Raw genomic sequence first — 72,089 nt, 5'->3', positions numbered from 1 at the left:
ACACCATTCTGGATAGACTCAAAACTTTTTTTTCCCCCTGGTTTTAATTTTGACTGGGCCATTCTGAGTATTTCACCTTTTTGTGTTGGCCACATTTGAAATTGAAACACCAGTTTCAAGTCAAAGTCAAAATAAAATGTTTTGACTCTCCTTAAATTTGTTTTCAACCAAAAGTACTTGCTGAAGGATCCCCCCCTCCAATGCATTTTTGATGGAAAAACAATTCATTGAGAAAAATTTCACCCAGCTCTAACAGTGATCTTAAGGAAGGGGAAATATTCATCATGTATAACTATTAATATAAGAAAATATAATCCCAATAGTCTGGTTTGTGCCTTTATAACATTTTATGTTTACTGTGAATCTTTTTACATAGTTTTAATCAGGATCCTGAAAGAAGTGATGCTAGCCCATTGAAGGCCCTAAACATGAATATTTTGGCGTGCCCCCCCAACACATAGTAAAAAAAGTGAATGGGAGGCCCACTGAGCTGCTCAGGGTCCTAAGCAATTGTTTAGTCTGCTTAAACATTGATGCATGTACCTAGAATTACTTATGTGAATGTTGCCATTGAAATGTGCACTAAGTGTTTGCAAGGTTGGGGACTTTGGTACCTGTTTGACATTTGACTTCGTTCATTAGTGGTGCTAGTCTAGAACAAAAACAATTCTCTTTTCAAAGGATTATTATAAGCAAACGTATTATCTAAATTATAACAAATAAAAGAGTAGAAACAAAAAAGAAAATAAGACTACTGGATGATATATAAGCCACTTCTGAGATTAATTTATTTTGTAACAATGCCACTTAAACTCATTGTTCACATGGAGAATCTATAATTCAAGAGATGTGAATTTTAATTGGCATAGTTTAAAACGCTTTATTACCAAGTTAGCCAAAATGCAACACTTCATGGGATTATTTAGATGGTCATTAGGCTTAATAACTCAAGGAGTGAAATTATCAAGAATATATCAAGGGCTGTAATACAAATTAGTAAAGGCTAGATTCTGTTAGCTTTTCCTCAATTGTCCCATTGAAATCAATATACGGCCTTAAGTAACTGAGTTAAGAAAATATGAACAATTTGTGTAAGAGAGGCTGTTACTGTGTGTATGTGCATTTTTCTGCATGAATATATAAATGCTTTATCTTCAAAGTAAATCCATATGCAGATCATGTGGAGATGAGACACTCACATAACCTTCACTTAAATTAGTGATATGCGTATAAGTCACAACCTCTATAAAAGGATACAGAGAATGGAACTGAGTGAAATAGCTCAGAAATGCCAAGTCAGTCTGAACTCGAATAAAAAGCTGAATTTGCTTAGCACATATTGGTGCTCCTTTTGTTTTCATTTTCCATGAATAGTCTAGTGAGTGACTTGACTGATAGAAACAGTTTGTGGAAACATGACTATTGGATAATAAATCCTGAACTCCAATTTTGCCATCATGACAGTATTTGGACTATAAACTTAATTTTAGGAATTACTTTCATGCAATTAGGGAACATTAAAAAATACTATCTGATTATGTGGAATGTTTCTCATTCAAAACTAATTAACACACCTTGTTTTACAAATTTTCAATAATTGCAACAAAATGCTAATACACCGCAGGGAACAGACTTTATACTGTGTATCAGTTCCTATGTGATTTTCATACAGGAATGGCGGAAGTAAACATAATTTTAAAAAATATGGTAAATGTAATTATAAAAACACATATGTAGGCAGAGGGTACTGGACAAGTATAGATCTTAACCTTACTTTTAACTCATTTCTAAAATATTGGCTAGATGTTAACAGGCTGTTGACTCAAACATTTGATCAATCCTTCTTAAATGAAAGAAAAGTGTTTAGTTTCTTTTCAGCTCCAAATCTTATTAAACCTTTACGTATGGTGTTACGTTTATACCCAATGTATGCTGTTGACTTAACACTCTGGGAGAAGGGAATGCTACTTCTACAGAAATAGAAATGAATTGGTCCCTGATCCTATGAAAAATTTATGCATCTGCTTAACTTTATGCTCGGTGAGTAGTGTTATTGACTTCACCTTCCTTGGAATCTTTCTCTCCTAGACAAAACATTTCATTGTTTCGTTCAGATGGTGATAACTGGTGCTGCTAAAAAAAAAAATCAGTTAAAAAGAAATCCGGAGAGGGGAATACCCAGTATAACTTTTTTCAATCATCCCTAGTGATGACAAAAGTTATTAAAACTTTTCTATATTTTAAATGCAAGAATGTGTGGTATTGGAACAAACACTCAGATTTTGGAAATATGGATTAATAGCCTCCAAAAGCTGAAGTCATCTTAATGCTACTTTTTTTAGAGTGTATTTTTTCCATTTATGTGAGAACATATATGAAAAACTGTTTTGTTGGGGCAGGGGGAGGGGAAGTGTTGCACACTGCATACAGCATTCTTGTAGCCTGAAATTCTAAATCCATTCAATTGTGAGTGGATTTATAAAATTTCTTAGGTCTCTCTAGATTGAGGGTTCTCTTTTTGCCCTCTCCATTTCCATTTAAAGTATGTAGCCCTTTGAAGCTCATCATTCTTGTCATTGTTCTAATGTGACAGAGATCACTTGACTGTGGAAAGGCTACAAATTCTTCAGTGATTAAATTCTAGATCACATGCTGATATTTTCCTCATTCAAAATACTATGAATATCAGGAACAATATTAACACTACAACTTAGTGATATTTTGTCATGAAGGTAATAGTTTGATTTCTATACAATAAATATACCTATAGTATTCCACCACCTGTGAAATTTGAAATGTTGCTGAAAACCCCAAATCTAAGTTTCAAGGGAAAATAGTTCACAAAATGACATGCAAAGTTCAGAACTTTACTCTAAATAACATTTTCTTTAAAACGAGTGTCATAATTGTGTCTCTAATGCAGGGGTAAGCAACCTATGGCTCGTGTGCCAAAGGCGGCACGTGAGCTGATTTTTCAGTGGCACTCACATTGCCCGGGTCCTGGACCCTGGTTTCAGGGGCTCTAATTTTAATTTAATTTTAAATGAAGCTTCTTAAACATTTTAAAAACCGTATTTACTTTACATACAACAATAGTTTAGTTTATATATTATAGACTTATAGGAAGAGACCTTCTAAAAACGTTAAAATGTATTACTGGCATGTGAAATCTTAAATCAGAATGAATAAATGAAGACTCGGCACACGCTTCTGAAAGGTTGCTGACCCCTGCTAATGTAAATAATCTATAATGCTGAAATGGAGAGTACCAGTTTACTGTTACAGGGATAAATTTGGTCATAAATGAGGGATGTAACTTTTAGATGGGAGGAAAGGCGATGTAATTATTGATGGTGATGGACATGGCAAATTTGGAAAGTTTGATTGAAGGTTCAAACTGATTCTTACTTTGTCCAAAATTCTCCTCTTAAGTCTAGATATATGGCCTTTATTGTGATCAGTGGGAGTTCCATGGGCTGATGAGATGAAAAACAGAGCCACATATTGTCTATTGGCAAAGACTGATACCTTGATACTTGTATTTGAGAATCTTAATATGCGATTGACATTTGACTGATGATTGAATATTGAGCATATCACTGCTCATGTGTCTCTTTCTCTCTCATTCACTCACACAGGCCCTAGTGATGTTTTTATTCTGTACATAATATGGATTTCCCTTCTTTCCTGGAGCAATTTCTTGAGAGTGGTAAAGGCAATCTGGTGGCTTTTCAAGGGGTAATATATATTTCTTTGGGATCACTGCTCTCTGGGTCACTTCTGAACCTTCAGATTAAATGCCAGTACACACGTTACAGCAGCAGTGGGAGCAGGAGCCTATTTGTTCCTGCTGCTGAATGGTAATGAGAAAGGAGTAGAAATAATTAAATCAGCTATCTTGAAAGGATTTGGGGAACAGGTCTACCTAGCCACCTTCTCCACTACACTCAGAGTAGCAGGAGTGAAATAATGTTCAGAACAAGATGAAGCATTTCATTGTAGGAGCTATAGTTAACATACACCATACAGCTGTAGAAAAGGAAAAGATAAATGTGTTCTGCTTTATTGTATTCAATTTTGATATATCTATCATAGTAGCCTTAGCTGAACAAAGCGTGGATGATATCCAAGATGAACAACATACGCCCCTCCGATATGATCATACATCAGATGATCTGACTTCTTCAAAATAGTACTGCCTATAACCAAATTCAATACTTTTCAGTTTGGTCGGAGAAACTGAGAGCCATCAGAATACAAATCATTGTATCAAGTACAGAATTATATGCTACAGATACACCCTTTCCAATGGTAATGTGAAGTTTTCTGAACTAGGTCGAACAGGAGTATCTCCTCAACCAAACAAATAATATTTAAAAAAAAAATCAAACTCACCTCTCCGTTTGACCAGCTAACGTTTTCTTATTGAAGAGGTAACAGAAGAATACCTGCACCTGGAAAGGTTTCTATCCAGTAAACGGACCAAAAAGTTTCATAGACACCACAAGCACAAACATCAGAATAGATTCTGTAACAAAATCAAAATAGATCCCAGTGCCAGAAAGTGTCAAAAACATCCATCAAATAATTTCCCTATCTCTGTATCAGCAGCTGGAGTATTGCCACTGAGAATGCCTGCTGAGTCAATCAGTCTGATTATTTACTTAGACTAGTAATGATCAGTGTCATATGAAGAATATGGAAATTGAGTCCAGGACTTTGAATACAGCTGAGGTTTAGATTCCAAAGAAAGGTGTGTTAGAGTCGCCTATATGGATGCTTGGCGGCTGCTGCTTTCACAATACCAAGGTCATTTATACACTCTGACAAATTTTACTGTAGAATGCATGAATATTACTTTTACCATAATATAGCTGTATCAGACATCCATAATTGCTACTCTTGAACCATCATTCAGTTACAACCACCATAAATGTGACATTAGGCTTAGGTGTCTAGAACTTTCTTCTAGCAATAAGTGATTTTAAATGCCAGTTTAGTTGATGTGTGTTTTCTGTTTTCCCATGCTCCTGCTAACAGAAGGAATACATGCTAGCTAGAAAGTTGAATGAAGAGTAGCGTAAATACAGAGAAGGAAAAGTACAATATCAAGTGTAGTGAGTCTAGTGGTTTAAAAAAAACCTATTTCTCCTCTTAGTGCTAGTGATTTCAGTGCATCCATTGTGAACAATGTAGATCACACTCAAGTATCCAATTTCCTGAACCAGAGAATAGATATTGATATGTGCACTTCCACTTGATAGTTTCAAATAGGCTTTGCTCACTTAAAAATAAGACACTTTATTCATATAACATTATTTTTTAAAATGAGCACACAGCTTATTTTGTTGAAGTTGAAGGTTTGAGGTTCCTAAGCCATTCTTTAACTAGACATACCCGGACGAGGCTGCTTATTTAAATATTGTATTGTGGCCTACAAAGCACACACACTTGTTTCAGTTGCAGAATAAAATAAAATATGCAGATTGTGTGACACACACGTGTAAAGGGGCTATATTGTACTTAATAAGACTGTGCATATAACAATAATTGTAAGTAACGCACTGCACAAACACTGGTGGAATTCACTGTATCATGGAAAGATACTGGAAAGGTGAAGACAATCTTTTAGATGCCATATATTTAAAGAAAGTGTTATGCATTTTGAAAAGCCCTCTGAACTACAGGTTTGCCACTTCACTATGGTTTGTTATGCTAGACACATTTGTCAGAATGCATCCATTGTGCCACTGAATGCAGAGTATGAGTAGGGTGTTCTCAGTGAAAAGTCAGTACTTCAGCTGTTTATGGAATGACTTAATATTAAGAGGCTATTTTTAAACTAAAAACTGTGTTCAGAGCTGAACAGTCAGGACCAGATGGCTGAAATAAAATAAAGTATAATAAAAACTGGACAAATGATAGATGGAGATGTAGGTATCCTGCTGAAAGATATTTTTGTTTGTATTTTGATTCTGTTAAAGCAGCCATCCAATGCTTGACAGAGCTTTTAAAAAATACTTTAAATTACTAGACCTGTCAATTTCTCTAGACTAAATTAACCCAGTGACAACATAAATGTAACAGAAATTATTTGATCCACCAGATACAGTCCCCAGAGTGCCATACTCATCTCCTCATAGGCAAGGAGAAAAGGTGCTTCTTGCAATATATCCTGAAGACTAACACACTCAGGATGTTGATGACCTGGGGAGGAAGGAGACTGCCCTGTCATTTGGCTGCTCCTCTGTCTTACAGCAATGGAGCTTCTCTGCTCAGGAACTCTGCGGACCTAAGCTTTGGCAGAATGTCATGGAGAAAGACTCAGACTCAGTCTCTTCAGTAAATGAATTGGAGATTATAAAGCAAAGCAAACAGACCAATACAAATAACATCCTGAAGCCTGCAAAGAATCAAATGATATCAAGAAGAAAGCCCTCTATTTTGCAAGAAAGAAGATGCAGTTGCAGTAGAATGGAAACTAAACATTTTATAGTAGGAGCTACAAAGGCTGCCAGCAATGAAAATATAGAGACAAATTGGAAGCATGGTGGGACAAGGTTAAATTGTGATACTGCTAGGAATGAAATATCCCTGATCTGCCTTTGGAACTAGAAAGAATCGTTTACAAAGGTTATGATGTATTTAGGTACAAAATGATAAATTCCAAACACATGTGCCTAAGCATTGCAGGTTTAAAAGAAAATAGGATAAAAGATCTGTGTTAATTTGATCTTTTTCTTTACACAGAAGAACCCCTTTTTGCAGTCTAGCTGCCATTTTATTTTCAGATGTAGTGAAGAAGAGAGGGAATAATGTATAAAATCATGCCAGGGAAAGCTGGAAGCAGCTGCCATTTTGTGTTTCAATTCAGAAGAATGTTAGAGATTTGTCATCTTTTAGGATGGAGTTTTCTTTGTATTTAAAGGGAGAAAAAAAGAATAAAAACTTCATGCTCCAGCTCAATAATTACACACTCCATAAGTGTATCCTTTTAAAACATAAATTTGTGCTTGTTTTAACTCTTCTGTGAAACCTCTTCATGAAAACATGTAACATTGCTTCTCATCCACATTGACTTCACTTTTTATGTTTATAGGTATATAGTTCTAAAATTATCAGTACATACTCTTTATATTTTGTGAAGCATTTTGCTAGACCCACTCATAGTTTAAAAACATATATAAATATTAGACCTGGCTGAAGGATTTTCGTTAATGAACAAAATGACGTTTTTTACTAAATAGCTCTCAGTTTCCATATCAATTGAAAATTGACCATTCCAAAATTGAATTTTGTGTCAGTATTCAATTTGTCGTGTAAATCTGAAAAATGTCATGGAAATTTTTGACTAAAACAAACCGAACAAACAATTTAAAAATGTTATTTGAAAATATAATTTTCATCCTGCTCCCTGATAAAAGAAACATGATTTATTATTTTGTATTATGGAAGCACTGGAGGCCCCAAGAGATCAGAACCTCATTGTGCAGTGCACACATACATAGCAAGAGACTGTCTCTGTCCCAAAGAGTTTATGGTCTGAATAATATATATTAAAATAATAACAAAAGGAACAGAAAAGAGAACCAGAAAGCAGAGCAGAATTTATTATTTTAAAAGAAAAATGAATAAATTTCCTTCTTCTGAATACAGTTCTAATAACTACAAAGGGAGACATGTTGAAAAGGTATTGAAAATGGCTCAGTTGAAAAATAAAGGATGTGAAATTCACTCCAGAGGCTGTAAAAGGAGTATGAATCATTTGCCTACTTATGTCCACTAAACAAAGAGAAACACTTTTTCTGGGGGTGTGTGCAGTTTAAACTTGACATGGATAATAATCCTAACTGAAGATAAGTGTCTTTGCTTAATTTGTAAAATATTGGCTTTGATATTGCAAAGTTAGGCACAGCTGAAAATTGCATATTGAGCAAATAACCCAAGAATGAAATTCAGCCCTCTGCAGACAACCTGCGTAAACTTATCTACCACATATGTGCCCCTGAAACAACTGTTTTGCAGCGTTGTTTTTTTAAATCTCTTTGAGTCTTATGTGGTTCACACGCTTCAAAGCTTTCTGCAAAGGGCTGAATTTCACTCAGCCAGTCAATTATGATTTCATTTGGCAAATAAGCAACTGGAATAGATGAGCTCTCTAGAAGCAAAGATCACATTTCCAGGTTAGAGTCTGTGGTGGTAGTGGTGGTGATAATGATAAAAAATTGGAAAGAGAAATACCAACAAATATATAAGTAGAATTGTTTCTAAATAGAATCTGTTCCATGAGGCATCGATGGCTTAATTTATCACATTAGCTCAATATTTTGTGTGTGTATGGAAGATTAATAAATCCATCACTCTGTTGCTCTCTAACTATGGAATTGCATTTCCGGCAAAGGATGCACTGAAATAATAGATTGCTTAGTAGAGTAAATATACAAAAATGGTATTTAGTGTTTCAGTGTGAGCAGTAATTAGTGTACCACTTGTCAGTTGTAGAACATTGTGAAATATTATGGCATATTGTGACTTTATTTTTTACAGAATCTGTTACATACCTGTCACTTCAATTCAACTAGAAAGCATTCTTTATGACAATTCATATAATATCATAAAGTCAGGCAGTCATGTTTATTAGTGAATCATTGTATGTCTCAATATTAAAATTAAATTGGAACAGAAAAAGACAGTACTGGAAGATTAAATTGAATATAAAGTGGATTTAAAAGGAAATTGCACTTATTTTGCTCAGACCTGCTGTTACCACAAAATTCTTACCATTGAAACTTTTAAGATACAAATATCAACAGAAATTAACATTACTTAATCTAGTGTTAGCCACCCGTTGTCATGCTGAAAAAGACATCTCAGTGGGGCCACTGTGGAAAATATTGTAAACATTATATCGTGCTTCATTCCCTGGACAGATTTAACAGTATTTTTATTCAAGGAGATTGGAAAACAAGTATGCTTTTATTCCTGTCAATGGTCCACATCTAGCATTGTCTAGTAGTGACCGAAATCTGTTGCTATATGTGTAAAAGTAACTAATTGCTAATCTTGTTCCTAAATGGATAGATGGCTGCCAACCAGCACAAATTGTGCTAATAAAGACTTAATATTGTCCAACATGTTAACTTGGGCATGAGAGAAAATGTAGAAGAGTCAATTTGCCAAGCACAACCCCTAACCTAATCCAACCCCAAATTTGATCCACATGAAACAGAAGCAGCCTAAGTTGTTTACAATGGGAACACCAAACATAATAAAAAAAATTAATTTGTCCACCACGGTTTTATCCTCTGAAATATTTTTGGGATTGGAGTTGTTTAAGGTTTGTTTTTTTGGAGTGAGGAGGAGTTGGAATAGAAGATAGGATTGCTCAGGATTTGTCTTAGTCTCTTCCTAATCCTTGTGCTGCCAGTTGCACTCTGCTTTCAATTAAAGTGAATCAGTATTGATGACCATACAAATTTCAGATGTCAGTCTCTTCTCCCTCTTCTTTCTGTATGTGCAGGCTGTAGTTTGCTGTCCTAATAGTATTAGGGCAATGAGTTTTTATAGTGAGTTTCCGTTATTTCTTGGCTTTTCCGGGTTAGGTGTAGCTTTGGAAGAGTAGCTTTCTTTTTTGGATCTAGATGATAACATGTTTTGACAGTGATTGGAAGCAAAGTAGGCTGTGTTGCACATGTCTGCATGACTAATGTAGCTGTATAGTGAACATACACATCATGTGAAGATCATATATAATAAGACAGGACTCGAGATAATAATTGCTTTATTCTATAAATATATGTTCATGCAATTAAACACTGTAATGATTATGCACAAGATAGTTGAGTCAAACCTGCATGTACTGTACAATCTTCATTTCTTGACTGTGTGAGTGCTTAGCCATGTAAGGAGAATGTGGGTTTTAGCATGGGATAGTCTCATGAGAGATTTCCAGTTTAGGCTAAGCAAAGGCACTGAGAGTGAAGTTTATCCTTGTGCAGAATACCCCAAACTCACTTAAATCTCTCTTAAGCCTGCAAACCAGGACATCATTAGGACTTAAGTGGTACATAAGCATTGTGGGTCTCCTCTGCATGTAGTGAAATTTCTTCCTGAATATAGAGTTGTCAAAGAATTCTGTGGGGTCTTTACAGAGGCTTCATCAGGCTACCTTACCTAAACCAGGCACTAGAGGCTCCACAAATCACATGAACTAGATCCATGTTGAAACACTAGTATCTGATGTTTACTGATCCAGCCACAGTATGTTGTATGGCTGTAGTGGTGACAGCTTTTTTGGAGAAGCATGTTGTGTACCCAAGGCACACTTATCATAGTATGGCTGGAGAAACAGCAGTTTTCCTTATCTGAAATATCCATTTGCTAGTCCCTAACTCCCAAACCAGTTCTGAACTCCTCCTTCACTACCCTTTCTAAGACCTAACCTCTCCCATCCCTCCACCATTACAAAATGCATATAGAATAAGAGTTTGGGGCATATAAAAGTCTTACACTGTGTTTTACATTCTGGAAGCCCAATGTATGGGCTGACAAAACTGTGAGTGCATTTTACAAGTTCACAGACTGTTAGAAATGTTTTTGGAAGTTTGCAAAACATAAAACTTCCTGAGTGTTGTCCATCACTAATAGATACTACTGCCACATATTTGATAGTACTATCCACATATTTATTTTTGTTACCTTATGGGTACTTCTGAACAAACATTGTCAGTCAGTGCCCTGTATATATTTTTTTCAAATGCCACTAGACTTTAGTTCAATCATTTTTCTTGAGCATTTGTGTGTATTTTATATCCTCCCTCTAAGCTGAATGTCTTTTAGAAATAGTTTTGTAATATCTTATGCCAGTATAAATGAATTTGAACTATACATTCAGTTGATGTGTCCTTACAACATACTCAGGATTTGAATTACCTGGTATTTTGCTACAGTTGAAACCTTTGGACCAGCTCAACGCATTTATTAGATGTTTATTTCCCAATAAATGTATATTTGACATAATTAACATTATTCGATGCTCATTCCTGTGTTTTTGTTTGTTTTTTATTAACATGGCATTGAATAGAAATAGTCAATGAACATTAAATATGTTTATATCTTGTAGATGAAATGCCACTGTGAGGTTATTACTTCAATACATATAATATTTTATTAAAGCAGATTATAAAAACATGCATAACATTGTCTAGCTTTATTCATGTTCTCTATAATGGGGAAGAATTTCTTCCGACAGCTGAAAACAATTAAAACAATAGGTCTGGTTCTACACCATCTCATAAAGGAAGTGGTTAATTATACTAGTCCCTAATAAAAGGATGAAGCAGTAACTCACTGAAAGGAAGTCAGCACTCAAGAATTACTGTATGTTTTGAGTGCTTTATGGCTACCATCTGACAGTTGTCTAAGTCAGGACATCTAAATTGCCCTTGATCTTTGACCTTGGGCAAATCACTTATTCCAATATTTTCAAACATGTCCTAAGTTAGGCTTCTGTTCTAATTTTTATTCCATACCCATCACCATGGTGTATTAGCACTTTCCAAAGATACAGTAAACAATATGATTAGCATCTGTCCTGAGTAGGTTCTTCTCCATTCCTCTTCCCTGTGATAAACTTCCTCTTTACATGTAGTGTGTTGTTTTTAATGTGTTTTGTTGTGTGATTTGTGAAGGCAAGGTCAAAGAAGTGTCCATTGGACTTCAACAAGATAGTGATGAAATTTTGAGGTATTTCTTAATTGCTTCAAGAAAGAGTTCTACAGCCTTGGACCAGTCCTGGGAAAGCTCTGTCTCCTGAACAAGTGAGCCTCACCCTTCTGACAGAAAATTCCATTTTGCCTAAAGAAAGGTCCTAGCAACAGTGGTCATGGTCCCAGAATGCCAAGAAATCTTTTGGGCATAAGGTCATGAGAACAGTGGTGTGGAGGTGGCTTGGTCCTACCTCTGTATGGAAAGAGGTAGATCTCTCTATGAAGGGTCCAATCTGCATAGGTGGAGTTCTGGGACACCATGCAGGCCACTATTATTAGTACAATTTTCTTATTATAATCTTTCCTGTTATAGAACAGGGAGCAATGACATTTTAAAAAGGGTGCTTGAGATGACTGTCTATGTAGTTCTTTATGAAATGAAGATTAACTTTCCATCTAAAGTCCTAAGAAGAGTAGAACCAATGCACCAAATACATTTTTTTTCTAACAGTCTGGCTTTCTTTATGCCTCAGACCCCAATACCACAAGATCAGGTCTTGTCACGCTATGTCCACATTGGCTAAGATATTTCAAAGTGTCAAGTGATTTGGGAGTCTTAATTTTTAGGTGCCCACCTTGACCCCTTAGAGGGCCTGAATTCCAGAAGATGGATGGTCAGCATTAATCACTTTTGAAATGGATTATTTTCAGTGTTATAAATAATAAAATGAGGCAAAGAAAGCTGATATGGGGGAAAGGAGAGAGAAGAACATAAATGTAAAGCTGAATGATACCACCATATCTTTATTTAACTGAATAATATACCCTGATATTTGAGTTTAGTTGTATATAGAGATATTTGATTTTTAGATACCATGGTAATGAAGCTACCATAAATGCCTATATAGATGGGTACGTGATACTAATATTATATTTTATAATTTCTTATAGTTTGTAATCTCTGTGTATTGATTTTAAGCACAGAAATATGCTATTATCAATAGATTAAAATATTGTATGGTCAATCATATAACCATATCTCTTTTTCCTAAACAGATATTATTTGATTAAAATTATCTTGGTTTGTCCATATGTATATGATTGTAGCTCATGTGGTCACAGCTGAGATAGCTTTAACCTAGCTAGCTCAGGTACTGGAGCAATGGAAACCACAAGCATGAGCTAGCCCCATAAATAATAGTATAGCCTCTGCTTAAGTGTGCACTGTCACAGCTTCATTGTTATTGGTACTCAAGCTAGCTAGGTTAAAGCTAACTCATCTTTGGTATATCTACCTGAGCTGCAGCTACACCACATGATTGCAGTGTAGACAATTGGGGGTGTGCACACACATTTAAAAAACAGACCCCATTTAATCAGAGGAAGTATAGTTAATCTTCTCATAGGCGGATGTAAAATGCAGTCCTAAATCTGAAAGGCCAGTGATACTAATCCAGGATTTTTATTTTTGTCTTGGCAATTCACTCTGTGTATCTCTTTTTCTTTACACATGAATGAAAATAATTGGATTTCTGAAAAGAAGATTACTGCCAAACTTCCAGCAAAAACACGAACGTGAAGCTATATTCTGTTCAGATTACTACAAAAGCATCAATGTTTTCCATGAAATCCCTCTGATTTGGCATGAATTCAGAAATCTAAACCAATGAACTTCCAGTCTGACAGGATAAAAAATGTAATTGTCTAAATGGCACCAGCATGGGATCTATTTTCCAGATTGGGATGGAAGTGCATTGAGGCAGCACAGTGTGAATAAAGTGAAAATGCTGCTGAAAAGTCTTAAATTTATCAGAAAAAGATTATAGTGAACCTGAAAACAGTTTATCTCCATTTTGAGGATTCAATATCTTGGCTTTTTATGTTCTTACTTTCAAGTCATAAAAGTATATACATATATAAACAAATACACATTTTAGGGCATTCAGCTGTTTCTATATAACACATCTTGTTATGAATGTTCACCTCTTGTTTGTTTTTAAAAAAGTATTTTTAATTGATTTTTGTTTTTAAAAATATGGCTTGGTAATTAATTTAGCCAATAAGTAATAAAACTAACATTTTTAATACTGCTTCTGAAGCAAGAGGTTTATACCTGGCATATTAATAAGAGCAAACAAGCAATTATGCACTTCTGTGGTTCAGTGACAAACAATCCTTTTTCAGTCACGGCCCAATCCAGTGCCCACTGATGTCAATAGCCATATTTCATTCAAGTGGGAGTTGAATTGGGTTCTCATGGCATATCAAGTACACTTACACCTGGCAGCATTGCCTGCTCTGCATAGAGTAGTATGCAATAATGGGAGAGTCCAAACATACTGTTGTAGAAAAAGCTGTGCAATATCATTGCGTAAAATTAAGAAATAGAACTTTAAAGCTGTATAACGCATACATGCAAAGGGGCAAAGGTGTTTTTTTAACATTGAAACTCTTGCAAAGTTAAGCACTGCAAAGTCAACTTTAATATTCTCATAATATAGTTTGCTTTTGTGGGATTTGTTGTATTTATTAGCAATCATAACATTGATACTGCAGCATCTGATAAACTAAGCGCAGCAGTACAAAAAAGATCTAAGTGGGGAAGCGTTTCTAAATGTTGGGTGGGAATAAATGTACTGTGCCTGCCAGTAGGGTATAGGTAGCACACTCCCCTATAGATTTGCACTAAGAACCAACACCTTGTACACTTTAATCACTGTGTTTGAGAAGTATTTTCATTAGCATCGGTATCTTCTGTTAGCAAAATATAAATAGAAATGATCGACAACTGTGCCACCACCAGAGACTTTATTCATAAGTGGGGCAGGAGAGTGAACCAGCAGAAAGAAAAATTAATTGAGGTTTCATGCCTACACTTTCTTCTGCCAGAGGAGGTGAGATTTTTCCTCCAACCGATGTATGCAAAAGATATCAGACCACAGAGCCCCAAAGGGAACTAGGCTATCACACAGGAACCTTCTGTTCCTGCTTCCTGACAGCATTATTCCAAAGGAACTGCCACTGTTCCTGAATGCTGTAACCTAGGGTGGGTTCAAGTGGGATGGTGCCACAAAGGAGGTGGACAATACCTGGCTTGATTGATCAAGACCCACACCATGAACCCCTCTCCAGATCCTTAGTTGACCTGTTGATGGCTAAGCAAGGTGGTTATACTTCACTGTATGTTGAAGCATTAAGCTAAATGATGGCTGTCTGACAATATAGAAAATATTGTTCATGTCGTCTTAGTGATGCCTTGTGAGAGAAAGTGCTTAGAGCTATGTTTTCAAAAGCCTGGATTTTTTTTATTCTTATTTTTTGATTTTTTTTTTAGTTAGATGCCTCTTGTCTTCCTATATCTTAAACTCAGGGTGCCTCTGGCAATTGATTAAGAACACAATAAATCAGTGTAATCTGTATTAGAAGAAAAGTTACTGCATGAATATGAAAGGAGTACAACACACGGTTAAGAATTCCCCATTTTCCCCTGTACTATTCCTCTCTGTAACAGGGATGATGTTGACTTTTCCTCAGACAGAACATTCCACAGAAGCACAAGATTCTGGTTTCTTTTTTCTTCCTAAGCAAAAGATCTTTGCCTAAAAAAGGTTTCTCACCTATATTCAGTTTCTAGAGACTTGGCTGAACTCATCTTTCTCAGATTGCAAGAGCAATGGCCTCTTGTGTCTGTCTAGCGATGGATGCCAAATATAACTTCTCTCCTCGTTTATATCACCAACATTTCAATGACTCTGTTTCAATAGGCAGGATGACTTCATCCTGTTCTTCCTTTCCTGTGGACTTCCGGCTGATTTCTATGTTAATCGGGCTTCCATTGTTTTTACCTTGTTTAATCCCTTTGGAGACAGGTAGGGAAGGGCCCATAGGCTTAAAGCATAATATCATTAAGTATCCATATTTCCTCATATATTGTTCATACAGTGACAGTCCTCGATCACGGGTTGGTTGGTAGGGGAGCCTAGGCCCTCCCACTCCACTGGGCTCTGAACCATAGCCCTTTGAGGGCTATCTGTGATCTGGCAAACAGGGGCTCCTTAAAGGCTGCCCTTTCTCAGCCACTTCCTATAAACTTCCTCTCCCTCCTCTCTCCCCTCTTCCCCAACCCCCGATTGTCAAAGTCTCCATCTGTGTTTCGGCAGCGTGAAGTGTCTGGTCATCACAAGGCACTTTCTGGAACCTGTGTGTAATGTGGTACCTCCTACCGTGCTACAGCCCACTCTCCTTGGTCAGATCAGTCCTAGGACCTTCTGCTTTTAGGGTAGTCCAAACAAAGCAAAGGGGAATTAACAAACTCGGACTCTGTATGTGAGGTAGATGGGAATTCAGGCTGTCTCTGTAACAGGTCCTGCCTTCCCTGAGGGAGAGACCTTTGGGCAGTTGTCGTGGGGAGAGATTCTATGTTTTCCTCAGCTCAGCTCTTCTCTGCTGGAGCTACAGGTTGCAGATCAGCTCTATTCCCTTGTCTACTCCCAAATGAGCTGTTCCCTTGCCTTTTAACTTCCTCCATTTGGAACGTTTCCTACCAGTATGGTGGGGTGAGTGGGTGGGCTGGCTGAGCCCAGAGTGCTTCTTTAACCCCTTGTTTCCAGCTGTGGGGTTTGTACACCCCTTCACAGTACATACATTTCACAATTATATTAATTACCAGTATGTCATTAGCTTTCAGAAAAAGACTTCACTCTAGACACAGTTTGTCACGGTATAATTTCCACTCTGAACGTTAGCGTCCAAAAGATGGGGTACCAGCATGAATTCCTCTAAGCTCAATTACCAGCTTAGTACTTGTAGTGCTGCCACCAACCAGGAATTCCAGTGCCTGGTACACTCTGGTCCCCCCAAAACCTTGCCCGGGCACCCTCAAGACCCAGACCCTCTGGATCTTAACACAAGGAAAGTAAATCCTTTCCCTCACCGTTGCCTCTCCCAGGCTTTCCCTCCCTGGGTTACCCTGGAAGATCACTGTGATTCAAACTCCTTGAATCTTAAAACAGAGAGGAAAATCCACCTTCTCCCCTCCTTCTCTCTTCCCCTCCTAGATTCTCCCTGAGAGAGAAGGTAATCCTAACACAGAGAGAAAATTAACCTTTCTCTCCCCCTTCCCTCCTTTCTCCCCACCAATTCCCTGGTGGATCCAGACCCAGTCCCCTGGGGTCTCACCAGCATAAAAAAACAATCAGGTTCTTAAACAAGAAAAGCTTTTAATTAAAGAAAGAAAAAGCAGTGAAAATTATCTTTGTAAATTTAAAATGGAATAGGTACAGGGTCTTTCAGATATAGACACTGGGAATACCATCCCAGCCTAAGTATACAAGTAAAAATTAAAATCCTTTTAGCAACATATAATTTGAACTCCTTCCAGCCAAATACACATTTGCAAATAAAGAAAACAAACATAAGCCTAACTCGCCTTATCACCTAGTACTTACTATTTTGAATCTATAAGAACCTGTATCAGGGAGATTGGAGAGAAACCTGGTTGCACATCTGGTCCCTCTGAGCCCCCAGAGTGATCAACAACCAAAAACTAACAGCACACACAAAGCCTTCCCTCCCTCAAGATTTGAAAGTATCCTGTCCCCTGATTGGTCCTCTGGTCAGTTGACAGCTGGGCTCACTGATCTTGTTAACCCTTTACAGGCAAAAGAGATATGAAGTATTTCTGTTCTATTAACTCTTACTTATTTGTTTATGACACAGTTATTGTACAGTAATCTTGTGTGAGATCAGTTGATTCAATACTTTTTCAGTTGAAGTTCAAACCTCTATGTCACTATAGACCAATAAACCTTTGCAATATATTCTTCTGAGGGTTACTCCCCGCCCCCTGGTAAAGTTTATTCAAGTTGCAAGGTACTCAACCTGGAGTCTAGTGGTGAAGGAATCTCCATGGTCTTTCTTCCTCCACTTGTTAACTTAATAGCTTTGTTACCTAATATGTAAAAATTGACCTTCATTTTCTTTGCCTGAAGACTGGGCTGGTCAGTCAGATACACATTCCTTTGTCTAAGGCAGACCTGTTTAGCAACTCCTCCACACATGCCTAATTTAAACAAATTTTAGTCATAATTCCAGCAATTATCTGTAACTTCTTGTACATACCCTGTGTATACCTCATGCAAGAATATTAATGATCAGAGAATTATTAGTTTTCCAGTGATATTTTACAGAATATCTTTTAGATACAGATTATAGTCATCATGATTTGGGGTACACTGAATTAGCCCAGTTGGAACTCATTACCTGATACCAGTAAGTCCCTTGCCCTCTGTCACTGGGATGCTTTTAGGATCACACCTCCCACCTTACAAAGCTGCAGAAGGATTAGCGACTAGGTGAGCCAGAGTCAGTCAAATCCCTCTTTCCTGATCAGGGTGTGTGTCACCATATTTTCTTTCTCCTTTATATAGAAGAAATCTCTTTTGTCACCTCTTTCTGGGCCTGTATCTCTCAAATATCTAATGGGGATTCTGGATATCCAGTTCTTCATATTAAGACAGCAGGGTTTAACAGCTGATATTTCAAGCTCTTTCTTCAGGAAATGCAACAGATTGTCTTTTTCTCTTCCCTCTCTTCCCAACTTCCACTCCTCCAGAAGTCTCGCCTACCCTCCTTTCCTTTCACTAGTTTCCCCATCCCTCTGATCTTCAGCCTTACAAGAATCAAAACCTCTCTTCTTGCTCTGCTTGTCCTCCAGCCTCTCTACTTCTCCTTGCTTCCTTCCACCTTTGTTGCCTAGTCTGTCTGATAATCATGAATTGTGGAGTTAGAGGGAGCCATACTCAGCAGCTACTCCTTTCTGTTTCTCTTCCAGGGTGATACCAAAGGTCTAATAAAGTAACTTTAGGTTTTGGCCAGCTGAATCTTAACTGAGGGAAGCCATAAAGAAGACGCAGCTGATATGGTTCATGCCACTGCAGACTTGTGTTCAAACTTTTGTAGTTGGAAATAAGAGCAGGAGTGTAAGAGGAAAAGAAAAAAAAAAAAAAAGCTCTGGCTTGCGGCAGTAGTGCTTCCCTTCTTCTTGACTGGTACAATGAGGTACTCCTCCTTCCTGTTTCAATTGACTTTAACTAGCGGATGATAGGGCATACACCCCTTTATAAGGTTAAACAGCACTGTCCATCACTACCCCCACTTCAGTTTCCATGTGACCCACCTTTCTGCTTAGAAAACTACTGGTCTGCCTTTCTTTGTGTTCTATCTGCATGTGTACTGACTCACTATGTATACCAGGGCCATATTCTTAGCCTGATGTAAATTGGCACCTCTCTATTAAAGTCAACAGAGCTATGCTGACTTACACCAGCTGTGTATGGGGGCCAGATTCTCATCCTGCAGTAAATTGGAGTGACAGCATTCGGGCCAATGGAACTATACTGATTTACATTAGTTGTGGATCTGGGAAGGTCTACAGGAGCATAAACCAGTTCCAGTTTAAAGAATTCTACAGTAGACATTGGTGTAGAAAGATCTTTTTGATACTACAATAGTGAATGATTTAGGTGAAGCATGTCTTTAAAACATGTAGAATGAAGAGAAAGGTAAAGAAGGAGATTGCTCTCTTTTTTAGTAACATAGGTATGAGGTATTAAAAGGCCACAAGAACTCATGCTGCAATCTGACATCATCACACAGTCCCTTCTATAGAGAGTAGCTTTGTTTCCCTGCTGCTGTCCGGGATATGTTCTTAACACATTAGATGAAGAGAGAAGTGGATTTCCTGATATCAAGGACCATCAGTACTTCAATATAGGGCCTCTCTGTGAAAAGATCCTTAAGTTAGAGATGTTCAAAGGGAAACACTTTAATCTAGTATCAGGTTTGAATTTGCCAAGTGTGAATAGAATCAGGGAGAATGAAATAAACAGCATCATTTGTCATAAGCTAAATGCATAATCAGAACCATTTCACACATCTTTACTTTTAGCTTTCAAGATGTGCTGATTTTATTGTGTAACTAATGACAAAATGCAGAGGGATTATGATGGATTAATATGCAACAGCTGTCGCCACAACTTCTTAATAGTTTCCTAAGTAAAAAGGTAGGAGATGTTTATTTCTTTTTAATTGTATATATCATGTAATAACTGGCAATAACTCTGCAATGTCTATTTATGCATGCAAGATATTAAATTCCCTTTCCTAAATGGCTAGCTATGGGGCACAGGTAATTTTGATCCAGCTGCTACATGAAAAAATGATATTTGCATGTTTCGTACTTGAATCCCTCTTCATTGAAGTAGGAATATTAATCCTGCTCTAGTGGTGAAATTTCAGATTGAACCATTACCTTCTTCCAGTCTAAATTCTTACCCTGTTGTTTTGTTGGATAGATTAGTTTTCTGTTCCTTAACTGCTGGAAAGTATTACTATGTGCTATTCACCAGTTATTGGTTTCTACCTCAACGTGGTTGAACTTCAGTAGTGAAAATCCTGATCTACAAAGACTTGTTTATATCCTTAACTTTGTGCAGTGTGAGTTGTCTTTAGCTTCAATGGAATTGTGCATAAGTCTTTACAGGAAAGGGGCTGAAGTTTGTAGAGTATTTTCATCCTAAAAGACATTATAAATATCTGATCTTCTTGATGATATGTATATGGCTGAGTATGTCTAAAGAATTAGAGAATGGTGACATTTGTAATAAGAGCACCCCAGAACTCGTGAATCATATGGTCAAAATCTCAAACACTGTCTTATTAATATGCAACTAGTTCTGAATCTGTGGAATGAGAAAGCAGCTGTTTAAATGTAATTGGTTTCCACATTCAAAAAGAACCCTATTTTGCCTCCCTGTTGAAACATTTATTTTGTTTAGAGGGGGAGAAAAACCACACCAAGATCTATAAAATGCAGAGAAATTGTATCAGCTCCTAAAACAGCCTATAGTCTGGCATACTGTAGAAATCAAGTTTGTCAGAACAGCATGACACAAAGGAGAATGTCAGATTGTTGGTGCTAAATCTGGGGTTTTCTGAATTAATTACTACTGTGTTGGACACATTTTTATTCACCAGCAGTGAAAATGGTTACGAAATTATATATTCCAACAGTGCAGATGAAAGATATAAGACTAGGGGGAAATTTAAACTTACAGAAAAGATCATTGTCAATATGTCTGTTTCATTACAGTTTTTTTATCAAGCATTGGCTCCTTTATTTGTTGCTTTTTTTGTTTCTGTTTTGAAAGTTTATTTGTTGCCTTTCTCTTTGATAGTTTTGGACTTTGTATTTGTCTCCAGCAAGTCTGAGCTCCTGGATAACTTTAAAAAAAAATTCCTACCTTAGGGCAAAATTAAAACATTATACATAATCTTATCATCTGGATCCTGCAAACATTTACTGTTTTGTTACTCATGTGGGATCATGTCTTATAAAAGTATTCAATAGGTTAAAAGGACTGTCTTTATTAGCCTCTGTAACTACTTCATCTCTCTGTCGAGTTTCTTTTGCCGTGTTGTTCCAAAACCCAGTTTCAAGCACATATAAGAGGTTTGTTTATTTATTTATTATGTGTATTGGAATATATTACTATATATTGAAATGATGGAGTTCCATATTTCATTGTCAGAGTGATGCACAGATTTGTTTATGTGGACATGTGCTTTCCACTAGTGTTCAAAGGGTGTTCTGTGGTATCTAATAATGGTTGGCCTTGCTGCTTAAACAGTTTGACTAATGGAATTGGAGGGGGGAGAGAATGATAACAGGTGACACTATACCTTGTTGGTAGAATAATGATTCCAAAATTGGCAGTTATGCAGTTGCTTTCTCTCATCTTGAGAGGGTCATTCCTTAAGTACAACTTACAGTGATTAGAGCTGTGGAAAGCATATTCTGAAATGCTGAGATGATAGGTGCTCCCTCTTTCAAAATGTCCCTCTAAATGTATTTTCTCCATTCATTTTAATAGACATTTTGTGAATATCTGGTTTCTAAATCAAATGAACCATACAAACATGCCCAATTTGGTTTGATTCACCTCTAATAAAAAAATGTACCTTTTTTCCTGCTTTATTTACAATACTGGTTTATGCTGTGAATCCAATTAGCTGCTTACTAAATAAATAAGACTCTAGATGTAGCATTGTATTTTGAAATTATATATTCAAAGATCATGGCAACCTCTCTTCATCACTATTGCAGCCGACAACCAGAACCTTTCTCCTGCAGTCACATTAAAAATGTGGCATTCTACTTAAATATTGCTCAGTTATCCTCTTCTAATTAATATAAACAAACAACATTGTATTCATTTAATGCAGTATTGTTGTAGATGTGTTGGTATCAAGGTATTAAAGAGACTAGGCGAATGAGGTAATATTTTTCATTGGACCGACATCTGTGGTGAGTGAGACAAGCTTTTGAGTTACACTGAGCTCTTCTTCAGGGATACAGAACAAAGATTCTAACATCTAGCCAGCTTTTGAGGGGAAAACAAAGAAGAATCAATATCTAGGGGAAATCACTATCTGAAACGTATACAGGACTGGACCTTCTACATGATCCATGAGCTTTCACTAGCCTGACATTAAACTGTTGTTGATAGATAGAGGGCCATCAATTTAGTCACCATCAACAGAGACAGAGGACCAGCAAGTGGGAATGCCAGTTAGGGCAGAATGGGAGAACATAGCAACAGTCACAACAATCACATAGTGTGGCTATCTCACATGATAGGCAGCCATGTCTCCCTCAGACAGAAAAAGAAACGATACAGCCAGGGACTCTGCCCTCTGACCTTGCACATGGGATCTGTTCTAAAAAGGTGCTTGGCAGAAAAGGTAATACTTTAGCCCGAAGTTGTAACTTTTTGGAGAATTTCCTGCTTTTGCCCAGGGAGTAGAGTTGAATGTGTCCAAATGCCCTTCGTCTCAACCCTTTAAACAGAGCCCATTTGCAATCTTGCAGAGTTTGCTATGGTGTCCAGAGATAGGCAGAAAGGTGCTTTGAAAAGGCCGGTCTTCTGTGCACAAATATGCTTCATAATAAGGAGGAGGAGAGCGGCACTTGAACAGCTTTCTTCATGTGTGAATCCCTGCAGAACAATCTGGTGCTTGAATTACTCCATATTATTTTTTCCCCTCTTTCTAGGGAGGCCATATAGCTTGACAATTTCTTCTTGTCTAGCTCTATAACCAGAGGTAATAGAAGGAAGAAAAAAATGGAAATTCACAGAACATATAATGTTTCAAAAATATGTATCTGAGAGTGAATTTCAAATCTTGGAAGTTACTCAAATACATCCTCTCATTGCCGATTGTGGGCAGAGTTTGCTGGCCTTGTGTGTGACATTTCAGTGAATAAATGTACTATTTTTGATTTGAGGAAATGATGCAGAATCACATTAGTTGTAGTAAAACTAATGTACTCATACAGTATATAAAGCGTTTAGCTGCATTTTTTTCTTCCTCAATGGAGATCTAAAATGATTTCCCTGGATGCACACTGATATGTAGGGGGAAAGAACTGCATTGGTCATAAGTTACTCTTTTTTCCATTTGTAGTTTTACACTGATTTGGAAGAAGAGCTGATTCCAGCTCTACCACCACATAACTGTTTATCTTCTCCCATGGTGTATAGAAATTCAGATGCAAAAAAGGACAAACAGAAAAATGTAGTATTAAAATCACTAACTGATGGCAAGTGTTTCCAAAGTATCTGGTATAAAGGAGAAGTAATAACTTGACATAACATATCATGCCAAACAAATTAGTAGCCCTCACTTTGAGGACTGCAAACAGAATTTGCTCCTCTGAAAGAAAGCTGACACCTTTGACATAAATCTTGCTGAAGATTGTCATTGTTTAAAAATTAGCTTACTTCTTGTAGTAGTACATTTAGAGATATGACATACCAAACTCCTACCTCTCCCCTGATGACTCTGGAGAATAAGAGGAGAATCATGCCCTATGTGACTTCATTGTAGTCACTTATGATTTACATGAGTTTTAACTTTAATCAGAATTTGGCTTTGAGGGACATAGTCTCTGCTGGTATAAATAGAATAGTTTATGGGCTTCATTGGCACTAAGGCTCTGGTCCAGTTTTGAAGTCTAACTTCCTTTCAATCCCATGTGGTCAGTTTTGTATGTGTAGCAATATGGAAATGGCGTGCAACTCAAGGATACAAATTCTCCTGTAGGACCTTGTACATTAGAATTTACTTGGAAAGCATGCTCATTGATTAAGAAACAAATGCAGAAATCTAAGGCTGAATTCTCCTTGTTCCTGTAGTTGTAACTCCATTGATTTACATGAATGTGAGAGAATAAGCTGGTAGTCTTGCCTTCCTCTTAGAAAGTGGTCTGAATTAGCTATTACAGTTATATGTAAGAGAGGCAAATCTGGCTATCAGAAGTGGCTTCTGCAGGAAGGTGTCCTCACAGCAGCAAACCAAACCCAGAAATATTAATAAACTGCAATGAATCCAGCTTATGGCAGTAAGTTGCATATTTGACCCTGACTTTAGTAAATTAGGAACTTTGATTTATGTTTTTTCAACAGGATTAAGATCAGACCTTTAAAGGATACATGCTTCATACACCACTGAAATGGAACTATTGCTGAAATGTTACACAGCGGCCATTCAAAGATGTCTAGAGGACAATAATTGAGTGCCAGAAAATAAGACCTCTTATGCAAATAAGAGGTACTCAAATGGAACATGGGTCCATAGAACCCTGGCTGGTGGACTGTGAAGAAATGATTGATTCCATGGTATTAGCTCCTTATTTGCTGTTGATAAATACTCTAAAACATAACCTAAAAGTACTCTGAGTGTTTTCCTGGTAGCAGTTGGTATATACATAACAGGTATGTTGTGTGAATGTGAGCAGAACAGGCGGTGGTCTAGTTAATGGAAGAGAAGGTGGTCCATGAAATAATTTCTCAAGGTGTGGTCTGCCTATTATGGAAAAATATTTGGAACTCTTTAGTTAAGGAATCAAGACAATCTAGAAAAGGCAGAAGATGATAAACCATATAGGAAATGAAGTGGTCAGGACAACAGTTCTACATCTTCTTGTTATTTCTTAATCATTTGCTAGAATATTTGCTTAGCTTACCGCACCTTCCTCTTTTCCTGAGATGTCTCCCAGGGCCCTCATTGTTTATCTTGGGTAATCTTACATGATTACAATCTTAAGTGGAATGGTTTGATAGCATATTATTGACCTGATTCTCCACCGACCCAGTTTTACACCAGTAAAATGTGCTCCGAAAGGCCCTATAAGCACCTGCATAGAGATAGTTACTTTTAATTTACATTGAGGCTATTGAGTGGAGACTCAAACTTCCTACTGGGGGGGGGCACAATGCAGCAGCGATCAGAGTTAAGTTGGACAGTAATAGTGTCTGAGACACACAACAATGGCTATTGAAACTGAATGCATCTCAGAAAGAGAGATCAATAAAGACATACTTACTGTAGAAAAAATTGAATTGTCTTTGAAATACAAGGCCTGACTCTTATGCACTTTACTTCATTGTAACTCCATTGACATCAATGGGACTTGCGGCATGACAAGACTTATATAACGAAGTGGAGAATCGGGCCACTAGTTATAAAGAAACTCAAACATGGATGCAAATGTGGATTCACCTCCCTTATCAATTAATCACAAATTCTATTTATTTGGGGGAAATTAGGAAAATCATGACACAATAAATTACAGTGATTTGCCTAATAGATTTGTTTGCTTCTTTGATTTGTCCCCACCAGAGATTGAGGACTTATATTAGTCCTATGTAGGGTATCTTCTCAGGAATGTTTATATTTAAATATGTATTTGGGTTGTTAATTTCATTTTCTAAAACTATTACTATCATAGTAAACCATTATCCTTCAGAAGGGACAGACCCAAGTTAAAACACTGTCAGCGGAGACAGCATGCCAATTTATTTTATACTTGCTAGAATGGTTCATTAGCTGTGGCAGGCGAATTTTGTATGATAGATTCACTGTGGGCTGCCTAAATTATCTGTGGGAAAGAGCTCCCTTTGGGTGCTCAGCTTGGCCTCAAAGCCTATTTGGGCAGTTAAGCTTGAATATTGGAGGTTTTTCTCCTTCTAAGAAGGCCTCTGCTACTGCATCTTTAATTGCCCATCAGTTGACACCAATTATAGGGCAGTGGCAAAGGACCTATAACTGTAGCAGAACAGCTGGTGCTGTAACTTAACTAGGAATGTTTTTTTCAAAAGTCACATTTACCATAGGCTCATACAGTAAGTTAGGCAACAAACAGCACAGTAATCTATGACTGTTACTAGGAGGGTGAAGTGGCCTGTTGGATCTGTGAATGGATCTTGCTTATTCAATGTGGAAGAGCAGCTCAGCTGCTTCAGCAGTAGTGTCCCACCTTTTCCCCAGGATCTGGCCAAGTTCTCCTCATGTGCTTAGGCATCTGCAGCAGGTGAAGGGAACACATAAAGGATCATATATGGGTTACTTTGCCAGATTTGGGGCAGTATGGAATTCAGCCCGGAGACAGGCTGTGGAGCTGCCATACAGCTGGTCCATGGCCAGGAACAGAGACTGTTTCTCCCAACATGGGGAGTCTGGACACCATTTGTATGTAATCATAGATCTTAAGACCTTTTCCCTGGTTTGCTTCCAAGGCATTTGAGGAAGCAGAACTGAATCTCTCTCCGCATTACACAGAAATCCTCCTCAGTAGACCTCTGTTTATACCAGGGATGGATCTGACCCTGAATTGTTGGTGATTTCTGGTTGAGATACAGAGGAAGGAAGCTGAAGATGTAATCTAGTAAAGAGGTGCAGAGCACTCTTATTTGTAGGCATGGTGATATCTGCGATGTTTTTGATATAGAGAAGGATTAGATGCAGAGTACTGGATTCTACCTGGCTCATTTGAGATGGATGTTGCCAGAGTGAAATGTAAATCCTTCTTTTGATCTTTAAAAGAAATAATGTTAAACATTCCCATGCAGCCATGTTCACCAGAGACCATAATGGAGAGAGACGCTTTGGGAAACAGTTTTTTTTTAAAATGTAACAGTTTGGAGGTCAACAGTTTCAGAAATGAGAAGCCACATCTGGAAAGATGAAAATCATTTGAACTATCAAATTACCCCTGAAAAGTTCTCCAGTCATGCCAGGCTATAATTATTTTATCATATTTTGGGCAACATACATGTACTGCCATTAAGGGTTTTACATTAGGGTCTTCTCCTTCCAGGGATGAAGTCACACTATATGCCCTTACTTCAGCAAAAGATAAGGTCAATTATTTGCACTTCCACTCCAATTAATAGGATATGGCCTTCTAGTTTAATTTACAACAGCCAATTAAGCTTCTTGAGAGGTACTTCTGAGTGCCTAAATAGTAATTAGTCTCTTGAGAAAATTCACTAAAGTTCAAATAACTGTCAGATTTGCAAACACATCATGCACATTGTACCACTGATTTATTAGCAATGTCCATTAGCGGAAGGAAAAATACGGTGTACTGTACAATGTATAATGATGCAAAGAACCCTTATGAAATTAGATCAAATTATGTATGTGTTACACATATATAATTTAAGTATCAGAAGGGTAGCCATGTTAGTCTGGATCTGTAAAAGCAGCAAAGAATCCTGTGGCACCTTATAGACTAACAGACATTTTGGAGCATGAGCTTTCGTGGGTGCATCTGAGGAAGTGGGTATTCACCCACGAAAGCTCATGCTCCAAAACGTCTGTTAGTCTATAAGGTACCACAGGATTCTTTGCTGCCTATATAATTTAGACATAGAACATTTATGTCAAGTAGTCTTTTCCTCCAAAGAAAGGGTATATATATATATTTTTTTATCATAGCAGAACTAGTAAGGGCTCCATCTTTTGTGAAATAGAGAGAATCTCTTAAGTTTCAGTAATGAAAATTGAGTTTCACTTGGATGCAGCATTCTTCATTCTGGATAGAACTGAAGATACTATTTTAGAACCAAATACTGAAACAGCTTGATGGGAGTGGAGTGTTATGAAGACAGAGTTTTCATTAACTTTCTGTGGGGCTCCCTGCAAGTATAGGTGTGCATGTGTGGTTAATTGCTGTGTTTGCTGTTAGAGCTGAAGTTAAGTGTTAAGTGTCAGTTCTGGCTTTTTTTGGGGTCTGTCTTCTAACATCAAATAAACTGCCCACATAATAACTTTCTGGGCAATTAGTGCATATCTTGGATGCCTATTAAGGTGACCAGATGTCCTGATTTTATAGATACAGTCCTGATATTCTGGGCTTTTTTTATATAGGCATCTATTACCCTCCACCTCCTGTCCTGATTTTTCATACTTTCTATCTAATCACACTGATGTCTATAGGCATTAAAACTTTGGCCTTTAAGCTTATATGACACTCTTACCAAATTAGCAGGGTTAATATGTGGTGTTTTTCTTGTTTTTTGGTGCAATATGCTGTACCTGCTGTCAAGGTTCCTTCCCCACTCTGAACTTTAGGGTACAGATGTGGGGGACCTACATGAGAAGCTCTAAGCTCAATTAACAGCTTAGATCTGGTCTGTCTGCCACCACTCCCATCATAAACAGATGGTTAAGGGTTAATGTCTCTTTTGCCTGTAAAGAGTTAAAAAGTTCACCTAGCCTAGCTAACACCTGACCAGAGGAAGCAATGGGAGAACAAGATGTTTCAAAAGGAAGGAGGGAAGTTTTTCCTTTGTTTAGAGTTTCAGTTTCAGCGAGAGTGAAAAAGATCAAGGAACCAGCCTCTTATTAGAGTAGTAAGTTTTAGAAAGGAATAAATAGGTTGATGTTTATTTCTTTGTAATTGTCTTGTGCAATTAGAGGAAGAATCAAATTGGGTATTTTTTTCCTTTTCTGCCACTTCCACCCATTTGGCTCCAATCTCCCCCACCTCGGTTACAGTTTTGGGCTTCCCATCTAGGATGTACCTTTCTATTTCCTCAGGAACACCCTCTAAGAACTGCTCCATTTGCAATTAGGAAGGATAGCTCTTCCAGAGAGTTAGCACTTGCTCCTGGTATCCTGGCATCCCAATTCTTTCCAATGTGGTAGGCGTGTTGGGTAAATGACACATCTGGTTTCTACCTTAGGGCTCTGAACCGCAGACAGGCATGGTCAGGTGTTAGCCCCATTCTGATTCTGGCCTTGGTTTGAAAAAGTTTATAATCGTTCATGTGTTCCGTAGGCATTTCAGCCGCCACTTCTGCTAAGGGTCCACTGAGCTGTGGCCTCAGCTCTATCATGTACTGCTCTGTAGGGATGCTGTACCCATGGCAGGCCCTTTCGAAATTTTCTAAGAAGGCCTCAGTATCATCACCTGCCTTGTAAGTGGGGAATTTTCTGGGATGGGAAACAGTACCTGGAGAAGAGTTGTTAGGGTTGGCTGATAACTCCTGCTTAGCCCTTGCTAATTCCAGGGCATGCTTGTGGGTCTCTCGCTGGATCTCCATAGCCCTCCGGTGGTCAGCCTCTCTGGCTTTCTCTTCTCTTCCTTTCTCCTCCATCTCTCTTTTGTGGGCAGCTTCTTCTCTGGCTATCTGTCTGTCATGTTACTTTTGGCTCTCCTCAGCCCAGAGTTTGGCTAATTCTAGTTGTTGTTGTATGGTTTTTTATTCTTTGCCCGACATTTTTCACTGCTCTGCCTGAGCTATCTTGGTTTGCGAGGCAAAAAACAAAATAAAAAAACAAAAAAAAAAAAACCCCACAGCTTTTAACTGGACTTCTCAGAATGAGAAGAAACCAGAAAAACTAGTTTATAACTTTTCTTTTGCAAACTGTTAATTACTCTCCATCTAATCCCAGCTGAAATCCTTTCTAATAAAACCTTGTTAGAAAAACCTTTATCTGTTTGCCTTCAGGGTATCTCTCCTTCACTGCTTCCCCAGCATCTCAAAGGAGGCAAAAAAAATCTGGCTTTTGGTTCCTAAAAAATCCCTCACCACTGCTCACCATGTCAAGGTTCCTTCCCCACTCTGAACTTTAGGGTACAGATGTGGGGACCTGCATGAACACTTCTAAGCTTAATTACTAGCTTAGATCTGGTATCACTGCCACCATCCAGAATGTTCAGTGTCTGGATCACTCCCTTTCCCCCTCAAACCTTCCCCTCCCTGGGTAGCCTTGAGAGACTCCTTCACCAATTCCCTGGTGAGTCCAGATTCAATCCCTTGGATCTTAAAACAAGGAGAAATTAACCATCTCCCCTCCTTTCCCCCACCAATCCCTGGTGAGTCCAGATCCAATCCCTTTGGATCTAAAAACAAGTAAAAATCAATCAGGTATTAAGAAAAAGCTTTTAATTAAAGAAAAGAAAGGTAAGAGAAAACCCTCTGGGAAAGATTAGCATACCAGCTACCCTCACAGATAACAGATTCAAAACACAGAGGATGTTCCCCTGGGCACAAATTTAGTTACACAAAAAATACCCAATTTGATTCTACCACTAATTGCATAAGACAGGTTACAAAGAAATAAACATAAACCTATTTATTCCTTTCTAAAACTTACTACTCTGATAAGAGGCTGGTTCCTTGATCTTTTTCACTCTGGCTGAAACTGAAACTCTAAACAAAGGAAAAACTTCCCTTCTTCCTTTTGAAACATCTTGTTCCCCCATTGCTTCCTCTGGTCAGGTGTTAGCTAGGGTAGGTGAACTTTTTAACCTTTTACAGGTAAAAGAGGCATTAACCCTTAACCATCTGTTTATGACAACTCCCTTCCCTGGGTAGCCTTGAAAGACTTCACCAATTTCCTGGTGAACACAGATCCAAACCCCTTGGATCTTAAAACAAGGAGAATTAGCCATCCCCCTTCCTTTCTCCCACCAACTCCTGGTGGATCCAGATCCAACCCCCTTGGATCTAAAAACAAGGAAAAAGCAATCAGGTTATTTTAAAAAAAGGCTTTTAATTAAAGAAAAGAAAGGTAAAAGAAAACCCTCTGGGAGAGATTAGCATACCAGCTACTCTCACAGACAACAGATTCAAAACACAGAGGATGTTCCCTTGGGCAAAACATAATTACACCAATGAAAATACCCAAATACCCAATTTGATTCTTCCTCTAATTGCACAAGACAGGTTACAAAGAAATAAACGTAAACCTATTTAATCCTTCCTAAAACTTACTACTCTAATAAGAGGCTGGTTCCTTGATCTTTTTCACTCTGGCTGAAAACTGAAAAACTGACTAAACAAAGGAAACTTCCCTCCTTCCTTTTGAAACATCTTGTTCCCCCATTGCTTCCTCTGGTCAGGTGTTAGCTAGGCTAGGTGAACTTCTTAACCCTTTACAGGTAAAAGAGGCATTAACTCTTAACTATCTGTTTATGACACCTGCATATTATTCTTACTGTACAAAGTCCTATTAAAATCAATGGTGCATGTATCCATTTTACTTCAATGTGACTTTGTATAGTAAAAATCATATATAGTGAGGAGAATTCATAATGAACTAGCCACCAAGACTTCTTAACAAACAATTTAATTACTTAGAAAATGAAAAGTGATCTTACCATATCACAGCTCTATAATGTTGTTCATGCCAACTCCAGTGTGGTACCACATATTTTTGTTTTCTGAGTAAAGTCCCACTGCCTTAGTAAGAAGTTCAGGTCTAGGCTCAGTGCTGACAGTAATATCTGTAGAGGAGACTGAGAGAGTACAGTGCAGAGTAATGGATCTCTCTTGCGGGGAAGAGAGGTGAGGGATGGGTGGTTTATTTAGTAATGGATGTAGCAAAAAGCCAAAGAAGCGATGTAGTAAAATATTCCTGGAACATGCTCTGACAAAATGCTGTACTCCAGTCATGTGACTTTCCAAGTGAGGTTTTAAGGCATTAGCTTTGACCTTTAAAGTTCTAAATGGCTTAAGACCTACCTACCTGAAACCACCTCTCTTCCTGTTCCATATTGTCACAGCTGAGATCAGCTGGGGCACTGGAGCAAGTACTCTATTTGATACAAATGATGAGAGAGAGGGGAGGCTGTGAAGTAGGGTTTCCCACATGGCAGAAGAGTGCCTAGTCTCTGAGTTACAGGGTGGAGGTGGGAAAGTTCTCTGAATACCTTGTGTTGACATTGTTCCACTTCATGTAAAATACTTAAATAGTCATTAAGTCATTCTATCCCTGGTCCTATAGCCTGATGGTTAGAGGGACAGAGAATTTCATGTCTCTGCTCTTATGGGTATCTATGTTAGCAGAATGAAACATTTTCAACAGGAGAGTTTGAGACAGACCCAGAATATTCCTTAATCTGGTAGCTAGAGCACTCTCCTGCAATAGAGGAGCCCCAAAATCAAATCCCTTTTCTACATCAGGCAAGGGAAGGGGTGGATGGGGGTTTGAACCTGGGTCTACCATGTCTCAGGTGAGTTCGCTAACTACTGGGCTAAAGATTATAATGGATTCTTTGCTTCCTCTCCAGCCTCTCCCCTCCCCTCCAAAAATTGGCTGAAACATTTGGCAAATTTATGTCAAATTAGTAAATTGTTTCAGGCTGATCATTTTTTCACTAGGTCTAGTCAGAAGCAGGGCTTCTGGCTGCCTTCTTTTTTGCTGACACATACAGAGTGAAGTGCTGTTTAAACAGTCTTCAATTACCTTCCACATTTCCAGGATATGTCAACTCTAGTGGATCTTTTAATTGTTCCACTGTTCCACTCTGGGTGTTTTTCTTAGTTGTTTTTCACTTCTGATACCATATGGTGTTCAGCAATCACTATTTAAGGTGCTGGAAAGAGATTATACATAACTGCATGAGCTTTTTCAGTGCCTCACCCAGACTATGTCTGGGAAGCTCAGCCCTTAAAGACATATTCCTCAATACCACAGTTCTAAAAGGTACTGAGTACAAGAGGATTTGGTGATTCTTATCAGTACATAGGATCAAATCCTTATGTTTCATAGATAATTTTAAAAAAGTAGTAATACTGATTTTTTTTAATGTTAGAAATGAAGATGGCACGAGCATATAGGTTGTAAATTAAAATCTGGTACTTGGTAACATTTATGTAACGTTAAAGTAGTATCTGTGTGTGATGGGTTGGCTCACAGAACCCCCCTGGAAGCTGCCACCTGATATGCCAAGACTACTTCTTCCCCTGCTTTTCCTGCCAGCTCGTGACCCCAGCACCCTGTCTTGCCAAGCCAGCACGATCGTCTGCTCCAACACAGACCCAGGGTCTGAATTACTTGCCCCAAAGCTAACAGAAGTGTTCCTGTCTTTAACCCTCAGATGCCCAATGGAGACTAAACTCAAATAAATCTGCTTTACCCTGTATAAACCTTATACGGGGTTAACTCATAAATTGTTTGCCCTCTATAACACTGATAGAGAGAGATGCACAGTTGTTTGCTCCCCTGGGTATTAATACATACTCTGAGTTAATTAACTAGTAAAAAGTGATTTATTTAATACAGAAAGTAGGATCTAAGTGGTTCCAAGTAGCAACAAACAGAACAAAGTAAGTCACCAAGCAAAATAAAATAAAATGCGCAAATCTATATCTAATCAAACTGAATAAAAATAAGATCCTCATCAGTTCCAGAATGCTCCCTTGTACAGACTAATCTCCTTTTAGCCTGGGTCCAGCAAGCACTCGCACCCCTTGCATACTCTTCTTTGTTCCAGTTTCTTTCCAGTATCCTGGGGAGTAGAGAGGCTCTCTCGTTAGCCAGCTGAAGATAAAAAGGGAGGGGTCTCCCAGGGGTTTAAATAGACTTTCTCTTGTGGGTGGAGACCCCCTCCTCACTCCTATGCAAAGTCCAGCTCCAAGATGGAGTTCTGGAGTCACCTGGGCAAGTAACATGTCCATGTATGACTCAGTCTCTACAGGCAGAAGCCATTGTCTACATGGTATCTTGTATGTCTCCAGGAAGACTTCTTATGTGGATTGGAGCATTCCAAGATGCATTGTTTCCCAAATGCTTCCTGATCGGATACTTAACCTTGTGAATTCCTTCCTAAAGAAGCTGACCAAATGCCTCACAAAGCTTACTTAGAAATCAAGCATGTATACAGCCAATATTCTTAACCTCAAGTACAAAATGATATATGTCTACAAATAGGATGAATAGATATAGTAGACCATAACCTTTACAGAGAGATGCTACATGGCACAGGCAGCACAAAACATATTCCACTTATGTCATATTCCCATGAACCATTATGGGGTGTAGCATCACACTGTGTGCCTACAAGTTTCATATACAACGTACTTGGTTCATCCCTTTCTCCAACTTGTGAAGTTAACACAGAGCAACTAGCTGATAAATCAGATGGTTAGAATACCACATTTTGAAGGATCTTTGAATTCATATTCTGCTGATGCATGTACAAATAATTATGAAAATGCAGAGTCTCATTTTTATGCATGCAAATAGACACCAATATACACGATGACCCACTGTGCAAACCTAAGTGATCCTTTATAAGTACAAGTGGCCCTTGTGTGTGGGCACACACATGCACACGTATTTTTGCTACCTCAATGGGGTGTTTGCAAATATTGCATTCATGTTTTTGCAAGCTTGTCTACCTAGACCCTCCAAAGGTTGATAAATCTAGAAGCAGTCACACATGCTTGATTTTCAACTGGTGGCTAGCAAATCTGACTCAGATTACTGACATCTCCATGTTAGTGGCAAATGTTCAATCTGGGATTAGCCCTAAGAACACTAGACAGATTTTTTTGTTCCGAGGCACTTTATGTGAGTGTACCACATGAGTCATCTGGCACTCTTCAATGTGATTGAATTGAAGAGCTTGTATGACATTGACTGAGTAAATATTTGCAACTGAAGTACTCTAACAACAATGGGAGAAGCAAGAATTCTAGCTCTGGTATAAGAAATTCATGGAGCCTGCTGGAGCTACATGATACAGTTCAGCTCTCTGGGCACAAGGGAGAATGCAGATCTTGACGGTAACCTACGTTTTGGAAGAATTGGAAGAAGGATGTCCTTCCCAGAGACCTAGGATCCTGCCCCTCCCCCTAACTTCCCTTTAGTCATGGGATAGAGGAATGATGTCAGAGTAAACACTATCAGACATGCCAGTTTTTTGAGCATCCTATCTCGTTGCTTTCAATCAGGAGACTGTCTGAGTTGTATTACTCAAGATAGTGTCTCTGTCAGCTTCAAAATTGTTGTTATACAGAAGAGTATGGGGCTCATAGCGACGGCAAAATACTCTCTTTTCTACCCCCATAACAGTGAGGTGGAAAGAATGGTCCCTCAATTCTCCCATCACCAAACTCTCATCCCTACAAGGAGATATCTATGGCTCCATCCCATCTCTCTCCTCTGTGTATTTGTCCTGAATGCCTGTCTAAAAGATTCCATTGGCATCAGTGAGGTTTTACACAGTAAGTAGTTCAATGCTGAAACCAATATGAAGTATTCTCGGACAAGACATGTACCCATAATAGGTAGCAGTTTGGGGAATCCTGTCTTGATGTCTGCTTTGCTCCAGGCTGGCTGCTACTGGTTCAATGGTAGTTTCTATGAAGTTCAAGATTAGGATCTGTTCCAAACCCATTAAGATAAATGAAAAAAAATCCTAGTGATTTCAGGGCTTTGGATCAAGCCCCTGGCATGCATGTATTAATGTACAGCAAAATATATTATGAAGATTTTGGTACTAAATAACTGGTATTTTAACACACTAGATTAAGCTTCCTTAGCATTTAGTAAACAAAGAAAACTAATCAGAGTAGATGTGTTTAGAGATGTTTCTGAAAATGTAATATTTATTCATTACAACAAAGTTTCAGTGAATGAGTTTTCAATTATCTGCAGAAGCAAAAATTTAAACAAGATAAAAGCTTCATAGAATGCACTAATTTGACAGTTAATGACATTCAAAAGAATTCCCACTCTTTTAAATTTTTAGGAAAAATCATGTTATGACAAAAGAAAAGGTGCAACTGTGGAGTTTGTTTTTTTTTAAAGTTGGCTGGTGTTTTATGAAATATTTGATAGAAAATGTCCAGAGATGAGTAACTATAAACCCTGTGTTTATAGTGGGTAGATTTATGAACCGTTTGCAAATATTAAAAAGATGATAGGACAAAAGAATTGCTAAAGCATTTAAATTGGATGAATAAATCAATTAATTCACTATCTCAAAGGGAAAAAGTAATATTACAAATCCTTGGCGTAAAACATATTAAAGTGTTATGGACAGGGAGAATGTCTCTTACCAAAGCAAAAAGCCTAAAACCTTCATATTGGAATGATCTTGTATTCAGTGTGGACTAATAATTAGATGGTTGCACATTTAATATTTATTTCTGGATTTGGAGACAAAGTATCATATCAGATAAGATATGCAAATTTCTAATATGAAACATAAAAATATTAACTGTGAATTATACAACCATCATATTAAGCTTCTCCACTGAAATTTTTATTATATAAGGTAGATAATATTAATCTTAGAAATGTAGATATGGAAGGGACCTCAGGAGGCAATCAAGTCCCGGCCCCCTGAATGGAGGTAGGACCAAATAAACCTAGATCATCCTTGGCAGGTGTTTGTCCAAATACAACCTCCCTTGGAAGCCTTTTTCCAGAATTTAAATATCCTTATAGTTGGAAAGATTTTTCCTAATATCTAATCTAAATCTCTCTCACTCCAGATTAAACCCAATAGTACTTGTTCTCCCTTGAGTGGACATGGAGAATGATTGATTACAGTCCTCTTTATAACAGTCTTTTGCATATTTGAAGAAGCATCAGGTCCTCTCTGTTTTCTTCTCTCAAGACTAAATATGCCCAACTTTTTAACCCTTCCTCATAGGTTTAGAAAAACTGACCATTTAATCCTTCGATCATGTTGTTTGCTCTTCCCTGGACTCTCTCAAATTTGTTCACAATCTTCCTAAAGTATAGTGCCCAGAACTGGACACAGTACTCCAGTGGCCTCACCAGTATCAAGCACAGAAGGAAAATTACCTTGCTCAGCTGGTGCAAGGTACACCACTGGAGGCCCCCAGTATATATGTATACCTTTATGTGGAGTTTGCACAATGTGAATTTAGGCTTCTTCAGTCTTCTCCCCTGATCCCTTGCTGTGCAGGATCAGCAGAATTTGGCTTTGAATTAGAATCTGCATAGAGATCATTAGATGAAGTTGGGAGATCTACTGTAAATTCATATGTGAAAGTCTCAGGTGAACTGGGTTCTATATTTCTATCACTGGTGTAGTCTAGCAACCCTCTTGAACTTTACAATGCCACTTCCTTTTAACTTTCCAATGCCACTTCCTTCTTTGTGTAACCCATACATCTCCTGGATGTGGTGTTCTGTCCCATCTGGTGGCACTGAGACCACTTAGAGAGAGAGATTAATGAGTTTGCTCTACAGTCTTAGCTAAGGGCCATATGGCTTTTAGCTCATGAAGTAGAGCAAGGATCGGCAACCTTTGACACACAGGTCGCCAGGCTAAGCACCCTGGCGGGCTGGGCCGGTTTGTTTACCTGCCACGTCTGCAGGTTCGGCTGATCGCGGCTCCCAGTGGCTGCAGTTTGCCGTTCCAGGCCAATGTGGGCTGCAGGAAGCGGCGTTGGCCGAGGGATGTTCTGGCCACCACTTCCTACTGCCCCCATTGGCCTGGAGCGGTGAATCACGGCTGGTAGGAGTAGCGATCAGCCGAACCTGCGGACGCGACAGATAAACATACTGACCCGGCCCACCAGGGTACTTATCCTGGTGAGCTGTGTGCCAAAGGTTGCCGATCCCTGTAGTAGAGGCTCATGCACTAAGCTAAACAGGCCCCAGGTTTGATTCCTCCCACAGATGACTGAGGTCTGTCAGTATTACATTTGCACTAGGTTTCTGCCATAAATAGAGACAGAGTCATATTTTGCCCTGAACTACCACAGCCCCAGATTTGAAGCATCCTATTTTATTTTAAAAGGGTATATGAGCAGGCCTACAAATGATGGACCAAATCCTTGGTCCCATTGAAATCAGTGAACGTTCTAATTTTGTTTTTAATGCAACCAAAATTTTGCACTCTATTGCCTGCTAAATGTTGCTCATTTGAAATAGTCATGCTTTTTAATTAAATATCTTAACTTTCTAAATTAACTGCCAAAAGCCTGTCTGCCTCTGTGCATTCTCACTTGTCCTTTTTTAAAAAAAAAATTCTCCTTGCCAAATGAAGATTAGAGATGCCAAGGCATAGAAATATATATATTTTCCCAGCAGCATTGTCATGTCTCTCCCACTTTCTTTCTATCTCTCCTTGGCAGACTTTTCAAGCAGCTGTGTTGGCAAACATAGAGAAGGTATCACGTACGAAGGCTGCTGATAGGCTTTTATAGCTGCCTTATTATGCTGCATAATATTTTCTTTGTACTCACCTTAGTGTCTGAGGAGTTCATGAATGAAATCCCACACAAATCCCTCATGAGATCTCTAGGCAGGAAAGTATACTTTTTTGTCATGCAAATATTCTCACAGACTTTAGGATCTGCCTTCCCCATTGGTACTGAATATCCATTTTTAAACGTGAAGGTCTTTCTGAGAATTAAAGTGTTTTTTAATCGTTCTCTCTAGCATAATGAACTTATATTTTCTTTCTATGTTTGCATAAATAAATCTTGATTTTAATTTAATTTGCTTAAACTTTGCTTATAGGAAGTGTTTGAAATTAACAGTTAATACCTCCAACATCCTGTTTTTAATGGCAAACTGAATCTGTATTATGCATATTTATAAAAAGTAGGCCTGGCCTAAATGCCATGAGAAACTTAGAGCTTGAGAACTAGCTAGCAGAAGTACAATCCTGTACTCAGGATAAAAGCTTTGTCAAGGCAGTCAGCCACTGGACTGGGAGTCAGGTAACTGGGGTTCAATTCCCCAGATGGACTTTGAGCAATATGTTTTTCTTTTTAGCAAGTCGTTTACTTTTTCTGTGCCTCGGTCCCCCATCCAAGAAATGTGGGTCACAGGAGCACTGTGAGGAGAGAATCTTGAAGTGCGCAATACTACAGTGATGGGGTTTATTATATAATACTTATTAAGTCCTTTGTTCTGTTGACTTGTGTAGTCTGTAACACTGATCCCTTGTGACACAAAATTGCTTGGAGGGGATATATTTCTTCAGTAACAGAGACAGCCATGGGAGATAATGGTGTTCGCTAACACATATGTAGTTCCTATGAACAAAACTTTATATTTCCATGCTTGAGTCTTGCTTTCAAGCTATTTTTGGACCTAAATTTGATTCTTAAGAAAAAATAAAATAACTAATGATCTAGTGTGTTTGGTGACCAAAAATGTTTCATAGCTCCCCAATGGGAGCAGCATATATCCATGTAACATTGGCAATATGATTGATCAACAAAGAGAAAAATTCAGTTAAGAGCATCAGTTCCCTGAGACTCATTTTGCAAAATATAAGTATAAAGGACAAGATTCTCACTTGGTATTAATTATTGACGAGCCTTTGAGGTCAGCAGATTTTGCACCAACCAAGGTCCTGGCCCCAAAACTTAGAACCTCTGCCTCAAGACCCAGTTCTACAGGCCTCACTCACATAAGTTTTTCCAACACTTGCAAACAGGATTGCTGAAGTCATTGTGACAAGCAGTGTGTACCCACACACTCACAAAAATTGTGTATCATATATGACATATTGCCCACTAAGTCATCATTTTCTTTTGTGCAGCTTGGCTAGGTAGCAACAACTACAAATATATCTAAGTTTGATAGCCAGCATTGCCGCAGCAGTGAGCTGGTGAAAGTCTTTCAGTTCGCTGGCAAAAAAATGAAGGGGACATTCTGAAGAGGCTGGATGTGTGATAGGACCGGGAGCCAGTCAACTGGAGTAGATTTGAGCATCCCTGATACTATTTGCATAGCATTATTGAGTTGAGTGTCAAGGAGTTTAGTATGACTGCTATGAGACCACACTGGTGCATGATATTCACTATATACCAAGGCAATTGTTGCGGTTCTTAAGGTCCATGGACTGGAGCCCCATGATTTACGGCCAGTTTTCTGATAAGCGGGACATGAGATCTGATCACTGGTGTTCTCAAGGTGTTGTTGAAAGGTCAAACTCCTATCCAGTGTAACGTCAAGATACTTGAATTGGCTTCGTGGCTGATGTTCTCACCGCAGAACTGCACATCAAGTTTGGTATTAGCCAATTTATTGTTCGGATGGAAAGCAATTACCATGGGGTTTTTTTGGACTAAGCCTAAGTTTCCATCATGGGAAATAATCAGACGTTGTGCTAAGATCTCGGGTTAGGGTGCAGCTGATGGTATGGAGGCTTGTATGCTGAACAGCTAGGGAAATATCATCTGCACACATTAATTTTCTTGACTCCATCACTGGTATATCTGCAGTGTATAGATTAAAAAGTATTAGGACCAGGATAGAGCCCTGAGGGATGCCCGAGTTAAGAGTTCTTGTTCTACTGACCTGGCCATTAAGGTGTACCTTAAAGCGGCAGTCCCCAGTCATTGCCACCAAGTGGCAGATCATTCGGCAGCAGTGAATGATGTGGGAGACCTTGAGGAAGAGGCCTTGACTCCAGACAGTGTCGTATGCCGAGGATAGATCAACAAGGGTGATTCCTGTCTTCAATTTACTTTGGAATCCTGTCTCAATGTGGTTGGTAAGTGAAGCTACTTGGTCACAGAAGTTCCTCTTCAGGCAAAATCCTGTCTGCTCCACTGGGAGAACATCTTCAATAATATCAGACAGATGGTGGAGCAGCACCCATTCCATAAGCTTGCTGGTGGTTCAGAGGAGAGAGATGGTATGGTAGCCTGCTGCATCCTCTGGGAGTTTCCCATGCTTCAGTAGGGTAGTCATTGTTGCCTTTTTCCAGCTCGTTGGCACTTCTCCAGTTCTATGCACGGCAGTAAAAAGCTCCACCAACATTTCCCTTCCCCATCTCCCCAGATTCTTGAGAAACTTTGGAGGTATGCCATCAACCCCTGAAACTTTCCGGCTTTTGGTTTCCAACATTGATCTCCACAACAGAATATGGGGAAGAGAGCGGGGATTCCTCTGGTCATCGTTGAAAGTTTCTGCAAAGTTCCTACTGGTGTGTAACCTTGTCTGTCTGCGTCTTTCTGTTAGAAAGAAGATGAAAGGCAACAGCATTTGCTGTTACCTTTGCTAAGCATCTTGTTACTGGCTGGGATCCTCCAAGTTGCTACAAAAGAGCCCATGCCTTTCGGCTCGAATGGGTGAAATCAAGGCTTTCAACAGTTTCTTTTCACCTTTCCAGGTGCACTGAATTCAAGGACTCCAGTGGTGCAGTGGCTTTATCTGAGTTGCTGCTCTTTTCATATTCCCTCAGGAAAGACTTGGATTCCTTTGTCCAGCAGGGGGTGAAAACCTGGTGGTGGCCATGCGGGATGTACTTCTGAGTGGTCGATTTTAGGATGTTTGTAAAATGACCTAAGGTTTTAGGCATCATTTTGAGCCGTGGGAGCAGAGTTTCTTTTCCTGAAGTGTAGAATGATTGGGCGATGTTGGCTATGCGGGAAGTGACTCGAGATGGTTCTTGTTGTGGCCAGTGGGACACCTGAACTATTACAGGTTACAAAACAGATGTCAGGGTTGTAAACCATTGTCCACCTTGCAGACCAAAAAAATTCTGGTTGCTTCGGATCATAGAGCAGATGGAGGTCTTCAAGGGAGGCTCATTCTGTGGTCTGGTCCCTGGCTGTATCCCCAGTCCTTGTGATGGCTGTTAATGTCACCTATGTAGATGGGCAGATGAGTAAGAGAAGAGAAGATGGGATCAGGCCACATGTTATGTGGAATCAAGACTACAACCTTCACGTGCTTCTGTTAAGTGTTGGTGTTTTTTATGCACATCCACCAACACACCAATGTCGTCCATGGCCCCAGACATCATTTTACCGACCTTCCAGTAAAAGTAGCAATGATTATACTTCTTCAAACTGCCCTTTCCAGGACCAAAAAAGAACAATTGGGCCAGTCCTCTGAATATACCAATTTAATGTAGAAGGGATGTCCAGAGAAAAAGCAGATTACCTCTTGAGGACTCTCAAGACCATCACATTGATATTGTGGCCCTCCAAGAAACACACATGCCCACTGAGCGATCATATATCATGAAATGTGCATAAAACTTGTGAGAGGGTTGCAGTGTCATGTTCCACATTAATTAGTGCTGTAGGAATTGTGAAAGTGAGCCAAAGCCAAGCCGTATCATAGCTCAGTGCATCCCCCTCTCCTTCTGCCATTTATATCCCACTGGGTCTAACTGCTTCAGTTACACTGGTGCAAATCTGAAATAATCAAGCTAATGTTAATAGTGATGTTCTGGTGTAACGGAGCAGAACTTGGCTCAGGGCTGTAAAGAGAAATTCTTAATGAAACCCACATACTCTAGCGTATTAACTCATAATAAAAGTTGGTTTTGCTAAAAGGCCTGTGTAAGGAATATTTCATCCCAGCACTTTTTCCACTATTAATAAGTAATGAAATTGTATCAATTCACTATGCTAAATGGCATTGATTACAGAAGTCCTCAAGTTACCACATAGAATATATTATTGATTAAATTCAGAGAGCTATGTTAATGCAATATTAAAAATGAAATTTGATTTGCACTTAAATCAGAAAATTCAGTTAAAGTTCAGAAAGTAACCTTAATTTTGGGCAGTCTAGCACAGAATATCTAATATAATTGAACTGCACTTATTTTACACTGTTCTAACAGAACTGTTACAAACTTTACTCTGATACTTCCAGGATTTATAAATAGGACCCTACCAGATTCATGGCCATGGAAAATGCATCATGGACCGTGAAATGTGGTCTCCCCCTTTGAAATCTGGTCTTTTGTTTGCTTTTACCCTATACTATACAGATTTCATGAGGGAGACCAACGTTTCTCAAATGGGGGGTCCTGACCCAAAAGGGAGTTGCAGGGGAATCACAAGGTTATTTTAGGTGGGGTCACAGTATTCTTCTGCACTGACTTAAGAGCTGGGTGGCTGGAGAGTGGCGGCTGTTGGCTGGGCATACAGCTCTGAAGGCAGTGCCCCGTCAGCAGCAGTGCAGAAGTAAGGGTGGTTATACCATACCATGCTGCCCTTACATCTGCACTTTTGCTGGTGGTGGCTCTACCTTCAGAGCTGGGCTCCCAACTTGCAGCCACCACTGCTCTTCAGCTTCCCAGTTCCAAAGGCAGTGCTGCTGCCAGCAGCAGTGCAAATGTAAGGGTAGCACCCCGCCTCCAATAACCTTGATACACATACCCCCCACACACAACTCCTTTTTGGGTCAGAACTCCTACAATTACAACACCATGAAATTTCAGATTTAAATAACTAATATCATGAAATTTATTATTTTAAAAATCCTATGACCATGAAATTGACCAAAATGGACCATGAAATTGGTAGTGCCCTATTTATAAACCCAAATCATTGTGAACCTAGAGCGAAGTGTGCTGTACTCTTCCTTTTGTTAAGAGTAAAGTTAAAGAAAATTGACACTTAAGCCAACACTGACATCCAAACCAATCTTAATTCACATTTTATCACCTAAAGTTATGACATGCAAACATACAAGATCCTCAGCTTCACTATAAATTCCATAGTTCTAGAATATAACCAGTTACAATAGGCTTATTCAGTTTCTCACAGTCAGAAGATAACTGCTTTAAAAGTTATGACTCTTAAAAATAGCAGCTAAGATTTGAAGTGAGATCTCAGCAACAACAATGAATTATTAATGAGCAGAGGTGATCAGAAAATGGACGTTCGTCCTGCACTGTGAAATGTGTTTTCATTCTGAATTAGAACAAAAAGTCAGAATTTTCTATGTGCTGGAATTTTGAACTTTTGATTTCAAACTATCAGAATGATTTGTTTTGATATCAAAATGTTATACTATAAAGTATTAAATACATAATGTGTATTTTCCTATAGTATTATGTAAAAAAATCAAAATGGTAGTCAAAACAAAAAATTCTTATGTTAATCTAAAACATTTTGACATTATTAAAAGAAAGTTGAAACTAATCATTTTAACATTTTTCAGGCTAAAATTGTCATAAACATGTTAAACATTTCAGTTTTAATGAAACTGCATTTTCTGCCACAAAACATTTTACACTGGGCAAAAAAAATGTTGACCTACTCTACTAATGAACAAAAGTGATATTAAGAAGGAAGGAATAAAATCCCACAAATGCCTGAGGCAGAAAGTTGAGAATAAATAAATCAAATCTTGTGTGTGCGTGTGTGCTTGCGCATGCAGGAAATTCAGGATTTTATCCTAATCTGTGAGGCAACTGTGGAATTCTGCAGCAAAAAAAAATGCCTAACCCTTTGGGTCGAGGGCCGAATCTGCCTTTTCAGTTCTTTAGCTGTACTTGGTCCTGTCTATCCTAGGTTTTCTTGAAGCTCCACCAGTATTAGCAGGCTCAAAAAGATGCCAGTGGCCATTACTGTGTGGTGTGTATCTGATTCTGTCAGATTTAGATGATACAGTACTTGAAAATATCAGTGGCTTCCTGGAGCCTAGCCTATGTTAGTGCTTTCAGTATTGCTACCACTGGAAAAGCAGCAGCAGTCTTAGTAAAGGTGGAAATTTTTTTCAAAAATGAAGTCTTTGAGGCCTGAAAGCAGAAAAAAAAATTATAGATTGCTCTTCTACTTTGAAAGTTAAAAAGGGATGGATTGAGCTTAAAATGCAAAACATATATGTACAATATCTTAGGATGGGTGAGGGAGGAGACAAAGCCTCTCTTCCTATACTTAGTTAATTCTAAGCTTAACAAATTGATTTATTAAACTTTCCAAAAAATTTACTCTCAGGCTTATGTTAAGAATATAACTATACTTATTAAAAGACAACTTTCCAAAATGCTGTAAGTACCTAAAAATAATGGAAGTGCCTTTTTCAGCATTTGCTATTGAGTCCCGAGAACCCCTTAATGCATACGTCAAGGTGCAATCTCCAGAGAAGGAGAGTAAATAATAAAACAACGTTATTCAAATCTGTGTATGTCCTTCAAATAGAATCATAAAATCATAGAACTGGAAGGGACCGTGAGAGGTCATCTAGTCCAGTCCCGTGCACTCAAGGCAGGATTAAATATTATCTAGACTATCCCTGACAGGTATTTGTCCAACCTGCTCGTAAAAATCCCTGATGATAGAGATTCCACAGCCTCCCTAAGCAATTTATTCCAAGGTTTAACCATTCTGACAGTTAGGAAGTTTTTCCTAATGTCCAACCTAAACCGCCCTTGCTGCAATTTAAGCCCATTGCTTCTTGTCCTATGAACCCCTAGATCCCTTTCCACTCCTGGGCAGTCATTTCCCATTTTGTGTGTGTGCAACTGATTGTTCTGTCCTAAGTGGAGTATTTTGCATTTGTCCTTATTGAATTCCATTCTATTTACTTCATACCATTTCTCCAGCTTGTCCAGATCATTTTGAATTTTAATCCTATTCTCCAAAGCGCTTGCAACCCTCCCTGCTTGGTATCATCCTTAACCCTTATAAGTGTACTCTCTGTGTCATTATCTAAATCATTGATGAAGATATTGAACAGAGCTGGACTGAGAACCAGTCACTGCAGGACCCCACTTATTATGCCCTTCCAGCATGACTGTGAACCACTGATAACTACTCTCTGATGATTTTCCAACCAGTTATGCACCCACCTTATAGTAGCTTCATCTAGGTTGTATTTCCCTAGTTTGTTTTTTTAAAACCTGTTTGTCTAATACCAGTTAGAGGGGCTTGCATTTCTTTGATCTCCTAAGAATCTAATTTAGACACAAGTCAAAATAAAAACAATTTCCTGAAAGTTGCATAAAAAAAAACAACATATGCCTCCTTTTGGTATTTTATGTTATTTTCATCTTTCTGCTGAGCTTTTCCAAAATAGTGCCATATGGAGGATTGTCACAAAATCAACAGGGATAGGGGAAAGTATTTTTAAATCTATTTTACACCAACATAAAATATAGTGAAATACAGTAAACTGGTGCATTTAACCACTATCTGAGCACTAGCAAAGAGATGCCAAATTTTCTGAGGGGCTGAGCACCAATTTAGGCACCATTTAAATTAGTGTTCTCAATGGGAACTGCTGAGTCCTGGGCACTTCTGAAAAACTGGCCCTAACTTTGGGTTCCAAGCACTTAAAAACATCCTGAGATGAGATATTGTTCCAATTTGCAAAAATATGGACAATCAGAATCAAATGTGATGAAATTCAACTTTAGGAAATACAATAATACTTCATAAATTGATGGCATGATGATTGTTTATCTGGGCACACCATTCTTTGAAGAGTTCTAAGTATACAATTTATAGACACATGGACTTAAATCTATGTGTCTATAACAAGTTCCTGAAAAGAAACAATGATTTTCTTGGACAATATTATAACCTCCTTACACAATTTCTGTTTATTATATGTGTATTTCAGCCAAAATTGAGAGATGAGGGTATAGGGGTGTTGAAATCTTCAAAGAAATTTCTATCCATCTTTATATAGAGATACTTCAATTGTTTTTATTTTCTTAATTGTTAACTTTAGAAATTTACACCACCAACAACAAAAAGCAAGACAACTTTGACCAAAGTTGCACAATTTTTTCCTCCAGTTTTTCATTAACTATAATTTAAATTTTATAATACGGTTTCACTTCTAGCAGCTTTAACTGACAAATGGGATTCTGTCTGAAATTTCAGAGGTTTCTTGCTGCAGAAAATCGCTGTTCATTTGGTTCCTCTCTTCTTGTCCAGGTGTGGTTTTCCATAACATTGCAGTCCTGCCTACATGTATTCTGCACAGATGGAATTTTAACAGCTCCCAGGAATGAAAAAAACCATTGGGCTTCTGTGCTCACCACATATGTAATTATGATTGGAGGGAGTATATCAGCGCTAAATGATCTTCTTCACAGCTGTCTTGCCTTCCTCATCTCTCTTCTCTGCTGGGTGCTTTCTTTGTCTTTCTTTGGCTAAGTTCCTGTGGCTTGATTGTTGCCAGTTCTTGTACTTCAGGATGCCAGGCCTTCTTGTATAAAATCCTCTGTTTTCTTCTAGACTCAGTTGCCTAGTTGTTCTCTCCCTTGCTTCCACCATAACTTGGCCTTTCACTTTATTTCAAGCCTAAGTTTTCTGATCTAAGATCTCTTCCCTTATCTTGTTTGTTGATTGACTGCAGTGCCAACACTACAAATAGTATAGCCAGTGATTGATTTATAATGGACGAGGTGCCGAGGCACAAGCAAATACATAGATATATTTTACATTCATAACTGATGCAGCAAGTGCAGAGGTGCTAGGGCTATGAACTGCCAAGTGTAGAGGTGCTGGGGCTCAGCCTAGGCAAGTCCTGGCACAAATTAAGCACTGATGCTAGCCATTTGACTTGATGAAGTTGTCTTTCAATTCCCCTGAAACCATCACAACACATGCCTCTTTCTAGCTTCTCAGCATCAGCTCTGTTTGCTAACTCTCTTCCTCTCCTTTTTCATACTGAACTCTTACTATTCAGCCCACCACTTTCAATCTGTTTGGCTCCCCAGGGTGTATGAGAACTATCTATTCAAACACCCACTCTCCTTGGGAACCTTATGGACCTTAACATATTCATTCTGTTTGGAAGACTGAGTATGCTCATGATGTACTAGAACAAATCTCTTCTCCCCGCACCCCATTGCTACTTTAGTTCCAGTCTGAGACAGGTAAAAAAAGGAAGTAGAACTGACAGATTATGAAGATGATAGTGACTGAGTACAACAGCATATTGAGCCAGCAAATGATGAACATAATATTACTAAATCAATCAGAAATGACACCACACATAAATAAAATATTTATTTTAAATGATTTCAAAATATTTTACAATGGACTCTAAATTCTCCTCTCAGCTACACAAATGCTATGGCTATTGACTTCAGTGGATTGAATCTGCCTCTGAATCGCTTCACTCACTTCTGTGATGAAAGGAGAATCTGTAACAACAAATCTACACTACAGTTTTAAGAAAAGGAAATACTGAATAACTTCTTCAGTTACAGAAGGGATTTAGGTAAGCAGGATTTGATTTTTCTATGTTGGAATTTTGCTAGGACATTTGTTCTAATACTAGAGCCTTAGAAAACCTGAAAGCATTGACTCCCTGAGAATTCAGCTCTGTCTGTTTTCTTTTGCAGTTTCCAATCCAAGAACTGATCAGGTCTGATGAGAAAATATGTTATGAGATCTCAGCCTAAAGGGTGTAGTAGTAGGTTATGTAGTAGGCTATGTAACACATCCAAAACTTTATCAGATTCAAAGGAGGCTAACAGAGAACATCAGTACCATAGGCTGCTAAAGGGCATCTTCCATATAGGCAGGTAAAGTGTCGTATGATTGGGATTTGCCTGGTATGTGACAGAAGAATATAATACTGTGATCCATCAAAATTCTGAGTTCAATATTTTTATGTCTGTCAGACTGGACATTGGCTGACCCTTAATCTCCCCAGGAGTCCTTACATATCTTAGCATTCTGAAGCTGTGCACTGTCACCTTCATAATCTATATTCATATTAAACTGGCACATCTGAAATGCTATGCTGTTGCTGCGTATCTGCTGGTTTTCTATTTTTTAGTATTTATATCAGCTAGATAGAAACAATTACTACCTGAAAAATATATATGTAGCACCTGTTATGGTTGCATAAACTAGTGAATGCACAAACATGATGTTGGACATAATTCTCTCTCCTTAGCTGGGCTAAGATTGTTTTGCATATATACTAAGGTAGAAAAGAGGGGAGATTAATACACTGGTCATATCTTGCACCAAACTAGACTAGGTCAAGCACTACAAAACATACTGTGTAACAATTCTCCTTTGTCAGAGGGAGGTAGCATGTATAATACTCGTTTTGTGTTTGTACAGCACCTAGCACAGTGTTGTCCTGCTCAGTGACTGGGACTCGTGGGTGCAACAGCAGTACAAATAATAACAAGACTATTAGGACTCAGCCCTCTGGTTTTGGTAGGAATACTTCCTGAAAAAAAGGTGGCAGAAACTAGTCCTTGTGGATGGATAGGTAGGATCATTGTATCCACCAAGTTGAATCAAAATATTATCTTCTTTGGTTTTTTGTTTGTTTGTTTCTTTGTTTTTGGGGGGTTTTTAAAGACTTGCTCACTTTTCTTTTTATAGTTGCTGCAATATAAGAAATAGGATTGGTGGTGGCATGAGTAATTTGTGCATAGCAGGCATTGTATTAAAGTGTCTGTGAGTGATTTAGTTCATGTTAACTAGCAATTATTTTATATTCTTTAAAAACAGAAAATGAGACACATCAAGTACAAAACACTAAACCAAATGGTGTGATTGAAATATACAGATTAGCCTCCAAACTGAGAACATTTCAGTGGAGTGACCAAGCGATATCTGCCTGGTAGAATTTTAACATTTCTTGTTTTACTTTAAATAATCAACAAAGATACGTCTAGAAGACTGAAAATTAGGTAACAGAATTCACCTTTGGAATTGTGCCCAATATCTGAGGTGTGCAGCTTTTGTTTAAAGGTTAGTTCATTTTAATACGATCAGAAAGTTACAATAAAATCTCTCATTTTTCTGGCAATATGATAGTTTAATTGAGCCTTTCATTACAAAATTAGAAAATTTTATACAATAAATATAGATGATCTAAAATACAACCAATTCATGTCACTTAAAACAAAATCACCTCACAATATGATTTTGATTAGATTGCATATCTGCATATTTGTGATTAGCGTAGTGTATTGCAGCTATTTTCTTTGAGTAAGCTTTTAAAGAATTCAAGCATACAATCTTTTTTTGTCTACCAGCTGTTTCATTTGCAATACAGATTTGTTTGGGGGATTTAAAAAAAACAACACCCCAGTGATTTCCTTGGAAACAGAATGTATCAACATACCAAATAGGTTGTGTGAATAAATGTATCTACAGTAGGTTTATTCATATACTGTAGCTTAAAATACCTTTGTGGGGCTAAGTCACTTAGGCCCCCACTCCAAACATTCTAGTAACTCCATATGATACCAAAAAAGTCAATTTCTATTCTCATTTCCCATGTTCATTTCTCAAGAAGGCCCTTCTGCTTGGTTGCTAAATCAACACAAATCAAACAATCATACAAGTTTGTCCTTTATGTTTCATTGCACATGTTTCACCCAATTACCCAATGTCCTTTTGCTGGTGCTGGAAGCTTTTAATCTTGGCAACTAAGGCAGTTTTTGGTCCTATACCTGATATTAAAGTCCAAACTAATCACAAAGATGTACAGATTTAAGGTCATTCTGGATTTTAAATGCTAATTGTTCTGCCAACAGTATTCATTTATGAGGCTTTTAAAGGCCAAACATAGATGCCATTTAATGCAATTGGCAGACATATTTTTCCTGAAACCAATTAACAAATATAACTACTCATTAGAAAAAGAAAATCATATGCAAAGTATGGGTATTGTTTTGGGTTTGCTTTTTCAGTAGCAACCAGAGTCAAGCTGAAGCCATTTCACTAACCTTCTGAAGTTAGTGTGTAATTCCATTTAGGTTTGGAATTTTTTGTTTGGATGAATGTATTTATTTGGAACAGGGAACTATATGTCCTGTGCAATATGTATGGCCTCCTCTGTTTCTCAGTGACATTTATTGCACCTCCTGCAAAATTACTGAAGTTGTTTGACATCACTCATTTGTTGCTTGTTTGTTTTTATATTTCTCTTATTTTTAACAGATTTTATAAAAATTTTCCTAAGTTTTAAATATTTCTAATATTCACACAAGTTTTAGCCTGGGAAATATTTTTAGGCTTCTAGAAATTGAGTATGTCCATGAGATTTTTCTTACACTCATTCTCTCTAAGTTCACAGTAAGTCCTCAGAGAGTTGACCTGATACCTAACTCAATAACATTTAACATCTTTAGCACTGTGGGAACTTGTAAACCACTGTCAAGACAGCACATTTAACGTCCAATGACGTTAGAAAATATTTGCACAGTTAAATGTTACTTTCTATTCATAGTCTTCAGCTCTAAGTTTCTTCAGTGTGTTGTAGGCCTTTACTAAAGCTTGTACATCCTTTTCATGAAGGAGATAGATAACACTATACAATGGATATAAAGTGCTTGAGACTTTAAAAAACAAAATTGAGTGCCATGGTTGCCATTAAAATATTTGTAAACTTCTATGGAATCAGCTAACTGGAGCACCATATTCCCTGCGCTAATTGTAAGGAATGCTACAAATGCAACATTATCTGTTTTCAATGGCAAAATATCAATTCCTGTATTTGAAATTTCTTGTCAAATATGATCATAAAACAGATTTTGATTTTAATTCCTTGAGTCACAATATGATTCCTGGTCTGCTCCTTCTCTTACTCAGGGCTTGTACAAAACCACAGGTTAGTCTCTATTTCTCTATGCCTCTGTTCTTCATCACAAAATGGGAATAATAGTATTTCCTCTGTCTTTTCTATGTAGACTACAAACTCTTCATGGCAGGGATTGTCTCATGGACTGTTTGTTCATTATCTAGCAAAATGATGTCCTGATGTCAGTGGCAGGCCTCTAGTAATGAATGTACTGGCTCATTACAAGGCACTCTGTTAACCCCAGTGCAATATTCATGCAGTAAAGGGCTCCATAATTCCTACATTTTAGGAAAGAGAAGGTCTGCCAGAGGTCAGAAGCGAACTGTCTGAGGAGTAGGCTTGTGAGTTGGAGCAACAAGCCAGTGGCAGAAGCCTGGGAATTGGTTTTGGAGAGAAGGCTCAGCAGTTGGGAGCTGGGATTGAAAGGCTGAGTGCCAGGCTAGGAAGGAGCCTCTAGCTGGCATGGGTGCAGCAGTGGTTCTGGCAGGCAGATATTTGGGATTGGCCTGCAAACAAGGGGCCAATGTGGATTTGTCGAAACAAGATGATGAAAGGACTGAGCTGTGGTGGGGGACTCTGCAGATGGCCTGAAGAGTTCCCTTGATGCTTAGATGAAGCATCCCAGTAGTGGACCTTCGTACCCCTATACTGGACTGCCCTTTCAGGTTAAGTTAGGCCTCTTGATTCATCTTTTGTTTGTAACTTAAAGCCATTGTTTCCAGGCTGATTGTAATATTTATTTCTGACAGTCCTACTAAAGAATCATTTGCTATCCATTGGACTCTGAGGGTTTGTCTACATTGAAGCCTGGTGGTGTGATTACAGCTAGTGTAGACATACCTGAGCTAGCTTTAATCTAGCTAATTAGGGTACCAGCACCAGTGAAGCTGCAGCAGTTGATGCAATATTTTTGTGGTCTGGAAACTACAAGTGTGTAATCCTGGCCTCATTGAAGTCAATGGGGGTTTTGTATTGACTTCACTATGGGCAGGATTTTACCTTATTAAGGCAAAATGATGTTCTAATACTTGGTGAGATAATAGTACAGCATTCTTTTGCTTTCCATGGAAGAGGAATGGAAGTGATTCCCTGAGGTTTCTGAGTGCATCTTCAAGAGAATGAGAACATAATGAGAATCTGGATCAATGTCACAGGAGATTGAGAACAGAAGCCAGAGTTCAATATGCAAGTGATAATTGGCTGACATCCAGAAGGTCATCTGAGGAATTTTTTTGTGAGTGTATTGGATTACTAGACATATAATATGTCAGTTAAGATTCAAAGGTTAAGTAGATTTTAAAAATCATCTGATAATTTTGTTGTTCACTGTTAAAATGATTCAGTTCTTTAGTTTGCTCTCTCTGAACATTACCAGGCTAATGTAATGATCTTGTGTGACTGCTTTATAATAAAATGCAGATTTTTATTGAAACCCATAATTTCTAACTGTTTCCACTAATTAGCAATTCCTAGTGTTTAGTAATAAATTAAGCTTTATCTAAAAAATGTAGCAAATTACAATTGCCAATTCTGTCAATTTAATAGGACATTTCTAACAAATGCGTGGTTAAAATAAGACCCACTGAAAGACTTTTCAAAGTTTTTTCTTGGAACTGCACTGGGAATTAGATTTCAAGTACTGTTATGATGTGTACTTTGCTGCAAGCTTCTCTCTCACATCTTTTTTTTTCTCTGTGCCTTATCATAAACTCCACACATCAGATATTCATTAACACTCTTTGTGAGTGTGATGTCAACAGACCAACAGACCTTATTCTTCACTATGTCAACCATTGTTATGTAGGTGCAACTCCATTGATATCAGTGGTGCTATTCTGGAGTAGTGCTGGAGTATTATAACCAGAGAATCAGGTCCTCTGATGATTAAGTTTTGTCTACACTGCCTATTTGCCCTGGTTGCCGCCACTGGTACAAACCCCTAGTATTCACAGACAAAGCTGATAAAAGCCACAATTTGCACCAGTGCAGTTTAAGCCTCCTTGAAACCAGGTTAAGGTGTCCCATTCCATGCCATAGTTTAGTTTTGATTTGGCCTGTGTGCTGTAAGGGTTTGCACTAGGTCTGCGACACATACAGCTGGCCAATAATTATGGAAATCCCCACTGCAAGTAAGGCTTGCCTTTACACCTTTATCAAGTGAAAGTAAAATACTGGCAAGTCAGAATGGTAGCATCTTACATCCTCTTTGCATTCACTCTGAACAGGTGCAAATGACTCCAAAAGGTGGAATGCAACGGAGAATTAGGCCTCCTCTGAATACAAAAGGAATTACATTTTATACTAACTTCAACTTATGATTTAGAAGTTAATGAAAACCATTCAAGTTCAGTACTTTAATCTCACAAATTGGTTTATCGTAGCCTTGTGGCCACTTCTTGTTTTATAATAAGCATAGCACAAAATATCTGTAAAGGCTTACAACATTAAACTAAGGAAAGTGTGTGCAATTTTGAGCTCATTAGGAGCAATTCATATTTTCATCTGTCTCATTAGAGATGTTTTCATGAACTGAGAAAGTACTTTTGAATCTACGATTTTTAATTTTCCTGCCAACTGGCGTGAGCTTTTTGGGATTGTTATTTTCCTTTCATTTTATTCAAAATGCTAAAAGAGAGGAGGAAAGAGAAAAATCACACACAAGAGATAATAAGAAAAAGGAAGGCACTAAGAAACAAGTGAACTGCAAAAAATAAGGATTGCTACTTTATTGTGAGATTATTTAATGTATATCCCTTTTCAGTACTCTGATGTATTGGACAGAGAAAGATATACTGGAAATTGACTGAGAAGATGTAACTTAGAGTTTAACACACACAAATGAAGTATATGGTCCTGGAGATTAATTGACATTCCTGACAAAAATAATATATAACAGCTTTATGGTCAAGCACTGAAAAACTGACATTGGATTCCATTAAACCCCATATAACTTCAGTCAAATGTAGCAATCTTACCGTACAAAACAGAGCTGTTTCACTTTTGATAATGGCTATAGTAAACCATATGCAGGATTTGTGTTTTAATAATATAAGGCACAAATATTTATTCTTGCATGACTCTATTTAGTAACTTGGTTATACTCCTGATCATTATTATCTAAATGTTCCTGGGGGGAATTATTTAAGGGAGATGGGTGACCAAGTATTTTCAAAGTTTCAAGAACATATTAAGGGAGGTTGAGTGGTTTAAGCCTAATATAGTGTTTGTTTGTGATAGCCCTGGAAAAGGAAATTCTGATAATCCATTGAGCCACATACCATACTGCCCGAACTGTAGAATTAGCTTCCCCAGGCTGAACATCAATTCTAACTAAATCTGACCTAGGAAGGACCGCTAGAAAGGTAATTTAGTCTCCATGTCATGTTAGTCCTTGTTCTTGGTACTGAGTCTGATAACAAGGGTGCTGATTGTACCTATAACTTTTGTGATATGAACACCAGTCACCCATGGTCTGAATGAAGGCTGGAATCCCTCCAACTGCAAAATAAACAGACTTGCCAAAACAACGTATGCTGATTGTGTGAGGCTGAATTAGTTGGGGTGGGATTTTCAAAATCATGTAAGTGACTTAGGAGAACAAGTCCCATTGACTTTCCCTATGCATGGTGTTTTTTTACAAGGGAGATGCTACCCAGGGTGTTCTAAAAGAAGATACTTGGATCCCAGCTACAGCATAAAATATAGCTCCAAATCTGCAAAGGGAGCCACATAGGCAGATCTGTATAACCATGATGTGGTTAAATCATTAGATATATTTATTTAAATCATTAAAACTTCACAATGATGTAAAGCATATGTAACCAGTTATAAACATTTAGAGCCAGTCTGAATGGTTTGAAATGGTCTTAACAGAGGAATAGGTCTTTCTATTCCCTAAACATTTCAGACCATTCATAACAAGTATTTAAGACATATCAGCATGTAACAAAGAGGCATGGCCGCCTTCGGAGATTGACAGTGAGGGATGGCCAGATACCCTCTGGTGGTTGGAACCAGGAAAGACATACTTACCATGCCGTAAGCAGAGGGGCGGGACAGGAACAGGAACAGGAAGTATAAAAGGCTGACCCTGTAATTCAGTTCAGTAGCAGCTGCCAAAGGAGACAGACATGTGCTCCCCACTGCTGATGCAGGAGCCTGAAGAAGACTTCAGTTACCCTGAGGACTTGACTGAGCTACCAGAACTGCCAGACTCAACCAACACTGAGGAGCTGCTGGGGTTGCCACTGGTGGTGCACCCTGAGGAGACACGAGATACTCACTGCACTGAGGAATCAAACCTGGGGAGAGTAGGAAGTAGCCCAGGGAAACTAGACAACTATCTGATTGAGTGCTAGCTTGGTCAGCGTGTTGCAGGCAGATCCCCTCTGATCCAGTTGTGGACCATTCTGAAACTCTTAGGACCCTGGGCTGGGACACAGTAGAGGCAGGTGGTCTTGTTTCCCCCTATCATCTGCCACCTCACCATAGGTCAGGAGGCCTGTGTCATTCTACTGCCTGAACCCTAGATAATGTTTGGTGCTCACCCCTGCCTGAAGGCTGGGTTCCTAGATGCTTACCTGCTCTATGCTGCTTGAGGGCGGGAGCTCTAGACTGCTTGTTGCCCCATCCTACCTAAGGGCCTGGGCCCCTGAATTGTTTGCTGCTCTACCTTGCCTGAGGGTTTGAACCCAAGAGACAGCTAGTTTCCCCCTTGTACAGTTATTGTTCCGGGTGCATGACAGCAAAAAGGCATGGCTGCCCTCAGATACTGATAGTGAAGGACAGCCACACATGCCTACACAGCAAAAGAGCATCTTTATGATCTAAATTATTTATTAATTATCATCATTATATTTTATTATTCAATAAGCCTCTTTAGTCAATAGTTGTAAACCTTAAAAAGAGGGAATACAGTTGGGGACAGATAGATTTATATCTATAAAATATATCAACAAGTACTTTGTTCCACTCAAAGGAATAAAGTTTACTGCAAAAGGTAATCAGTGCTCTAAAGAAAAGCAAATGCTTACAAAGTAAAGTACCTATGTACACATAAATACTCTCATTGCACTTAATACCAGAGGCTCATAAGAAGGTGTATAAGCACTTATGAGATTGGAGCCGAGATACAGACAGTAATGTCTATAGTTAAGGTTGCCCAATATTTTTCATTGTTGGCCCCTGATTTCAGTTATGTATAACTTCACCAAATTTACTATTTAGCCTAAAATTTTCTATTCCAGGTCTCTGCCTCAGGCTGAAACTTTTTGGGGACCTTTCAACCTTTTCCAAGATCAAATTAGGGAAAATATGTTGTTTTGCCGATGTTAAAAATAAATCTTATAATAGTTTATTTAGGAAACTCAGATTGCCCCTATGCTTTTATAGTAGGGACTTGAAATTTGGCAGATGTTCATCTTGGAGGAAGGGATGTTACTTTTGCCATCCCCACAATAATCACCCAAATTTGGACAAGTAGTAACTTCTGAAAAAATTGTGTATAGCACTTGTTCAGTAGATACTTGTTATTTGACAGCTAAATACTTTGAAGATTCTGTCTTCATTGAGCAATGCTCCATTCCGCCACAACTCGTATGTGTCAAATGAATTGTGCATGTGTCATTTGTACAGAGTGACTGAGCATGGTTCAACTAAGTCAAACAGAGATAGAAAAGGACTTTGCTTGCAATTACTCCTCCTAGAGGCTGCCGAGGTGCCAAATACCAGAACTGAGAATAGGGGTCTTGTAGACAACAGCATCTTTCACTACATAATTAATTCATTCTCAGCGAATAATCCATCCTGTGCACTGAACGAGACAGGGTCTTGTGGAAACAATAGTGTGTGGTTTAAAAAAAACCCTGTGTCATAATGCGTATGGGACAAATTAGGTGCGCATGGATAGGAAATGTCAAAATTAAAGTTAACTTTTCAGTGTTTGACTTTGCAACCTTAATATTCTTTTAATGTAGTGCTTTGGGATGTATGTAAAGATTGAATTGTTTTTATGTGGTTTCACTACTACTATTACTACTACTAAAAAATACAAATGAATTTAGTCCTCATGAAGGCACCAGTGGCACTTCACTGGAAAACAACTCTATTTCTCTAAGGAATAGTTACCTAAAGCTTTCAGTGTGTCTCAAAACGGATGGGGAGGCAATCACCTCAAGCGATCAGTGATTTAGTTCAACTTCCGTTCCTATACAATCCTCATTTTTTTTCTGCTGAGATTGCCAGCAAGGGTATCATTTAGAGCAAGTCATGATGGTGGTTTTGTGATGCAGACATCCTTCTGTTTCAAACAGAACTGAGATGGCCAACAAACAGCCATCATGTTGGTCACTGATTTTTGCATGTGCAGTTGCAGACCCACACAATATATTATATAGAAATGCAATATTTTCTTTCTCTTCAGATCTATGACTTGCCATCACTATGTACTTGAGCACATGCTGGAAAACTCTGAAATATCATGCTGTAATCCCTTGGTAAATGTCAATTTTTTCATAATAACAAACCATCAATCTGTGTCTTCATGAGCGTCCACACATAGTAGAACAGCCAGTGAATGTTTTGCTTTTATTTACTCATGCATTCATGCATTTAGACTTAGGGTGGGGGCTAGTCATTTTCTGTAGGATAACCAACGGACACTATGCTATATTATTTTAAAATGTTATTCAAATATACCTTTTGGTAGATAGAATAAGGCATAAAATAAAAGTTAAATGCCTCTTTGTAATATACTCCAGTTCTTAAACTGTTTACTTTATGAGGGCTTGCCACAGAGTAGATTAAAATGCCTGCTATTCTGCAGTTTTGCAAAAATATCTCAGCAAATAGTCATAAATCTGTCAAATATTGCAACTCAGTTTGGTATTCTCTACTAGGAAAATGAACTCAATAGCCATATAATCTTACTTTCCAATATAACTGAACTCTAGAAAATATTTCAGGAAGCATGCAGGCCTAGAGATCAAATAAAAACTAAGTATCCTAGATATGAAGGAGTTTATGATGGCACAACTTTTGAGATTGGTATTTCTCTTTTTATTAATTCTTGTAGAACTCCTCAATATTTTTCTTTTCACTTTGGTTTAGTACATCAGCTTTCACTCTTTGTACAGTAATATTACGTTTTACAGATTTTTTTCCTCCAAATAGGCTGTTTGGAGTTATTCTTTAATTTCAAGTATCACTATGATTCAGTTCAGACATTTCACTTTATAAACACCAATTTTCTACTTTTTATCACTGTGCTTTGTCAAACAAGTGTTAGCTCTTTCAGCAAATCTGAAACTATATTTAGGTGTTAGAAATCTTGATATTTTTAAAATTTGAAGTTTATCAGAGTGGAATGCACCTGCCCCTTTGCCTTGGTTCAGCAGAACACTTAAGCACATAATTAAGCATCACTGACTTAAGCATATGCTTAAACTTTAACATGTTTCATTCCTTTACTGAACTGAAGACACTACCACAGAAGTGACAGCCTTGATGGTAAATTGGTCTAAATACTGAAGTCAGTGGGTTTCCTTAGGAGTGAATGAGTGGGGGGCAGAATCTGGCTCAGTAACTTTATCCTTCAATGATATTGTCATAAACAGATAGTTAAGGGTTAATGTCTCTTTTACCTGTAAAGGGTTAAGAAGCTCAGTAAACCTGGCTGACTCCTGACCAGAGGACCAATGAGGGGACAAGATACTTTCAAATCTTGGTGAAGGGAAGTCTTTGTGCTCTTTTGTTGTTGTTGTTGTTCGCTCTCGGGACTGAGAGGGACGGGACATCAATCCAGGCTCTCCAAATCTTTCTGAATCAGTCTCTCATGTTTCAAACTTGTAAGTAATTAGCCAGGCAAGGCATGTTAGTCTTATGTTTGTTTTCTCAACTTGTAAATTCTTCTTTTGCTGGAAGGATTTTACCTCTGTTTGCTGTAACTGTGAACCTAAGGCTAGAGGGGGTTTCCTCTGGGCTATATGAATCTGAGTACTCTGTAAAGAATTCTCCATTCTGATTTTACAGAGATAATTTTTACCTTTCTTTCTTTAATTAAAAGCTTTCTTTTTAAGAACCTGATTGATTTTTCCTTGTTTTAAGATCCAAGGGGATTGGGTCTGGACTCCCCAGGAATTGGTGGGGGGAAAGGAGGGGGAATGGTTAATTTCTCCTTGTTTTATAGATCCAAACCCCTTGGATCTTGTTCCCCAGGGAACTGGTGAAGTACCTCCAGGCAGCCCAGGGAGGGGAAAGTTTTGGGGGAACAGGTAGTGCCCCAGACACTGAAATTTCTGGGTAGTAGCAGTGTTACCAGATGTAAGCTAGTAATTAAGCTTAGAAGTGTCCATGCAGGTCCCCACATTTGTACCCTAAAGTTTAGAGTGGGGAAAGAACCTTGACAGATATACTGTTGAATTTTTTTATGTGTAGAAGAATTTATTAAAAATAGTACCAAGAACAAAAGAAACAGTTGGCCAGTTTCTCAAAGAATCTCAAAGCACATGCACAACACATCCACTTGTGCACACAAAATATCCTACATTTGCATGTACAATGGCTAATTGTGTGCAGAAGTATCCATTTTGTGGGTAAAATATACCCCGATACAAAGAGCAAATGATTTGATCATAACAGTTAGATTTTTGCAATCTGATCTTAAAATAAATGTAAGGGTTTTTTGTTGTTGTTGTTTTAGTCAAAATAACTATAGTATATTTCCAAACAATAGCAGCAAGTTTATTTTATTTCTAACCAATCTTAATAAAATCTCTTAAATCACAGGAGAGAAACTTATACTACAAAAAGTATGACTTACAAAAAATCCACGTTACTTTGCACTTGGCATAAAAGGAGAAACTATCAATGATGCTAGCAAGATTTTTGCAAAAATTGCCTGAAACCCATTTCATCTAAAGCAAGAACCAGCTGGTCATTCTTACTGAGGCCAGCATTACAGTCTGCCCTGAGTTAAGGAGCTTCCCCCAGCAGCAGATCAGGAAGGGATTGTGACTCTGGGACCTATTTCACTGCCTGATTTCCTGCCTTGTTCTAGGTGGAAAGTGAAGAGCCACTAGTCTTCACCAGTAGCAGATTGAAATAGTGAAACTGGCTGGTGCATTAGGAGGTGGATACAAGGCACTCTGCCCATTCCCCTTGCATACAAGCAGCAGAGGGAGTATTGTTAGTTCCATTTTATAATGTGGTAGTCCCTAGAAGCTAACCAAGTGGCGACTCCATTGTGCTACATGTTCTTCAAACACAGATGGAATGATAGTGCCACCCTCAAAGAGCTTGTTGAAAGGTAAGATATGACAAGTGGATCAGACAATGAGGGGAGGGGCTGGGGTAACAAAAGTAGTAAGATGTGAGCTATTCTGAGCCAATATGGAGCAGTCATCAGAACTCTAAACCTGCCTAGCTGCTCTGAAATTGAAGTTATATGTGTTCATTATAGCAGAAGTGATGCACAGCATGAGCCTTGTGGTGCTGGCTCTCCCCACTGTGCTGTGACTGGTGAGCCAGGTAGTACACACTTGTAAGAGCGAGTCATAATTCTGCTTCTCATTGTTCCTTAGCTCCCACTGAGACAATGCCAGGGGAATGTCAGGGGGAAGATGAGGAGGAGAAGGACAATTAGTTAAGCACCACCTGACTTCCTGTGGGAGTGTGCGCCCCTGTTGGTGCATAGGGGTGGTATTTGCATTCCCTACCCACATCAGGAGTGAATTGAGCCCACGGACACTCTATGTTTTTAACATGAGATGTGCATGTTAAAATTAGTGCACTAATATTTGCCCCAAATTGGAATATACATGTATACATAAGAAAGGCAGAGCACCAGCTGACTTTGCTAGAGAAGTTGCCCCTATATAGAAAGGAGGAATAAATCTGCCAAATTAATAAAACATCCACAATTTTTAGCCTTTTCAGACCTTTTCTTGACAAAAATTATAAGGCTGCTCACATATAACTACAAAACTTTTATATATTTATTTCCACCACTTAACTGTGGTGCTGTACACCATAGTTGTGGTGTACAATTCAGTGTCGCTGAAATAAATTCAGAGTAAGAATGTTGTAAAAGAGTCAATGTGCTTATCTGGTAAATTTTCCCTCAGGGATTATTACAGCTTTGAACACAATCATCCACCTAAAACAACAGCAATAAAAATTTTGTTTTCAGGATTTGAATTCTAAAGTCTAAACTTTTGGCCCAGTCCCCATCTATGAGCACACTGGCAAGGCAAAATGTACTCTGATAGGCCATATCAATTGTCTCCATCTGCATCTTTCCATACACTCTCAGGTGTGGTATGTGGGGTCAACCCAGCATGTTGCAGGTTATTGCAACATGCAATGGAATTAGTGTGTTCTATGTTAAGTCTGCTGATTTTCTGCTGCTCTAAGAACTATTTCTTGTGTCCGGTGCTGCCATCGACTTATTCTGTGACCTTTGCCAAGTCCATTAACTTTCCCCTTCCTGACTTTTCCCAGATGTAATCAAGATAATAACTTCTATCTCAGTACCGAATCTCATAATAGTTGTAAGGCTGGGATATGGGTGGTTTGACTCAGGCCCGCATAATGTAATGTAAACACAGAAGCCTCAGGTTGCAATGCAGAGTTCAACAATTGCTAGCCTAGGATTACAAAAGAGTGTAGGCACTCAAGCCCTAGGTTCATAAATCCAGGTCTGCTAACTAGAGTTCTACTAATCCAGGGTTTACACTGAAGTGTAAACATATCCTTGAAGACATCCCTTGGGATGAAAAACACTAAGTATAAAGCTAGTGATAACTAGTACTTGCCTGATGTGCTACTGTGGTTCTAAAAAACCAAAGCTCTTGGTAACTATTACTCTTGGTGAGGCAAAGGAGGAAATAAATCAATGGGGACAAGGCCATCCGGTTGATAGATAACTGGCAAAACAGTACACTACAAGAGTGCTTTCACTTAATTTAGTGTCAAGCATTTACACACATCCAGAACAGGTTAGTAAAACACACCAAAAATCAATAATTACCAAAATCTGGAGTGGTCTTCAAGTGGCAAGACAGCTGTCTGATTGGCCAGCATTTCAGCTGTTTTTGGGGTCCCTCCGATATGTCTACAAAATGTTCCTGAAGAATACAACTAACCCATACTTTCTCTCCTTATTTATTTGGGTTAGTGTAACAATAACATGTCAATAAAAAAAAACAAAACACAACTTGTTAAGCAAACAATTTCAAAGTTTAAACAAGAGGTTTCCTCAAACCACTAATTAGACAGATGAGTTTTTGCACAGCCCACATTTCTTGAAGACCCTGACAAACACATCCCAAATGGCAGATATAAATAAGCTTCCTCTTTTTTTAAAACACATTGTTTCAATTTCAGCAGAGATCTTATCCAAAAAGAGACGGTCAGGGTCAGGGTCTCCTCCCAGCCCCCTCCCCCATGCTGCTTGCTCAGTTATGCTAAGGCTATTGCAGAGGCCTACTAAGACCTACTGATTTAGCTGTTTTTGACCACAAGCATAATAAGCGATATCCCAATTTTTGGTGGTGGTCCAGGCATTTTGGTGGTTTGACAAAATCTCTCCATACAGGTGGATGGTAATATACCTACTTACTTGACTGCAGAAGTGTCATTCCCCTTGTCCAGTCAACCACTCCCATTCTGGTCATTGTGTGCATCCGATTAGCTTAAATGGGGGTATCAGCCAGGCTAGTCTCCCAGATTACCATTTAAATGCACCATGCATCCTGACTTTAATGGGAATTTTTGGCTGCACTACCCCCTCACCCCCTTTTCTTTTTTTCTCTTCCCCATAAGCATGTATTTTCCTAGGATTTCATTTTAGGAATAACCATAAAATATTAAATCTAATAATAATTATATGTCAAATGGAAACTTTCCGTTGCTTTTAAAAAATAAGAGACACATTAGAGAGTGTGTATGAGTAAGAAGAGAAGGAATTGCTATATAACATTTATAAGCAAAACTCCAGTGATATCAATGGGAAATGTACTTGAGATAGAAATTCAGGTTCAGTAAAGAACTTTTAAACATTAAAGCTAGGATTTTCAAAGGGGCCAAAGGGAATAAAGCATCTAATTCTGTTGACATTCAATGGAATTTCAATAACCTTTCTAAAAGATACTCTAATATGACCACAAGTTACAGGACTTGATGCAGGAGTTACTGGATGAAAATCTGTGGTCTGCGCTACGCAATGTAACTAGATGATGCTGATGATAGTAGTCCCTTCAGGTTTGAAAATCTATGAAAAATCAGCCTAATTTCCTGTCTCTCTCTCTTTTATTATTATTATTATTTTATTTTATTATTACTTTAATTAAATGTCCAAGGCTTTCTTTGAAGGAAATTGCATTTCCTAAGTAAGGATCAGGTATGGACTCTACTATTGAACCCTCTATAAAATTACTTTTTTGAAAAAGTACCCTAGCCCCTCTACTGTTTTGATGTCTTTGCATCTGAAAGCAAGTTGAAGAAATGCAGTTGAATTAATTTGCCAAAACCACAAATATTTGTGTTGTTTCTCCCAGTGGATGACATCTTTGACTAGAAGAGCTAGCATAGTAGAGGTGCTAACTGGGGGAATATGCAAGTTCAGAACAGGACAGAACACAGTGGCCAAGTTGTGCAAATCTGAGATGCCTTCAAAGAGAGACATTTTAAAGGAGCCTGATTTTCAGAATCAGCAGAGACGCTGTCCCATAACAGCAGCCTCAAGATGCAAGTTTTAGTCCTAATATTAGTCTGTTTTCCTGTGTTTAAAGGAACTATATGATATTTTTTGGCTGGCAATGTTATCACAGTAGTGCTGGTACTTGGGCAGGGGGACGGGGGAGAGAAAGACTATGGGGTTGATATAGGGAATCTCACAAAATTTCCATGAAACTCTGCCGTAATATACAAGGTTGTGAATATCTTTGTACCTGTAAGGTACAAAGGAGTAGACTAGGAATTTCAGAGGCAAACCTTGCAGATGAGGATGAAATTTCTGCATCAGGAATGAACCAGACAACCCCAGATTTTGTCTGTTTTATGCTTAAGAAACTATAAAGGTATCCATAACTGAATAAGATAAAGGACAGTTGTGCATACAATCAATATAATTGATTTATAGGATCTATAAGGACTGACTAGAATATCTTGGCATTTTCCATGTATGTTAGAAATGTTATATTTTATAATTGGGGAAACATTGGAAGCTGTTGGATCCAAGCCCTCAGTGGAACAAATTGTATATGTTTGAGAGAAACAGGGTCTGAACAGTTAAAGTACATGGGGACCCATGAAAACACTGCAAAATGTATACAACAGAGCAGAGAACAAATCTCCTAGGACTGTCAGTTGCACTCTTCTGGTTACATAGGCCATGACTGACACCAATGCAAAATTACAAATAAAATAAAAGGAATTTATGGGTGATCTGTGGTGTCAAATGCTGACAAAAGATGCAGCAGCAGCATATACTGTTTCACCAGTCATATGAAAAACATGCATTTGCGCATAAGCAATGGTGGAATTGTGATGGCAGATTGAAACTTTCTTTAAACAATGAAACATTTGAAGTAGTTAAAGAAACTGCCAAATTATAAACATCTCAGCCACCTTTTGAAATAAAAAAAACAGGAGAGAAATGTTAACTCGCTCTTTGTGAGTGAAACTTTTTTCTTCTGAAATGTAAGAATTATTTCAGTTTTTGTAAAACAATATAAAAGGTAAACTTGAGTTCAGAAAAGGTTAAATATGTTAGGGACAAAGGGGGATTGTGGGGAAACCGGCTTAGCCTTTCATTTTTGGAAACCTGAATCAAGCATAGTCCTTGGTAGATGTTCACATTGCGAAACAATGACATAATATTGTATGAGATAAGTAATAAGTGTTCTAGACTAACTCTTTAGTATTCTAAACCCAGTAGCGCAGAGGAGAAATTTCAAACTTGAGTAGTGATTTGGGGCTCAATATGAGGCACCAAAAATCAGTGGACATTTTTGCAATTCCTGGCTTTTATTATTTTGTTTTAACTTGTATGAAGGATGTCAGTCACGGGCACAATCTGTTTAACAAAAAGCACACAAACAAAAAAACTGTAGAAAAGGGAAGCACCTCCCATACCATACAGCCCTTCAGGCAGAAACAACAAGAAATCCCTGTCTTTCAGCTCCCCTAAAACAGCCCTACCTTCAGCACACCTCAGCCCTCTTCTAATGTCCAGGCACAAGTCTGAGCCTTGCAGCACATTCTGAGATCAATAGGTTCAGGCTATTTTGGCCCATGAGAGAGAGCAAGGTCCAAAGTCAAGAGGCCCTTAGTGAGACTCTCCTGCCGGTAGCCCCTTTTCTTTAAACCAAGGAGGCTACAGCTCAGGGAACTCCTGTTTTCGGAACAGCAGTGCTATGATATGGGGACAGAATGTCTTTTAGAAATTAATTTAGGCTTTTATAAGCCAAAACCAGGTTTTCCAGGTTGATTTTATCAGAAGTCTACAAACAGCCAATGTATATCATGTGCTTTCAATGAGACTCACTTAAGAAGCCAGGTGTTGCATTGTGGACTAGCTTCATCCTCTAAAAGGATTTAAGGGGTAGCCCCACATAGAGGATACTGCAGTTTTCCACTATAGAGATGACAAACTAAAATGGTAATGAGGTTCAAAATGAAAGAGAGAGTTGCATTCTCCTGATCACTCTTCTATGGGAAAAAAAGCAGTTCAGGTCATTTCTGTGGTATTGTGCCAGGGAAGATGTGGTATACTGGGGACTGTTCCTTTAAGGACTGATCTTCCCAGACAGAGAGACACTGAAGCGCTTGTTACTGTTACACTCAGCTATTGGGAACTGGACACAAAATAAAGGCGATCTTTGCAAGTGCCTTAAGCACTGAGGTGATCACTGAACACCACAGTTGCCAGTTCATCTAAGAGCAATTGAAATCCTGACATGTGAGTGACAAAGTGACTGATACAAACTTTGCCATATCATCTGGCTCCTTCCCACAAACTACCATTATCACCTCAGTGTTTTGGGGACAGAGTCTAAATTTAGACCTATAAAATGCATGTAAGATAGGATTGACTCAGTGAGTAGAGAGAAACAGATGCTGGATAATTCTTAGTCCTTATAGTCAAGAAAAAGAAAAATGAAAACATGCCAAATCCTACTTACCATATGTGAGGTGCATGCCTGTGAGTGGTGGGTAAGTACTCTTCAGTGGCATGGCTTTCCATTTCCTTGTTTTTTGTGGGTTTCAGTTCAGCTATACCAGATAGGTAGCAACCTTAGCTGCTTCACAAGCAATTTGTGGGTGTACTACAAAAAGAGCTTCCTTCCCACAAAGTAGAGAGAGACCAAGAGGGAGGCAGATGGGGCCTATGAGTGAAATTCTGACCCCATAGAAGTCAAAGGCAAAACTCCCCTTGGGGAAGATTTCACACTGTCCCTCTCCAGAAAGCTCTGCCAGGTTTCTGTTTATTTCACTGTTTTCTTTGTGAAGATTTTGAGGCAGCTACCTCTGATGAGAGTTTGAAAGACTGTGGAGGCTTTATCACTAGTTTAGGCAAACTGAGATAAAGCCCCTGGCAGGGGAAACTTTTACTTTTGCTTACAAATCCTACAGATGTTCCTTTTATGTATTCCTCACCTCACTCCTCATTTGCCACATAGTGTGATATCCATGGTTTTAAAACTCAAATATAGGCACAAAAATTGCTTAGCTATTTCAAGTTTTTCAAAATCTCCCCTACTAAGCAAATACTAGTGCTCTCTGCATAAATCCATGCATGGATGTTTATACTGGGCCCAATACACCCAGCACTGAAATCAATATCTCCCACTGACATCAATGAAAACAAGATCTCATGTAATTATGTCTGGCATTTCTTTTCATATTGCTATGAGATTAGATACTGGAAAGCAGATTAACGCCCCAGTCTTGTATGGTCTTAACTTTATGTACTGTGAGCAGTACCATTGAATTCATTCAGTGCAGAGAGTTAAAAATGTGCTTAAACCTTTGCAAGAAAATATAGCAGTTTTGGTGCCTCACTAATGTTTCTGTAGAATAGTGTGTCATGTACAGTTATTTTCTTTTTTTATTTAAAGTGTTGCATTTGATGTATAGTATATGAACAAAGAGAATATTGGTATGTATTTTAGATCTCTTTAGAGTCTGATGTTACAGCACTTTGTGCCAGATTCTGATCACAATTAAATAAGCCTAATTCCAGTCTGTCTGTCTCTAGTGTTTCCTTATCATGCATCATTCTAATACCTAAGGACTGACTTAATTCAGTCTAATAATAGTTACTCAATTGATTTAAATAAAATTACAATGGTCTAAATCCAGAGTAAATTGAGAGCATAATTGACCCAATCTACTCACATGGTCAAGAGCTGCAGTATCAGGCTTATTTATTTATTTATGTTTAAATCACAGTGGAAGTATCACTGTTTCAGACACTGTAGACATCCTCCCAGCTTATCTAGTAGATTCAAAAATGTGCAGTCTGAAGGCAGGAACCAGTATAAAAAGTTTAAACCGTTAAGATTTTTACTAATGATTTCTCAACTTGATGATACTCTGTTCAGACCTTATATTAATCACTGTGGCTTTGCTCTAGGATTATTTTTTTTTCTAGTTAAACATACCTATTTAGGCCCTGGTTTCAGAGTAGCAGCCTGTATCCACAAAAAGAACAGGAGAACTTGTGGCACCTTAGAGACTAACCCATTTATTTGAGCATAAGCTTTCGCGGACTACAGCCCTGATTCTCCATTCCCTTTCACTGAACTGGCTTGGTAGCATTTTACATCTTCTTTCCCAAAATAAAAATGACAACACAAGGAAGAATCAAAATGTGTAGAAACTCAAAAGAAGCTCTTACTCTCTACCACAGAAAAGTCTCCCCTTCATTTCAGTGTATGTCACCATTGTTACTTTGTTTTTCTATACACCATCACCGTTGTTCATTTTGTATGTGCCTCATTGTTGTGATTATTGCCATGTAGTAGGAAAGTTACTTACAATCCAGTACCAGGATGGTTACATCTGATTGAGAGCAGTAAGCAAGCTCATTGGCAATGTGACTGAAATACTATCGTTTGTTACTGGGTGACAGAAGCAGGCAGAGCTTGGCAGAGAATTAAGTATAACTAGACTATCCTGACAGATGTTTGTCTAACCTGTTCTTAAAAATCTCTGAGAATGAGGATCCACAGCCTCCCTATGTAACCTGTTCCAGTGATTAACTAGACTTATTAGGAAGATGTTTCTAACTGTACCTAAATCTCCTTTGGTACAAACTAAACTGATTACTTCTTGTCCTATCCTCTCAATTGCTTACTGTCCTTTTTGTAACAACCTCATATATTTGAAGACTATTATCATGTTCCTCCTCATCTTTCTCTTCTGTCAACTAGACTTGCCCAGTTCCTTCAGTCATTTCTTATAGATCAGGTTTTCTAAACCTCTTATGTGTTTTGTTGGGATTTTTAGTGATAAAGGTGAATGTTACAATTCTCCCAGTTAAGCAGCAGTGTTCAGTAAAATATCCATCCTACTGTCTCTTAACACAGAGGTTTTCAACTGCCCTTCATTTTTCCAAATCTGTTTATAAGACAATGTTGTCAAAAGTGACTAGTGATTTAAGATACCTTCATTTTTTGATGCCAACTTGGAATGCCCCACAATAGAGGCATCTAAAATGACTAGCTACTTTTAAAACTTTTGAAAAGCAGACTTCTTTACGTTGGGCATCTAAAAATCTGTATATATTTTGAAATCCTTTGCCATAAATTTTATGTGACCAAAAGAACTTGTAAACTGGAAATAGAGTCAGAACTCAGAGTCCTGGATAGAAATGCAGAGATCATATATAATCTTCCTGGTTCAACTTGTAAAGGGTTGAACTTGTCTCTCTTTCCCTCCTTCCCTCCCCTCACATTTCATAGTTACACCAGGAATGAACTTATTAGGCACCTAATTCATTATATAGAGTAGTCCATATTTTGTATTTTTCTAATTAGCTGTGTGTGAGATGAGTATGGAAGTAGTTTTTGATGTCCGTCCCTGTGGAAAGACTAGACTTGGCTCTCAGCACAACTCAAGCTCCATAGAGAGGGCATTACGCAATGGCTGAAAGAGGGATAGCCTAGTGGAGAGCTCTCTGCATCCTTCCTGCACTGTGAGAGATGGTCTTAAAGAGGTGGGCATGAAAGGAAGGTTTGAGACTGAACTTTGGGTGGAGACTTTAGGTTTACAACTGCATGGATTAAGTGGACCTAGCACTCCATGCAGGGGTGCAGAGCAGCAGTGGTCACTGTTCTAAGTTATGTGCTGAAGCATCAGCATTGCAGCTCCTTTATATTGACTGAAGAATAGAAGTGTGTGAATTCCAGATTTCTCAATCTGGTGACTTCCATGAGTTTTCTTTATACACTATCCATTTCCTTAAAAATATTCTAGTAGCTCAGCATTTATATTGTTACCTATATTTCCTATAGGCCATGCGTAGGGGCTATTGCATTTGCCAAAGTCAAGTTATTTAGTTAATAGTTTTTTTAAACTCAACCTTAACTAAAGCAGAGCTACTGCTCTGCTATAATCCAGGGAAACTGACACTAAAGTGCAACCACTATACAGTACATTTTAAAAATTCTTTTATTTTTTCATGAAGCACCAGACTCTACTCACCATAACCAGCTGGCAAATAGGGGGTAATGGAAAATGTTCTGACTCTATGACTTTACTCAGCATTGTTCCACTTTGCCTGAAGAGAATACATTAAGCTGCCCACTGAGTTTCTTGTTAAATACACCAAGAGTTGAAACTAGACAAAATTAACCTCTCCAGTTGCAGCCTTCTGGCTTTTACTGTAACCCCTGTGAAATGCACTGCTCAAGTTTTATGTAGCAATGAACAATGGTTGCATTAAAAATTACTGGCTGTGGCTCATATTTTAACTTGAACGTTTACTTTTTATATAATAAAATAATGTATGTAGTGACAGCAATCAGGGACTACAAAGATCTGTAATTAATGTCTTTTCATCTCTGTACAGTGTCCTGCACAATGGAATCCTAATGTTGTGACAGGGAGTTCTGGGTACTACCATATAAATGATTAATAATAACAAAAAACATTATTAAAAATAAGTACCACAGACTGGACATTTGTTTACTAATCATCTTAGGGAACTGTGTAAACTGGATAGTTTTAACATCTTTCCTTTTACTTGCTCCTATTTTATGTTTTACTACAGTTTTTTGTGTTGCAAATACCACAGTGACATTTGTATATAGTAATGCACTGGTATAAAAACTTACGCAAAGGAAATTGTACTTTTTCATACAAATTGCTTCCCTGCTGTTTAGGCAGTCATTTTATAGCCTTGATTCTACAGGCCTTAGACTTCTTACTACTCTTACTTTGTCTTAGTATAGATCATATAGAGTATGCAGTTGTTCTCTGTTTTGTTTTTATTGCCTGAAATGATATGAAGTTTAATCTGATTTTATGTATAATTAAATTCTATGCTAGATGTTTGTGACCCAGGGCAGCATAAATAAACAAGCCAATAAAAGCTGGAGAGTATGGTTTATGAATCTAACCCTTAGGTAGCAATATCTAGCCATGCTAGAACCACATATTCTAATCCTTGTAGGATTGACCACCTCTCTTGAGTAGTGGATATGTTAATTTGGGTATTGTGCCACGTTTATTGTAGTGGAGATTAATCATCGAACAATAGAACTGTAGGACTGGAGGCGACCTGGAAGGGACCTCGAGAGGTCTTCTAGTCTAATCACCTGCACTCAGGCAGGACTAAGTATTATCTAGATCAGGGGTCAGCAACCTTTGGCATGCGGCTCGCCAGGGTAAGCACCCTGGCAGGCCAGGCCGGTTTGTTTACCTGCCGCGTCTGCAGGTTCGGCCAATCACACTGTTTGCCGTCTCAGGCCAGTGGGGGTGGCGGGAAGTGGCGTGGGCTGAGGGATGTGTTGGCTGCTGCTTCCCACCGCCCCCATTGGCCTGTAGCAGCAAACCTCAGCCAGTGGGAGCTGCGATCAGCCGAACCTGTGGAAGCGGCAGGTAAGCAAACCAGGCCGGTCCGCCAGGGTGCTTACCCTGGCTAGCCGCATGCAAAGGTTGCCAATCCCTGATCTAGATCATCCCTGACAGGTGTTTCTCTAACCTGCTCTTAAAAAATCTCCAGTGATAGAAATTCCACAACCTCTGTAGGCAATTTATTGATAAGACAATCTGTATAAGCATGCTTATAAACAACACAATCATAGCATCATTTGAACCAGGTGGAAATAACAAGGGCAAGGTGGTAGAGGGTGAGAATGGGCTCTGCTAGTTCTGGATCTGCTTTGAGGGCTGAGTATTATAAAAGCACCAGTAAAGACTTTTCCTGTAGGTCTATATTTGTTGGTGAAATACCTACAGAGAGTCTTGGAGAAAGGCTCTGCCATGGACTACTTGGGCATGGAGACCATAAAGCAAAATTTAAGCAGTGCCAAATTTGAAAACATTCATCAGATTCTACAATGGAAAAGCTGTTGTTATTTAAAATAAATACTGTTTTTTTAAAGGTAAGAATATATGTTCGGAAACAAAGGTTAACCAAAAAAAAAAAATTAAATGTAGATATAGGATCAAATTTAATCGCTGGAGTAATTCTACTGGAATTCTAGTGGAATTACATCTAGGATGCATTTTCCTCAGAAACATTTTCACGTGGACGCTTCTTCAGTATTTTACCTGCTGTGGTCCTGTGGAAAAGGAAGAAAAATTACTGTCTTGCAAATTGGAAAAAAAACTTAAGTAAAATCTCACAAGATATGAAGGTAACATTCATGATTAGACAACCTGTATAAGCATGCTTATAAACAATGTTATCATAGCATCATTGATTTTCTTGGCTAGTACTTATGATTTTTTGCATTTCAA

The sequence above is a fragment of the Gopherus flavomarginatus genome, chromosome 14 (genome assembly GCF_025201925.1).
Source record: "Gopherus flavomarginatus isolate rGopFla2 chromosome 14, rGopFla2.mat.asm, whole genome shotgun sequence".
NCBI lineage: Eukaryota > Metazoa > Chordata > Testudines > Testudinidae > Gopherus > Gopherus flavomarginatus.
Note: the sequence above shows the minus strand (reverse complement) of the source record.